We start from the raw sequence: 72,089 nt of genomic DNA on the forward strand, positions 1-72,089 counted from the left end.
AAGAAAGAAAGAAAGAAAGAAAGAGATCAGTCTACATAAAAAATATAAAACACGTGTCACAAAACCAAACAGAAAGCCAAAACAGTCTGAGGGAGAATTGCCTGAGAAAGGAGTGCCTTCTCAACTATAGATTTCAGGCAAATATATTTTTTTAAATCCCTCTAAATTAAAAGATATTTTAAAAAGGGCAGACAACTTGTAGAAAAGTAAACACAATTAGCTAGTAAACTTATTTTTAAGGTTCAACTTTAGTAAAAATCAAAGATGTATAAAATAACACAATAAAACACTGTTTTTGCCTGTCAATGTAATTGTAATGGCAATACACAATGCAGGTGATGGTGCAGTGAAGTGTACACAAGCATTACACTGATGAAAGGATATACAGATATAATCCTCCTAGAGCAATTAATAACTACTTACCAAGACCCTAAAAATATTCAGACATGTTGATCTAGTAATTCCACTCTGGAAACCTATTTCATGGAAACAATCAGGGATATTCTGGAAAATTTATGTATGTTAATATTCATCAGCAATATTTAAATCATAATTAATTTGCAAAATCAACATTCTATTATATGTAAGTAATGAAAATACTAAGCAATGTTAGTAAAAAATAATGTATATAAAGAATTATAATGAAAGAACAAATATATTTACCATATATAAAAGAATATGCTATATAATCTATTGTAATATCTTATATGATACATAATACATATAACATATTAAATGATATAATATTTATCATATTAAACACAGTGTATATATATAATTATTAAATACAATGTGTGTATGTGTATATATACATATATATTAAATACACATATATTACACATAATATATACACATATATTACACATAATAGATACATATATTAAATACATATATAATATACATATATTAAATACGATTTGTGTATATATATTCTAAATATATTTATTTAAATATATATTTATTTAAATATATATTTTAAATATACACACACATTGTATTTAATAATTATATATACACACACATTGTGTTTGTATTATATATACATATATGTATATATGCACACATTGTATTTGTATTATACATACATGCAAAATGTGTATGTATATACATACACATTGTATTTAATAATATATTATCATATATTAAATATCACACAGTATTTGCAATACTGTGTATATATATATACACATTGTATTTAATAATTACATATACACATGTATTTAATAATATGATAAATATTGTATCATTTGATATATGGTATATACACACACATATATATATACAAACACACATACACATTGTATTTAATAATATGATCTTGATTATATAACTGTATGTATGAACAGGTAGGTTTTCCAGGATGTAGACAATAAGGAGTTAGGAAAGCAAAATATTTTATAGGAAGTAATACCTGTGAAAGACAAAGAGAAACAGCAGAATTGCATGAAAGGCCCCTCAAACTATAGTGTAGATGTGGAAAATCAGTGCCAGCCCAACAAGTAGCAACAAAGCAAAGATTGCCCTTTAGAAGAGCCCTATACAAGGAGAAGTAGCCAGGCTTTGTAGCACAAGCTGACCCAGTCGCCTGCTGGGACCACCACTAAAACAGTGGGACCTTGGCTCGAATGCTGAGGCCAGTCTTGAAGGAGCTAACAGCTGGAGTCGAGGTGTCTCTGGAAGGGGGAGCTGAGTGGTCCACAACTGTATCTACATACAATAAAGGCTGGGAATGCACCAAATGTAAATAGTGATAATGGAATTGTGCATTATCCTTATTTTCCTCTTTATACTTTTCTATATTTTTCATGTTTTTGCAGAAAGCATAATAATCAGAAAAAAGTATTATATTCAGAAAAATAGGATTTTTTAATTTTAAAATGAGGACTATCTAGGGATTTCTGTGTTCCTTAGTCTCTCTTACTTCCATCTTCACACATCCTTTGAGAGTGGTAGTCCTAATGTATTCATATTAATAGTTTGCTTAGAGACAATTGTGTTAGGACATTATTTCTAGAAAAAGACAAAGCTTTAAATTACACACACATACACACACAGAGTACTGCTTTTGGTTTGCTTTCTGCAGTCTTGTTTTTCTTCAAGTTTTATAAGGAAGTTTCCAGTTTCTCTCTCATTGTTGGACTGCATTGGAGAGAAAGAGAAAGCGTATGGGTGGGCAAAGATTGGAGTCTGCACTTACTGCCTGCTACATTGTAGGGCAAGAGTAGAAGTTTTACAAAAAAACAAGGTCCAGAGTCAAGTATGTAGCCACACATCTAGTAAAAGGTGGAGACAGGACTCACTCCAGTCAGTTTGGTCTCAAATCTTTTCTCATTCATCTAACCCTAGTGCCTTCAATCAAGAAATATCCATATCCTGCAGCTCAGCAAATTTGGCAAAGCTGATCATCAGAAACGCCATTGCACGCAATGTGGAGTTCTGCCAAGAGTGGGCAGAAAGTCAAGAGACTTGTGTTCTAACCCTGGCTGTGTTCAAGGTGTCAGATGACTTTGGACAATTTCCTGCTCTTAACCTCTGACTCTGTCAATATTCATTTATTTGGGCATTACATATGCAATTAATACATTCATTTAGATATGCATATAATGCTCTCAGCAAGCCAGTGCTATTGCCATGCCACATCTAAATAACGCATGAACTCATTCTGCTTCTATAGAAAACTGAGATCTTTAAATAGTTCCCTGCTATTGCCTCACCCAGAACTACTGATAAAGACAACTGCATTCACTGCAGCATTATTTACCAGCCAAAGACTGGCAACAATTCAAACACCAGTGGATAGAGGACTAATTAAATAAGCTATGTCACGTCGTTGCAATGGAATACTATGCAGACATATGAAAGATTTAGGGGACTTAGCCAATACTATCTAGGCTGGGCTTCTGGGACACTACATTCTCATATTTCCCTCCTCCCTGATTGGCTGTCCCGTCTCAGTCACCTGTGTCGGACCTTCTTCCTCTTCCCAACTTCTAAATGTGAAAAGGACCCAGGAATCAGTCCCTGGCCTTCTTCTGTCTATATTCTTTCTCTACATTCAATCCCAAATTTTAAAATAGTGTCTGATGATACCCAAACTTCTATCTCCAACTCTAGCCTAAGCCATGCCCTCTAAACTAAACATCTCATTGCTTTCTGAATATTGTATTCATTAATATTTGAGTGCCTATTAAGGGCCAGGCACTGACTGTTCTAGGCACTGAAATTACAGCAGTGGAAAAACAAGACAAAATCTCAGCCCTCCTTAACATTCCAGCAGCAATACCAGAAAATAAACAAGGGAATGGTAATTATATTCTGTAATGCCAGGTAGTGGTAAGTGCTGAGTGGAAAAATAAAAACAGTAAGAGGAGAGAAGTGATGGGAGCTCTTTGAGATGGGATGACCAGGGAGGGCCAACCTGGGGAGGTGACATACACGAGTGACTCATGCCAAGGACAGGGTGGACGAGCCTTCCAGGTGAAGAGAACAACACGGACAAAGGTACCAGGATGGGGACGTGTTGGCACATTAGAGAAAAAGGAAGGAAGCCAGTGTGGCTAAGCAGAGTGGGAGACGGGAGTCGGGGGAGAGGACATCACAGCAGCTGACAGGGGATGACCCCATGAGGCGCTGTGACCATGGCAAGGAGTTTAATTAATGAATATGTGTGCCGATATAGAACAATCTCTAAGATGTATTGTTCCATGAAACAGCAAAGTGCAGCTGCTGCTTAGACTCCTTCTGGAAGGACACACAAGAAATTGGAAAAGGTGGTTGCCTCTGGGAATGGACACCAACGGGGAGACAGTAACAGAGAAACCTATTTTTCAGTGATAATTTTTTGTACTGTTTCAATTATCCCCAGGGACATGAATTATTTTTTCAATTTATGAAAATCTCCTTCTGTCTGGTCACCACTGGTGGTGTTCTAACTGGCCCAGTGGACTAAGCCACATTTGCCTTATCAACAGAACTCCTCAGCCTCATCTATTGCCTCCCAGGGTCCTTAAGCTTTTCAAGTTCACTTCGTTGTCCGAATGGAGATCACCGCCTCCTGTAGGTTTCTTCTTGTTTCATTTTGTTTTGCAGGAGGGAGGTTCCTCACCTCCAAGATCAAAGACCAGAGTCTGTCCTTCTCCTGACCTCTTGGCTCTTCTGTGGAAGGATACTTCTCCACTCCCCTCCCAAGGAAGCTAAGAGCTTTGCTGTCCCCAGGTTACAGTGTCCCCTCCTCTCCCAGTGGCTCCTGGTTGTTCTAGACCTCAGGCAGCCAATTCCAGGGTGCACCAGTCGCATTAGTTTGGACAATACAATTTTTAAAGGACAGCCAGAATGTGCAAGAGGTGAAGGAGCTGTTTCCCATGCCACTGTTTGTCCCTGACCTGGCCCCTGCAAAACTTGAGACCCAAAGCCATAGCTGTCTTGATTCACAGATGAGAAAACAAGCTTACGGAGTGCAATACTTGTCCAAAGTTGCACAGTGAGTTTACGAAAGAATTAGGACTTTGGGAGGCCGAGACGGGCGGATCACAAGGTCAGGAGATCGAGACCATCCTGGCTAACACGGTGAAACCCCGTCTCTACTAAAAAACACAAAAAACTAGCTGGGCGAGGTGGCGGGCGCCTGTAGTCCCATCTACTCGGGAGGCTGAGGCAGGAGAATGGCGTAAACCCGGGAGGCGGAGCTTGCAGTGAGCCGAGATCCGGCCACTGCACTCCAGCCTGGGCGACACAGCGAGACTCCGTCTCAAAAAAAAAAGAAAAAAGAATTAGGACTAAAATTCAGGTCCCCAGATCTCCAGTTCCAGGCTCTTTCCAGCTAGATCGCTCACCCCAATCCTAAGTCCAACCCAATTAGCCTTTCCCACAACTCCATGCTTGACTTTTGGAAGGAGCTGAAGCAAGAAGAGGGAGGAGGAGGAAAGAATGAGTTCCCAGCCAAGGCAGTTTCCAGAGCCTCTGAAGGGGCACTGGTCTCTAATGGATTTGGCAAGTGCTAGAGGCCAGCTCATGAACACTCCTGGTTTCTTTTAGGGGCACCCTAGTAATCTCCTCGGACCTCCTTTGCAGACCTAAACATACACATGATTTCCCTCTCATGCTCCAAAAAAAAAAGAATCAGAGTCGGGTGTACTTTAAGTTGCCTGCAGAAACCTCATACAAAAAGAAAAAAAAAAAAGGACAGGGGGTTGGTAATTTCTTTTTTTTTCTTCCTTTCTTTCTTTTTTTTTTTTTTTTTTTTTTGTATTGAAACAGGGGTCTCCCTAGGTTGCCCTGGCTGGTCTCAAACCCCTGAGCTCAAGGGTTCCAACCGCCTCAGCCTCCCAAAGTGCTGGGATTACAGGCCACTGCACCCAGCTGGGGGTTGGTAATTGTAAAAGCAAAGATCAAATGATCAAAAAAGCAATGTTTCTCTTTGGTAATGCATGATCATAAAGAGGAATGTTTAAAAAAACACCAAGGACATGAGATCCCATTTTTAATGAATTTATTCATCCAAGGTTACATACTCACACACACTCACCTGTCCTAGTCAGAATGCACGACAAGATCTGAGAATAACAGGTCTGATAGTAGAGAATCAAGAGGAAGCTTTAGGAGTAGCCTTCCTATAACACTCCCAAGAAAGTTCATTGTTTAGAGTTTTTATCCAGTGCAGGGGATGACAGTGTTATACAATCCAGCATTGTGTGCAGAGACATTACCTGCATCACGTGTGCTTTGTGTGGCAATGCTGCAGGTCTGTATCCACACAGCTATGTTCCAGCCTCATTCACATGGAGGGTCCTGAACATACATAGACTTTGACTGCTTCATGCAGAAACCTCACCAGTTGCTCTTGCTGTGCTTAGAACCACAGATATCTGAGCAGCTTCTGAGGGTGACCTTAGCCAAGCAGCTCCTTTGGAATTATGGGACTGGCTCTAACCTCTGACAGTACTCAGTTACTAATAGCAAACCATATTCTAACTTACCAGCAAATTAGTAATTCTTACTGCAATTGCTATTCCTTTAGGGGAATGTATATTATTATATTATTTTGGATTGCTATTTTATTAATAATTCATAACCATAAAATAAAATGAAAATAATAGCTACTATATTTTATTGAACACTTTTCTGTATGCTAGGTGCCCTTTTAATCAAATGGCCTGAATATCTCATTTAATGTTCAAAGCAATCTTAGTAATAAATTATGATAATCCCCAGGTAACAAAACTGAAGAGATGTTTGATAAGTTGCCACTTGTACAGCTGATAAGTCAGGTCCACCTGACTCTAACATTCATGTTTTAACCACCAAGTTACATGATCTCCCGTTCCTGAGTATTTACAGCATTTCTAATATGCTGCAGGCGTCATAAAGAAAGTGATTCTGTTGTAGACTCTAACCCGGGGCTTTCTGCTAGTTAACCGAAGGGGCAGAAATAAACACTAGATTTATCCTCATACTACTGCTGCCATGCATGTGAAGAAAATCCTCCTTCAATAGGAAACTGTGGAACTTTTATATGCACAGCTACAGTTGAGATCTGGGTTAGGTAAATTATTCCCCTAAAAAAATCTTTATTACACCCTAATGCACACTATTAACTGGCAATATGTCATTAACGTAATTTCTTTCAGTAAGATTGAATTAGGACCTACTATGAGCTATTCATTACATGAAAATACAAATAAATAAAACAAGATGAGGTCCCCGGACCCCAAGGAACTCACAGTCTAGTGGCAGAAATTTGTATTTGTGATTAGAATTGCCATGAAAGTACAAAGTCCAAGAAAGCTTAGAGTAATTCTGTCTAGAGGAATCCAAGGGGGCTTGGCATTTGAACTAGATAGGAATTTAAACTGGGTCTTGAAGGATGAGCAGGAACTTCAAGGCCAACAGAGTGCATGAAAGAGAACTTCAAAGGGAAAATACCACAGAGAGGCTTGGGATACCACTGTCAGTGCCAGCAGAACCAACAAGCACCTGTGTTACCACCTAGGTGGTAACAAATGAGATTAAGAAGGACAGCTGGGTCCGGATCATAACAGGCCTAGTAACTCACGTGTTAAGAAGATGGAACACCATCTGCACACAGGAAAACGGTGAGCCATTAAAAGTTTCTGAGCACAGGAGTAGAGCAGTCAAAAAGCTTTCCCAGCGAAGAAAGATCCCTCTGGAGCCCAAGTGGCTAACAGATTAATAGGTATCTGGGTCTGGGTAGATTTGGTGGCTCTGAATATTTCATTAAATGAATTTCCTAAACACAGAAAGTAAGATACATTTTCATGTGTTTCTCTCTCTCTCTCTCTTTCTCTCTATGGCAACTAATTGTAATTACCTCAGAACTCTGAGCTCAAGAAGATATCTCCTCTGTTTACCTTCAGAAAGAACAAGGCAAGGGTTTACTCTGAGTATTAAATGTGCATTTTTATAGGTTTAGAGCTTAATTAAATAGCGTTGAAATCCATATGCAGGTTATTGAAAGCGTAAGTACCTGAAATGATAGGGCAAAAATACTTAGAAAGTTGCCATGTTAAAGCATTGTTATTAAAACAACAGAAAACGTCTGTTAAAAAACAATTTACTGCACCCCGGGCTCGGTCAACTGCAGCTAAATCCATGTCTCTTGGGTTCTTAGAGCATCTTTCTCCACTACAAAGAAAGTCAAGGAAGGAAATATGATCCAGTCCACCCCAGGTACCTCCACACCTCCCCATTCCCCACCACATATGTAGGCAGTGCCTACCACCCAACACTAACATCATAACCCGGTTCTACCATTGTGGTGTACGTGACTCCAAACGTTCTTTAAAAGTCAACCCAAAAAAAAACACATTAAATTAGGGTAATCACCTGGGACAGCAGGGCAGTTGAAAAAGGAAGCAGTGCCATTAGTCAAACACAAGGGGCAAACCCTCATGGTATACATCAGCATATATATTCAGTTGGTCATCTATTCATTGAACGATGAGAGAGCACCTGATATATGCCCAGCACTGGCCTGCGTATTGTGAATGCTAAGAGAAATCAGAAACAGCCTTTCTCCTCAATGAACTCCATCTATCTCTTGACATTTACTACAATTCTATAACTGCATCGTTCAGAGGAGGAAACTGATGCTTAGAGACACTAATTCACTTCAAGATCAAAGATCCCATCCAGGGGGAATTTAGAGTGAGACAAAAGGACCAAAGTGAGAATTAGGTGAGGACTGAGCCTCTGACTCCAAGCATAAACTCAGGAGGGCACATGTCATAAAAGAAATCCTGGAGTCTGGGGGCCAAATTTACACAAGGGGACTGCAAGCGAGAGGACAAAACACGACCTAGGCAAGAAGCAGTGTGGACTATTGTGTTCCCCCAAAGGCCATCTTAGCACTAAAAACATGAAAAATAGATTAATTTAATATCCATAGTAAAGATATTCAAGAGGCAGAGTAGATAGTGATAAAGTGTGCCACCTCTGGAGACACAAAGTCGTGGGTTCAAATCCCAGCTCTGCACCTTTATAACTGTGGACAAGTTATGGGCAAGTTAATAACTGTGGGCTGGTTACTGAAGTTTGCATGGGCTGATAACTTTATCACAAGGAACTCTTGTGAGAATTACGTAAGAGATAATATATGCAAAATGCTTCGTGTAGTGCCTGGCACTCAGTGAGAATCAATAAAAGTGAGCTATGATGCATCAAACTCAATAAGCCCAAAAATGAAATCATTATCTGTTCTCAAAAACCTGTTTATTCTGCGCCTGAATTCTCTATTGGCATGATTTCCATCCACTCACCAAAATCAGGAGCCATTCTCAGTTCCATTTCTCAAACCACCACCCTTCCACCTTCCTCTACTATAATCATCATCACACCTAACATTTCTGGTACCTTTCTAAGTTTGAAGATGCTAAGCCAAGCACTTTAGAAGATGACCTTCTTTAATTAAGCAGAAGAAAACCCTTATGAGGAAGATACGGTCATTATCTTTATTTTGCATTTGGGGAAGGTGCAACTTAGAGATATTATGAAACTTTCCTAAGGTTCCACAGCTATTAAGTGAGAGCAGGAAGATTTTATAGACAGTCTGAGTCAAAACCCATGCACTTAAACACTACACTATATAGCCTCCCAACCAACAGGTTGCTCACCAAGCCCTACAGGCTCCTCTTTCCAATTCCTCTTGGCTCTACCCCGTCACCATCCCTGGGTCACATCCTGCTCTGCTAAAGCACAAGCACACAGTGGGTTGTATTTTGGAACAATCGTGGAGAGCTTTGCATGTCAGGCTGATGGGGAATTTGACCAAGGAGGAGTGTCTGAACCTGAGAAAGAGTGTTGCTGAGCAAGGGGCAGCCCCGTCGGCGAGGGTGGACTGGAAACACAGAGGCCGGGGAGGAGACCAGTGCATCAGACTAGATGTGAGGTACAGAGGGCCTGAAGCAAGGGAGTGGGAGTGGAACAAAAAGAAAGGCTGGATGCGACAGACATTACCTCACCAGGCACAAATACTCTCGAGGCTGGAACTCGGTTTAATAATTCTGTTACTAGGGCAACAGCAAAAGAACCTATCTCAGAGAGAACCCATCGTAGCCTGTTTCTGCGCAGAAGAGTGGTGGCTCTAAGCTGGGAAAACAGGGTTGAAGGCAAGTGGCCGAGTGACGCAGCAAGACCTGTGGATCAAGACTTCACATAGGCATTTTTTAGACCTTTCACCCTCTACAGTTTGGGGAGTAGAGACATTTGAAACAGCCTTTCCAAGAAGGAAGATAGCAAGATCTAGGGAGCTGAAGCTATTGAAGCCCCATGACGGATTAGCAATACTGCCTCTGATTTTTTTTTTATTTTTCTTTGAGCCAGGGCCTCCTTCCATCACCCAGGCTGGAGTGCAGTAGAACAGTCACAGCTCATTGCAGCCTCAACTTCCCGGGCTCAGGTGATTCTCCCACCTCAGCCTCTGGAGTAGCTGGGACTACAGTTGTGTGCCACACACTTGACTAATTTTGTATCTTTTGTGGAGATGGGGTTTTGCTGTGTTCCCCAGGCTGGTCTAGAATTCCTGGGCTCAAGCAATCCATCCATCTCAGCCTCTCAAAGTGCTGGGATTACAGGCGTGAGCCACTGCACCCAGCTGCCTCTGATATTTAGACTAATCTAAGGACACCAGGAAGAGGTGGGGGAGGGATGCCTTTGCCACATCTGTCATCATGGAGGCTCTTGTGGTAAATAGTTCAAATGGCAGCATGTCTGGCAACAGAAGTGAAAGCATAGATCCAAAAGCTGACCACTCAGCTATCTGCTTTTCTTTAATTTACTATCACTGGAACTATGGCCAGGTCTTAAAGGTAACTTTCTCAGTGTGTCCAGGAAGTGAAGTGCTAGGAAGAGCTTACCTGTGGAAGTGGATTCATGAGCTCTAGGTGGGAAGTACTGATGCTCTGCAAGGCCCACAGGAGAGCAAGCCTTCTTCCTATGAATCCCCTTGCTCCCGCTCCATTCGTCCTTTTGTCCTTTCAGGAATATTGTGATGAGATAGCCCTCATTGCATCATTCCATTCATCTCTTTGTCAGCCATCCCAGCCAGAAAAGAAATTCCTTTCAAAAACATTAGGAAATCTATGTTCTATCCAGCTACATTCTCACCAGCCTAGGTACCTAGATATTGACTCATTTTCTGAGTAAGCTTAGGCAAATTGTTTTTCCACTTAATGTCCTTACCTGGAAAAAGAAAAATATATAGATACATATATATATATGTATATCTATGTGTATGTGTGTGTGTATATATATGTGTGTGTATATATATAATATATACATTAACCTTAATCTCAAAGGTTAATATAAGAATTTAAAGCCTGAAACATGTCATAAGCCTTCTGAAAGACAAGGAAACTCAAAGCATAAATAGAGCATATTAAAAACAGTAGTTTGATCTGGTCTGAAGTCAAGGCACCATTTAGTGTTAGAGAGGGACAATGTATTCCATGGAGTTGATGAAAACAATAATGATCATTTTGAGGCACTGATGCTGTACTGCAGCTCAGTAGTTAGGGCTTGTGCCCAGTAGTAACACTTCCTGTTCCAATACAGCCTTTGTCACTCACCAGCTCTGTGACTGCGGGCGAGTGGCACCTCTTGGAGCTTCTGTTTCTTCATTCATAAGATGAGGGTCATGCAATATGACTCATTGGGTTGCTGGGAGGATCACATTCTTGACACAGGGTAAATAGTAAACGATGGTTATCATGTTTCCTTAAATCACAGGCAATCTCTGTAACAACACTGGAGAAGCAATATTCATCATCTCTATTTTACCAAAGAGAAAACCAATGCCCATAGAAGCTAAAGTGTGTGCCCAAAGCCACCCACTGAGGAATCTTCTCACTACAAAGCTCACACTGTACCACAGTTTTCTCTCCCATACTGAAATCTACAAGGCACCTATAAAGGGTCCATATTCTCGTCCCAAATCAATGGGCTTAGACAGCTGCCATTATTGGCAGTTACAAATCAAGTTTCAAGAGTAAGGACTGCTACACATAAGCTTAGCCATGGGCAACAGTTTATTGATTTGCTATAAGCTGAAAACATGATCCAATTCTGCCCCTAAAAAGGGTATACAATTTGCAGGCTTCCCCTTGGATCCTCTGGACAATGAATCCTGCAGAAGTGTAGAATGTGGATGAAGCCTAGAAATCAAAGATATCCCTTTGGAATGCAACAAACGGGAGTGATTTCCTCTGGCCCTCTGGCCTTTACTGTGTTAGGGTCTGATCTCCTGAGTGGAGACTCCAGCAGCCTGAAGGGAAAAGACAAAAATAGTTTCTACCAGCTGGCACGGGAAACAGAACCAAGACTCATGAATAGACAGATACATACATATTTAGCCCTTAGGCCTCAGCCCTCCCGGCATGTTTTGGAACTCTTTTTCCACTTTCAGGCTGAACTTCTTGTCCCCAGGCACCACACCGGCTGAGAGATGACTTTGCTGAAGAGGGCCCAGGCAGTGTCAAAAGTCTGGAGTGAACTGGATACCATAAGTGGCTCCTACACCAAAGTCCTTGAGACTGTGACATTCTTTAGACCTGAACCCACAACATTCCCTGCCTGGGGAGCAGTTTAACAAAGTACTGACTTGTGTGCCCCTACGTTGCTAACTCCATGTAAGTCCTAAGTTGAGCACATTGGCAGTTTCAATGGAATAAAATGGCACGTGCACTTCCTTCTGCTATTTTTCTCCTGAGAAAATAAAAGCATGCCAAAATTAAATATCCCTTACCACTTGTACCCAGACAGCTGAGTGGACTATTTACTAGCTAACGTTCATGGTCTGCTTTGTAATCGCTTGACTCTGTCTTAGTTGCTTGGGCTTTGACACTTCAATCATCTGTTCTCTCCCTTCACAACCGAAGCTTGATGGAATTTTAAAACTGGGAAAGCCTTTGGAGAGCGTCCTGTCTTGTTTTACAGAAAGAAAATCAGGGCCTTGAGAGGTCGCAAAGTCATACTGCCTCAGCATCTCAATTGTGTTCACTTTGCCCTGTGTCACCCAGCCTCCTCTTTGTATGGTATCAGGGGCTGTGCCCACCCATCCTTTGGATCACCAGAGAGCTGTTTGGAGGCATGCTGGCATCTGAGAGGGATCATTAAGCTGGGAAGACAGTGCCTCCATCAGATACAGCTAAAAATAGGAGCCTGCCTGAGAGCAGAGTCAGCTAGTGCGATTGTATGAGATAAGAGGGGCCTCTCCAAGTGCTCACTTGATATTTCACCTGTCCTCCTGGAAGGATGGGCACACCAGCTATCCAAGGGGCAGGGGCAGGCTAATAAAACAGCCACACACACAAAGGGCAACCATGCTGCAGCTAAAGCTGCATGAGCAGCTCGCTGGGTAGAGAGATTTCCCTTTTTGCAGCCACATGATAGGTGGGACTATATGGTGTGATGAGAAGGAGTAGGAAGGCGGCTGGGCACAGTGGCTCATGCCTGTAATCCCAACATTTTGGGAGGCCAAGGTGGGCAGATCACAAGGTCAGGAGTTCGAGACTAGCCTGGCCACATGGTGAAACCCTGTCTCTACTAAAAATACAAAAAAAAATTAGCTACGCATGGTGGCGGGGGCCTGTATTTCCAGCTACTTGGGAGGCCGAGCAAGAAGAATCACTTGAACCTGGGAGGCAGAGATTGCAGTGAACCAAGATCGCACCATTGCACTCCAGCCTCTACTGGTTTGCTGGGTGATGCCTGAAACCTTTCCATTATGAAGGAATTTGGAAGTCCTAAAGACACTTGGAAATTATCTACTTCATTTCCCTCAATATGTAGATGACAGAAATAAAGCCAAGAGAAATTAAGCACCTCAACCGAGGGCAAACAGCCTAGTGTAGGACTTCCCAATGCAGCACTTCTGAAATAATAGTGTCACAAGTTGTTCTTTGAAAACAAAATTTCTTTAAGGTTCTGAAATCAGGTAATTTAAGCAATGCTACATTCTCTATTATCCTTTGTCTAGTCTACTTCTTCTTTATTGAACATGCATTTATTCGGTCTCAAAATGTACACTTTAGAGATGTGGTCTAACCTGGCAAAGCTGAAACTAGCCCGTTGAGTGTCCAGACTTCAGGACCAAAAAAATACAGCTACCTCAAACAAAAAGAATCTTCCCTGAGGTTAAACCACTCATAGTGCTTTGTGAAAATGGTAATACTCCAGAGCCAGGCATAGCTGACTGGTGTCAGTCAATAACCTTTAGCATGACATATTTACCTAAGGCTTTTCTAAGGAGAGCACTTGTAACCATACAGCCAAACAGGTAGGCGTAATCCTGAGGCTACTATCTTGAGAAAGCTAGTGAGGATAAGGAGGCTGGAAATGAAGTAGGGCAACCTGGAGATGGGGCTGTCTGAGGGGAAGAAGTCAGAAAGAGGGAGAACGGCATAAAAGAAAAGGTGAAACAGCAAAATCACTCCATGAGCTTTGGTGAGTGAATCAGTGATCATTTCTCATCGAAGGGAAGCAGACACCAAACACAGCCCTTCCAAACAAAGCATCCCTGCCACACTCCACCAGCAAAACACACCCTCGCCACAGCTCCCAGAGTAGTCACTTTGGAAATTAATTCTTTTCTATAGACTTCATATGCCAGATTTCTCTCCTCGGCAATCACGTAAGATCTAGGAAGGAACTTATTTTTTTAATAGAATTTGTTTTAATTATGAGGAAAGGGTGTCTGCCCTATATTAAGTCATGCTTCAATTAGTACAGCTATCATTTGGGTCATTACTTTAAGTATTTGAAATGTCTACTTAAATAAGGTCACTTTCAATTTGGTAAACACGCCTAAGTCATCATATTTATTCACAGCCAGTCACTCAAAGAATGCTGAGTAAGTAAACAATCAAGCATTAGCTAACTAGCCACAAATCCATTTGACTTTATTAATTTCTCTTGGCAAAGAAGCAAAAGAAGGAAACAAAACATCAGAAACGTTCTCACATCGTTCATTCACTACACATTTATTATACACCAGGTGCCAGGCACTCTGCTTAGGTTTCAATATGTTATTAATATTCACAACTCAGTATATATGAATGTTTTTAAAAAATGAAATCCAATTTTCCCATAAATAAAAGTTTCAACTCCTCAGATGTTTTATCTTATTTCTGTCTGATATGCCTTCCTCCACAGGGTGTGGGATACATCCCAACTCTTCAGCTTCCAGGTTTTCTATCCCTCGCTCCAAAAGACTCCCATCACCTGACAAGTAATTAATGAATATAAACTCACACTAGAAGTACTAGAGAGGTACTCACTATTTTAAAAGTCCTAGGAGAATACGAGTGGTAAAAAAAATAGTTCTATTGTTGCACTCAGATTTTTTTTATACATACATTTGGGTTTTGTGTTAGGAGGAGTAGCTTATACTTGTTCAAAAACTTTTTAAAATACACACACACACACACACACATCTATATATACATTCATATATATATATACATATATTCAAAATGCAGACAGAGATGTATACATCCTAGGAATAAAGTCTGAAAAGAGTACCACTTTATCAGAGGAATTTCCTTTGCCTCATTTCAAAAGAAACAACCCCTTTTCCATCTTCTTCTGGCAACACTGAAAAACTGGCACCCATCCAAATCTATACCCAAGAAAAGACCCACGCTGAGAACTGACCTCAAGCAAGTCGCTCTGCTCATCCCTAAGAAAAGGAGTTGGCCTGGAGATGTCCTGTGCTCCCTCCATGGCCTGCAGATTAGGGGGTCCAGTGTCACCTAATCTTCCACTACAGCTCCATGGGGAGGGGGTACAGATACTATACACACCCACACACTGAACCCAGCCTGGTCCCCAACACACGCATGCTGCAGGCTCCTACCCATGAGGCCCCAACTCCCCCAGGGAGTTCCAGCTGGCTTACCAAGACACATAAAACACCCCCACACCACCCAGAAGGAGAGGTGAGGAATCTCTTTCCCTCAGCCAGGCAGTCTCCGGAGGCTGCTGACATCACAAAGGTGTCCACTGGCAACCTCATTGTCATGTGGCTCTCCCCTGGCTCCCCTTCACTTGCAAATGCAGGGAAAGGGTGAGACCTTTCAAAGCTGCCAAGTGGGCAAGCTTCCAGCAGCAGTCTGGGAGCGAGAGGCAGAGCCACCAAGCTGGGTGGCAGGGCATTGAGCCTCGCGTTTCAATTTCTGTTCAGTCCTCCTGTAATGGAAAATTGCTCTGCACAAAGCTAAAGTGTTACAGTTCTTTCCAGCGCCCCTCCCCCGCCCCACCCTCCACCGGCAGCCTTCGGATCAGAGGGACAGAGCCCGCAGGAAGGTGGAAGGAGGGTGGTTGTGGCTTCTTACTATGTCCCTTGCTTCAGGCCCTGGCCCCGGGTGGTTACTCTTTTCCTTTGGAATGGGGCTGGTATCAGGGTCAAAGTGTCCAAATAATTGTCTGTGTCAAGCCCAAGAAGTAAACTGCACAGCGAAGCAGTTAACCGAATACCCCCTTGACATACCCCTGAACACCCGGAGGCTGTTCGTGAACGAGAACAGAATCACTAGTTTGCCAGCAATGCATCTAGGACTCCTCAGTGACCTTGTTTATTTGGACTGTCAGAAAAACTGGATTCGAGAGGTGATGGATTATACCTTCATCGGGGTCTTCAAACTCATCTACCTTGACCTCAGCTCCAACAACCTAACCTCGATCTCCCCACTCACTTTCTCGGTCCTCAGCAACCTGGTGCACCTGAACATTGCCAACAACCCTCACCTGTTATCGCTTCACAAGTTCACCTTTGCCAACACCACCTCTTTGAGGTACCTGGACCTCAGAAATACCGGCTTGCAGACCCTGGACAGTGCTGCCTTACACCACCTCCCTGTTCTGGAGACCCTGTTTCTGAGTGGAAACCCCTGGAAGTGCAACTGCTCTTTCCTGGACTTCGCCATCTTCTTAATAGTGTCCCATATGGACCCCTCAGGTGAGGGCTTGATCGGGTGTGGGGAAGAGGATGTGATTGAAGTGGCTCCAGAAAAGGTGAACTCAAAAGATGGTCAGAATGGGAGAAAAAGTTGGGTGAAGCTGATTGAATACATTCTTATTACTCTGCAGGACCCACCCTTGGGTTGACTGGAGTAGCAATAAGAAAAAGTTCTGAAATAGAAATTCAAAGAGCTGAGTTCTGGTCCCAAACTAGCACTTACCAGTTGGCTACCCTTGAAAATATCACCATTTCTCTGAGCCTCAGTTTTCTAATCCATAAAGTGGGGATAATAATATTACCTAAGGTACAGAGTTGCATCAAATATATGATGTGTGTAGAAATGATAAAGTAATTGCAAAGTGACAAGGTAATATAGGGACACTGTATTCTGTTGGTAAACTGTTTTAATCTGTTTAATTCAGCAACTGAATTTTTCCAGGATCAAAAAGTAAATTCAGTCATTCATAAGCAGTAGAGAATTCAACAGGAGTATGATATATATAGAAGGGAAAGTTTAATATACAGATGGAAGGAGGGGCACGTGAGCTACCCAGACAGTGAGAGAGGGAGGGAAGAAGGAAGACAGAGCTTTGATAGCTGCTTTGTTTTGAAGATGCTGGCCTCCTACGGAAGGAGAGAATGGCATGAATCAATGGAGAAAGGGTCCCAGTGCTCACTGTGTCAAGCAGAGAGATTCTAGTCTTACAGGTAGATGCTCAACCCTTACCTGGGAGATTTCCAAGCTCCTGGCCACCACTCTACCCGCTGTCCTCACCCGGCCTGCCATGGCGCCTGTGCTTCATTCCTTCTTTATCTTAGGGACTTTACTGTCTCATCCTTACCCTCCAATTCTTCTCTCCACCAATAATAGCACTTTTACCCAGGAAAGTCAGAGCTTCAGAAAAACGAGAAATAACCCCTCACAGAAAGTCTGGAGCCACTGATGCAATCCGACAAAATTGGACTCTGGGTAGAAAATCAAATCCTGTCAAAACCATGTCTTTCTCCCTTCCCTGGGTGTTTGCCTTTGCAAATGTTTTCATAGATGCAGGTTCATAAAATTCCTGCTAAAGCTTCCACCATGAAGTGCTGCCCAGGTGGCAATAGGCTAGGAATAATCCTGGCCAGAATGACAGACTTCAAGGAGAACTGGGGGAGAGAGAACCAAGTGGTGACAGCAAGTGAAAACCGTGCCCTCCTGCCCTCCCAATGGGTGTGGCTCAGAAAGTCCTCCTGGCAGAATCTGGACTGGGATGAGGCAAGCAGGGCTTTTAGGAGGCAAAATTTAAGGAGGCACTGAGAGCGAGTGCCCTGAGAATGAGACATTGTGAGTCAGTGCCTCCTTAAATGTTGTGCCTTAGACACCTGACCCTGCTGCCAGATACCTCATCTTGAGTTGTTAGAATAAATCAAAACAAACTAACTTTGTCAGACCCTCTTCCAACAGGACTAGAAGGCAGAAACAGTTATCTTGGGTAGGTGGCCTTGCCTTTCTATAACACCATCTCTAGGAGCCAGAGATAATGTTTTCTACTTTTCTCCAAAACTGTGATAGTGTCTAGAAAGCACTATAAAAGATGTTCAATATTAATCATCCTCATGCATGACCTGTGGTCCATAAAGGGATTCTCCCTGTCCATGTTCCTGTAAATCAGCCTATGGAAGGGTGTTATCTTCTCTTGCCCCTCCCCACCATACATGCACTTTTCCTTGAGTAGAGCCTATCAGGTTACAAGTGGGACCTCCCACCCCAGATGACAAGAGTGACATAGCTTGGCTTCCACCCCAGCACCTAAGCCTACCATTTCACCTCCCACTCCATCTCCCTTCATCAAATTTCTGCTGGCACACTTGTATCTTCTCAGAATTTTCAGGCTGACCACTTTGGACTCCTTGACTCTTCAGTTCAATCCACAGTTGAATGGGATTATAAAGTAGATCTTTTTCACTGCATATTTTCCAAGACATCACAAAGGAGTGTCTATCTTGTCAAGCTTATAAGCTCCTCATGAATGAAGAGTCTGTTTTGTGAGGTAGAGAAAACTTCATCCCCCAGTTGTGGGACCCCACACATGCACCCACCACTGCTAATTTGCTCATCTCCCTCCATTTTTCCACACATGGTACCTCATTTTCTTTAGTGTGAGTGTCACGCCAACACTTAAACTTGTGCCCTCAGCCTGTGGAAGAGACTAGGATTGATATTTTTAACCCTATCCTTGGATGAGAAAATAGACTGACCCGCCCAAAATCACACAGTTGATGAATGGCAAGAAAATAATTTGAACCCCTTGATTTCAAATGCAGGTCTTTTTCCACAAGACTATACTATCTCATAAATCTTCAAATTACATAACTATCATCCTGTAAGTGAGTTTAGTTATAAATATAAGTCATATTATAAACATACGGCTACAACATCTAAACTTCAGCTTTATTTTCTATCTGGCTGCCACTTGGAACTGACTCAAGATCATTTTCATTGGATAATAAGCACTAACCATCATAAAGTCGTTGATATGCCTGTACTTCCCTTGCAAACCCAGGTTTCACCCCAGTCTACCCCAACTCCAAAAGGGTAAATCTAACCTTAGCATTTGCTCTCATTTGGGCCTTAATCAGTCTGGTTCTCCCTTCCCATACACACATGCAATCACAAATATGCACACAAACACACATGAAAACACAAATACATACACACACATATGCAAACACAAAGGTTTGTATATACCATGTATACATATGTTCATACCATATATACATACATACTTACATACCTGCACATATATACCATTTATACCTACATACCTACTTACATACCCAGCAGCATATTACATACACATACATAAATGTACAGGTTCACACCCACATACATGAACAGATACATGCATACCCATAAAGTTGAACACCCATACAGTAAAATTCATTGGCTGCTTCTCTTGCCCTCTAGCCAAACTTCAATGTAAGGAAAGGTATTTAATTCTTTTTACTTTCATATGATGACTCATGGTCTCTGCTAGGTGGAAATATCTTTGCTATTGGCAAACATTCTTAGTGAAGTCTCAAACTTAAGCCCACCTATTTATACCACATTTGTTATCAAAATGGTGATCTTTGACATATTCTAGCATGGAGCCCATGTATCTCTCCGCATATATCCATGTTTCAGGAAATAGGAAGATTTCTATGAAATAAGCTGAGTAATCTGGTTGTTTATAGAACAGAATCTACTTCACAAACAGGCTCATTTTAGACCCAAGGAAATACTGAACCTTAGCCCTGGGAAATTTTCACTGTAGTATAATATTAAGGACAATATGAGAGTGCACATATATTCCTTGAAAAGCAATGCAGTGAAGTAAAGGACTTCCATGCTACAATTCAGTTCATCCATTCATCTATTTAAATACTTACTGAGTGCCTACTATGTGCCAAACAAGTGCTCATGAAGGTAACTAACCAAGAAACCTGAGGCTGCATATGGAGACTCACGTAACTCTGGGTCATCTGCGCCATATCTGTGCCATAGTTTAGTTGGGCATAACAGAACAAAACAGGGCACGACAAATGAGGCCAGCATGTGCCTACTAGGGTGACAGGCACTTGGGGCAGCCACTTGTCCTCCAGGTGATGAAGGACAGCCACCCTCAGGCAGCAGAGCCCAGTGTTAAGAGCTCAGGTTCTGGAATAAAATAAATGGGTTATAATCCTAGCCCTCATGCTGACTAGCTGCAGGATATAAGATAAGTTACTTAACTTCTCTGAACTTTAATCTCCTCATCTTGAAGACAAGGATAATAATAGAACCAACATTCCTAGGGCTGTCATAAAATGAAATGAGAACATTTATGAAGTGCCATTAGCATTTAAGCTTGACACACTACAAGCAATCAAAAAACAAATGGTTGGTAGATGAGGAAAGGTACAGAGAGTAGAATAGCAGAAAGCAGTCAAGTGTTCCCCTAGATAAGCAGTGGACTTCAGGAAGGCTCAGCATATGTGGTGTTAAAGGACAATGCACCCTGTCTAGAAACATGACTATAGAGATGCAGGCAGGAATATAGATAGGATGTGGGAAGGTGGGCAGCTGCTTCTAAGACTCTAACCCAAACAAAAATGGGGCAAAGAGAATCCTGGAGGGACAGGACAAGTCTATGTCACATTCTGAGTTGGGTATTATTAGGTAAGTTAAGAACATGGGTGTTCAGACCCTAGTCAACAAAAGCAAAAGCTCAAATCAAGGCTTTGTCTTAGCCTGGGCCATAAGACTTGGGGCTGGACCAGCAGCAGCAGGGTGCCTATTCCTGAGTCACCCGAATCTAGAACCAAAGCTCTACCTAAAGACAAGCTCCACTTCCAGAGGCAAGTGTGGATGTGTAGGCAACATTCTGGGGATGTTAGAAGTAGGCAACTTTCTCTAGCCTCAGGAGAAAGACGTCACCTACATGGTATAACTGAGTAATAAATACTTTTGCCCCAGTGTGTCCCTATCCACTTCCTACCACTAATCTGAAATTAGCCACTAGAGGTTCATCCTTTTGGGTCCCAAGTATGTGTCACGATCTTGAAGAACTTGCAAAAATACATGAACTCCTGGGAAGAATAACACAAGTGTCCTTAAGCCTTTATCAGCTCTCATATCAGCAGGAGTTAATTCTTGGGAATTTGATTAGCTAAGATTAATTCTGCAGTAGTGGAGAACCTTGAAGGAACAGAAGTGCAAGAAGGAAGTGCAGAGGTCTTAAAATAAAAGACATGAGGGCAATATCATATACTTCTGTGTCACATTTTTGCTAAGGACATTCCCTATAGAGGGGTTGTAGAGGAAGTCAAGTGTTTCATTCACTTTATTTTATCATAAGGCTGGACTGAACAAGAATATCAAAACTTTCTCAAGTTGGCAAGAGATTTGGCACTATAATCAAAGTTCTGAATCAAAAGAAACTCTCCAGTGGCATACTCACCAGATGTACTGAAAAGTATTCAGTTATCAAAGAGTTAATATAGTCACTTTTTAAACACAAAAGTTACAGCAGAAATGGAGGTGTGTTGTAATGTGTCCCTTGCCAGGGTGCTCTACTGAGCCCTGATCAATACAGACTGAAAACAGACCCACACGTTCCATTTCCTTTCTGGCCCAGGTTAGCAAGTGGGAGGACTAATTCCTGGCCAGAACTGTTATTTTCCAGTCATTAATGATACTTGAAGGTGAGAGTGGTCATTGAGTTCTTCCCAGGATATTTGATTTCCCTTAGGGAATAGGGTCGAATGGCTTTCAGGATGCTCTCGAAAATTCACTCAAACTCTAAGCTCTGAAACATACAAAACCTGGCCTCATACATCCCATTCCCCTCTACTGGCAAAGTCTGCTCTAATGCTATCCAACAGAAGTTTCTGCAACAGGGTAAATAGTCTACATATATGGTGCCCGATACAGTAGTCTCTAGCCGCATGTGGCCATTGAGCTCTTGAAATTTGACTAGAACAAATGAACTGAATTTTTTTATTTTATTTTATTTCAATACATTTAAATAGCAACCTAAGGCTAGTGGCTACCATACTGGTCAGGGTAGCCTTTTAACATAGGATGTTTAAGCTACAACTTTAGAATCCAGAGTCACAGGTAAGTGGCTATGGAGAAAAGCCCAGCGCAGAGATATCCTGACATCCAAGTTCAATGTTTTTCCCTGATGCCACGATATTTCTTTGCTGTCAGGCACATCATGATCCATTTAACTCTGAAACATTTATTGTATATTCATTATGTCCCAACATTGCATTATAATGCTGGAGTGGCTGTTTCACAGAGAAAAAAGTCATAATTTTTGTCTTGAATAAGATAATCTAGGATATAAGAGACAGAAAATAGAATTAAAAGCCAGGAGGCCCTGTCCTGATCCCAGAAATGCCACTATGTGATATGGGGAAAGTCACTTTCCTTCTTCAAGAGTCACTTTTCTTGTCCTTAAAATAAAGGATTTGGGTTAGATATCCTCAAAGGCCTCTTATAGCTGGTAGCCTATGGACCTAAATAGAAAGATAAGTGCACAGGAGGTGAGAGGAGAACAGTGCTCAACAGGCAGGGTTCCAGGGGAGCAAGTGCATAGTGGCAAGTGCTAAGGTGGAGGTGTTCCCAGTGATGAGGGCTACGTCACATAATTAGGAAGCTCAATTAAGAAGCAGATGCCTCTAACTCCTGCACTCTCCCACCTCCTATATTAAGCACCCCCAACTTCACTAAAACAATGCCTCCACCCCAAGGAACTCATTGCCCCAAACTTTCCTCCCAGGCCAGACCTGCTCGAACAGTGCTTCTCAAACTCTAACAAGCACAAGAATCCCAGGTCCTATGCCCTGAGGTTCTGATTCAGTCAACTCTTCATGCCAGTGGTCCTTAGGCCACTTTTCAGAAACCCTAGAACAGTGGCTTATGTTCTGGACCTTCCGTGGCTGTTCCAATTAGTAAATGAATCAATTTGCACTGAGATGCTAATGCCTAGTGTTTTGAAATATCCCCTCAGGGAACACTTGCAATTTGACAGGGAACAACCAGAAACAGTGAGAATTTAGAAAGTGACAGGCTACCAGGGGCCAGAGTGGGGCGGTTTGAGGACAGAGAGTCCCGTCTGTGTCAGCTCTGATAGCCTTAACCAGTCCTAAATGAGTCTGATGGTGGGGCCCATACATCAGAGGAGCTTGAGCAAGGGTGCTGCAGAGGCAGTGGACAAAGCCACTCAGGGCCATCTGCAGGAAGCAGATGGATTGAGTCATGTGCTGCTTCAGGTCCAAGTCATTTTGAGGGCGTTTTGAGCAGAGAACATCTTAGTTTCATGATGAGGTTATATCATCCTGTATTCAAGACTGCTGTAATGGGATAATGGCCCCATTTCAACCTACCAAGTACAAAGTCATCCACAACTGTGCCCAAACTTAGATTTCCAGAATGAATTCAGGTCCTCACGTTATTCCACTATCAATGCTTACCCATGTCCTCCATCAGGGAAATTAAAATAAAGATCAAAGGAAAAAAAGAAAGAAAGAAAGAAAGACTGGGCAACCAGTAGTTCCAAGGCTTCCAAGGCTGTTGAAAGCCAGAAGAGCAGCCTCCCGAGGGCAAGGAGGGGTCTGAGAGGCGTGTAGCTGAGTCAGTGATCCCCAAGCCACCCAGAAAATCTGAGAAGGGATAGGAGCAGCAAGCATGGGACATTTAGGAACCCCTGGGTGATGCTGACACACTCCCTGACGCAAGCCAATTGGGATCCCTGAGAGTAGGTGATCGAAGGTCACTCCAAGCTCAGAAATGCCAGATCTCTACACCTGGTCCCTCAGGTCACCCAGCATCACTCAGGACTCTGGAAAACAGCAGTGCAAGTCTGGCCAAAGCAGTCAACCTCAGTTTCCTCATCTTAAAAGGTGAAGAGCTCCTCATCCTGGAGGTAATCCTGCAAAGGATGGATGTGGCTAGAGAAAAGGATGGGGGCCCAGCTAGGAAGGGCCTTGAATGGTTTTTTGGGGAACATGCAATATATCCTAAGAAGTCTTGGGAGGCAAGCGAGCTGGAGGTAGGGCTAGGAAGGAAGCTCCTGTAGGCGTTCAAGCCAGACAATATGGCAGCCTATTGCAACAGTGAGGAGAAAAGGTGTAGACATTTGAGAAGGAATCATTTAGAAGGCAGAAACAACAGGATTTGGGACTGAACTAGCTCCTCTCATAGTTTCTTGCGCACCCTTTGTCACTTCCGGCACAATTCTAATTAATAAATGTGTATTCGTTTAACATTTGTCTTCCCTGATAGACTGGAAGCTCTATGAGAGCAGATCCGAATCTTCAGAAACAAGCACAGGCCTGACACAGAGAAAATGCTCAACTAGTGTTTCCTGAGTGAATGAATGAGATACAGAAAATATAGAAAAGGGAAAAATCAATGGTAGCTCCCACGACTTTGGCTTGGACAGTGTGGGGGCTTTGCTGACATAAACACACTTGGAGGAGGGCAGTGAGGAAGTCAGGGGAGAAGCCGAGTCCCGTCTTGACCTTATTCAGTGAAGAGTCCCTGTAAAACACTAGGCATTTGGATGTTCTGACCTGAAATTCAGAATAGAGAACAGGGCATAAAATATACATATATTTGGGGGTCATCAACTCACTAGTGATCATTGAAACCTAACAGAAGATAAGATCAATCAGGAAAAAGAGTTTCAAATGAGGATAAGGGCCAAGTACAGAAGCTTTGGGGAATGCAACATACCAAAGGGTCAAGTAAGGAAAAGCAACCCATGTAGGACAGCAGGAGCCCCCAGACAAAGGAAATTAGAGCGGGATAAAGTCATGGAATTCAAAGAGTTCCAAAAAGTGGGAGCAGGTCGGATAAGGACAGAAAACTGTCCATCAGATTTAGCACCGGAGATCCCTGATGTCTTAGGCAGTTCCACTGGCATGATAGGAGTGAACACCTATCCATGATGGGCTATGAACTGAACATCAAAGATAAGAAGGCGTAAACCATGTAAACTACTCTTCTAGAAAGCATGGCTGTGGACTGCAGGGAATAGGATGCTAGTTGGAGAGAAAACAAATGAAGAAGGAGGATTTTTAGGAGAAAAGAGATCCAACCATGTGTTTATCTGCTGATGGAAAGAGTCGATGCAGAGAAAAAGGACAAAGATACAGGAGAGAGGGGAAGTCATTTGTGGGGTAAAGTCCCCAAGGGGACAGGAGTGGATGGATGGTCTCCAGAACCAAATGGAGGGGTAATCCTTGAAAGGGGAGTGGCACCTCCTCTGCCTTCTGGGACTGCAGAGAAGGAGGCAAGGGTAAACATAGATGGGGGTGAGTGTGATGATGGGGGACGAATACAATTGAGGGGCCCAATTGGTGCCTGTATTTCTCTTTCAGTGAGGTAAAAAACAAAGAATGACTATATATCTATAAAGTACACAGTTTCATGTAATGTTTTCTATGATGCTTCCATAATTCCATAACACCAATCCAATTAGGCGACTATAAAATATCCATTGTCCTTGAGATGTTCACATCCTAGTTGAGCAGGCAACACTAAGGTGGGCTCTGGATGCAGGTCACCTGGCTTTTCATCCTGCTTCTGTCACTTGCCAACTACTTGACTGCGGGCAACAGTCTCCATCCAACCCAAGTTCTCATCTGCAAAATGCAGATAAAATAGTGCCTATTACCTCAAGTTATGATAATTAAATGAAAAAACCCACATGAAGATTTTAGAACTGCACACAGTAAATGTTCAATTAATGCTAGCTGTCGTTGTTACAAATTCTTTGCCTGGTGGTGATTCTGATTGTCACATGAGATGTGGAGAAGGCGTAGAGCAGTGTGGGTTTGCAGAAACAAACAGGGTGAGCAGAGGCAAGGAGTTCAACTTAGGGGTGCTGGAGTTCTTGAGGGGAGTGTTAACGCTTCCAAGATGATGTCATTAAAAAACACCTAATCTGCTGCATGGTCCATATGCAATGATAGTTGGTGGGGTTTTTTTGTTTTTTGTTTTTGTTTGTTTGTTTGTTTGTTTGTTTGTTTGTTTGTTTGTTTTTGAGGCACACTCTTGCTGCTCTGTCACCTAGGCTGGAGTGCAGTGGTGCAATCCCAGCTCACTGCAACCTCGACTTACCGGACTGGGGTGATCCTCAGCATCCCCAGGAGCTGGGACTATAAGAATGTGCCACCATGCTTAGCTAACGTTTTTATTTTTAGTAGAGATGGATTTTGCCATATTGGCCAGGCTGGTCTGACCTCAAGTGATCCGCCCACCTTGGCCTTCCAAAGTGCTGGGAGGCGTGAGCCACCGCACCTGGCCAATGATAGCTTTTTTGATCACATAGGTGAATTTGGCCTTCTCCTCAACCCAAATAAGAGAATAACTAAAAACCTGATGCATCCAATTAAAACATAGTTAAGACTGGAATTAAAGTCATGTTAGACAAACCCTTGTAATTTTCAACGCATTTTCTTCTAACAGTCAAGATGTTTTGGTCACAGCATTTGGCTGAGGTGAGGCACAGGCATTGTTATCCCTATTTGACATTTACAAAGAGTTGAGGAGCCCAGACTGAGATCTGAGTGCATGCATTCACTGACAGTTACTGAGCACCAATCAGATGCCAGCGCCTTGGCCAGGCACGGGGCATACTGGTGTGAACAGAAACAAACATGCTCTCATGAAGCTTACATTCTAGTGGGAGAGGAAGACAATAAATAAACTGACATATGACATAATGTCAAATAACAACAAGTGCCATGGAGGAAAATAAGAGAGGGGAAAGGAAGTGTGTGCCTGAGATTGAGGACAAGGTGGATACTTCAGGCTCAGGGGGCCCGCAAAGGTGATTTTGAGCAGAGAACTGAAATAAAGTGAGAGAGAAGCCATGGAAATATTACATGGGGAGGAAGAAGCTCTTTCTAGACCAAGGGGAGAACGAACACAAAGGCGTTGGGCTGGAATGAGTTTGACATATTAGAAAGGGAATATGGCTGGGGCAGAGTGAAGGAAAAGGAGAAAGGGAAGAATGAGATAGAAAATTACTAAGGCCAGGTCACATAGGGTAGATAGGACATGGAGAGGCTTTTGATTTTATTCTAAGTGTGATGGGAAGTCATGGAAGGATTTTGAGCAGGGAAGTGACATGATCTGTAATTACAAATTGCTCCCACTGCTGTCTCCAGACAGAGATTGTAGGAAAAAGCAAGGACACACATTCAGAGGCCAACACAGTTCAGGCAAAAGAGGACACTGGCTGGGACGAGGGCAATGGTCCAGGTAATGAGAAGAAGTAAGAATCGGGACACATTTTGAAGGTAGGACTAGCAGGGTTTCCTTATGATCCAAACGTGGAATGTGAAAGAGGAAGCAAACAGTTTCTGCCTGGTGTTTCTGCCTGGTGGACTGGTGAATGATGGTGCCCTTCGGCTCCTGGGGTTTCATAATGGTTTGTTATCCATGAGGACAACTGTCTGCCCTCTGGATTTTTCTGAGCAGATGGGTAGTTCTTAAGCAGGCTCAGTTTTAGGCCAAACTGAGAAGAAACTAGAAGAAAAAAAATTTAATTTTTAACTTCCAAGAAGAACCTGATCCCAGCCCCCAGCCCCATCATGTAGCTTGTTCCCCTCACCCCACCAAAAGGTGGTAGCACGGGGCTACCCCTGAGTAGGGATTAAGTCATTTGCTTCTTTTTCAGAAAACATTACACTTTGAGTGTTATTTTATTGGTGAAACGAAAGGTTTCATCTCCCACTGACAGAGTTCTGGGTACTGACAAGCCCATGAGACGCAATTATGAGAAAAAGAAAGCTTCTTGCCTCTGAATCATGCCCACATGCAACCAGTTATACACAAGACCAGTTCTGTAACCTAAAACACCTATAAAGCACAGGCATCATCAGGTTGAACTTGCTGAACGTCAAGGTCTCGTCTACATGTTCCATGAGTCTATGAATCACTTTTAACCTTTAAAAATCTATAGACTGTATACACAAGGGGGAAATTGTGAATACCCGATAAGAATTGTACTTTGCACAAGCCCATATAACACAAATCCTTAAGGTTTTAAGGTGCCTAGGATGGATTAGACCAGGAGTCAGCACATGCTTTCCAGAAAGGGTCAACAGTAAATATTCTAGGCTTTGTGGGTGTTCATTGCACCTACTCAACATTGCCATTAACGTGAAGGCAGCATTAGAAAATATGTAAAAGGATGGGAAAACTGTGCTCCAATAAAACTTTGTTTACAAAACAGCAAGCTGGATTTGGCCCACAGGTTGTAGTTTGCTGACCCCTGGCTTATGCCATCATTAGATGACAGCTGGGCAATGAGTAAGTGGAGCTCCACAAAGGCAAAGGTAGAAGCCAATGCCAGGGCTTGAAATTCTCATAGGTTTGTGCATGAGGATCTGAGAAGGGGGCCTTGCTGGCCAGTTGGCTTTGGTGTTCCTGAGCAGCCATATTGCCCAACCTAGGTTTCTTTCTAGGGAATCATCTCCTCTGGGGCACCCGTAGTACAACAGAATATATAATAGTGATCTCTTCAAATTCTATTTGGGGAACCAGTCCTAAACAACAGGACAAAGTACTATAGAAGATCAGACCAATAATCCACGCTTGCATTCGACATACATTTATTGAGCACCTACTGCGTGCCAGAGACTAAGGATGCAAGGGTTCAGAAAAAGGGTCTCTGCTCTCAAACAGTTCTCAAAAAGTAATTTGGAAATAATAATAATTACCTTTTGATATCATGTCTGCAGCAGTTTGTCTTCATACTCTTACCGTTGTTTCCTTCTCTTTGGTCTCACAGGACAGAGGAGGTGCCCTTCCCAATTCAAGGCTTATACCTCCATTTGGTCCTAAAGAGCATCCATTCCTGCCTCCTTGGAGCTTCACTTAGCGCACTGAACCTTCCCCATACTCTCACAGGGATTGCTACTCACCCAGTGTAGAGTGTCTGAGGCAGTTCAAGGTCAGCTGACCCACGTATGGTATTCTACCACTCAGGTTCCCTTTCCTCCACCGGAGCATTATGTCAGGGACAGCGAGCCCAAGGGGTTTGAATAGCAATCAATTCATTCAACAAATACACCCTGAGTTCTAGCATCCTGATAAACATCAGTGAACAAAACAGACAAAAAATCCTTATCCTCATAGTATCTGTAATCTAATGAGTGGAGCCAGACAAATGAATAGGTGGCAAATCAATTTCCTTGATAAAAACATAATTTACCTTGCAAAAAAAATAGAAGGCAAAGCACTGTACATCTAGTGATATTTGGGTGGACTGGGGCCTAAAAGGAAACATGGGGGAATTAGGCTTTTTTCTAAGTCCAGGGTAGAAGTTGACAAAGTGCTTGACAAGGTGCTTAAGCTGATAGAAACATAATTTACTCACTGAGAGGTAATTGCAGTACCTTCAGATTCCACCCTCTTGCTTTCCGTTGCCACCGCCTAGATGCTCACCCCTCCAGTCAGCCCAGAAGGTTCCTGAGCAAGCTGCCACAGGGGCTTAGAGCAAACTGCCCATGGCCTGGCTTCTTTGGGGGCACCAAGTCACTGGGAACCTGCAGCAGAGCCCTGGGCAGAACTGGGGTCCCTCCGGAAGACAGAGAAAAGAAGCAGTTCCTCTTATAACCAGAGGGTTCAAGACTATTTTCTGAAAGGGAGGTCTCCTGGGCTGCTACACTAATAGGTGTGGTTCCAGGCCCCAGCCACTGTAGTTGTTCCATGCATCTGATTCCGACAAAGAGGTTTACCGCCTTTGAGCAAGATACTGTGTACAGAAATAAACCAGGTGGTGGTTTATATTTCCTTAGGAACTATTTGAAATAAGAAGTTCAATATTAACGACATCTGTAGTTAATGCCCTGGGCCACTGGAGTGAGGCTGAGTAAAGTGGTGTCATAAAGCTGGGTCACCTGTCTATAAAATGAATGGAACCTCCTGAAGTTGTGCAGTGCACAGCATGTACAACAGTACTTGCTGACGCCCTGTGTGAGAGGCAAGGAAATCAAGAAAGCCAGAGAAGGAAGAATTGATGTATAGTTTATTTATTCCATAGCATGGGAATAGTTAAAACTGCCCTGTGGGGTGATCAAGAGTAGAGCTTAGAGTTTAATTTTGTAAAGCATCTCATATAGTGCCTAGCACATGTCAGGCACTCCAGGATCAGTAGATGGGTATAAAACCTCTAAAGTCATCATACTAGAATAGGAAAAGAAGGTATGGTTCATAAGCTAAAGAAAAGGAAGTTAAATGATTAAAAAAAAAAGGAGGCAACAAAGGGTTAGAAAAAGGACATGAAATAAGGAGACAAATGAAAAAAATAGATACTAGATATAAATCCAAATATATCAGTAATTACATTAAATGTCAGTGGGCTTATTAAAATACAAAGTTTGCTAGCTTGGATGAAAAACAAAACCCAGCTACATACTGCTTACAAAAATATACCTTAAATATAAGAACGTAGAACATAGAAAGATTAAAAGTAAAAGGACGGAAGAAGATACACAATGTAAACACTAACCAAAAGAATTTCAGTGCAGCCATAGTAATGTTAAACAAAGTAAACTTTAAGGCAAGAAGCATTACTAGAGATAATGAGAGACATTGGTCAATGTTAGAAGGGTAATTCTACCAGGAAGACGTAACAATTACAACTTTGTATGCACCTAATAACACAGCTTTAAAATTTGTAAAGGGAAGGCCAGGTGTGGTAGCTCACACCTGTAATCCCAGCACTTTGGGAGGCTGAGGCAGGTGGATCCACCTAAGGTCAGGAGTTCGAGACCAGCCTGGCCAACATAGGGGAACCCCATCTCTACTAAAAATACAAATATTAGCTGGGCGTGGTGGCACGTGCCTGTAATCTCGGCTACTTAGGAGGCTGAGGCAGGAGAATCACTTGAACCTGGGAGGCAGAGGTTGCAGTGAGCCAAGATCGCACCACTATACTCCAGCCTGGGCAACAAGAGTGAAACTCTGTCTCAGAAAAAAAAAAAAAAAAAAAAAAAAAAAAAAAAAAAATTGTGAAGCAAAACTTGAAAGAACTATATGGAGTGGACCAGTGCACAGTTAAAACTAGTAATTTTACATAGTTACAGGGACTAGTAGACAATAGTCTAATAATAACTAAGAGACAATAGATGTTTATAAATAAAAAGTCAATAAGGGTATAGAAGATCAGTACACCACCACAACCTAACTGACATGCATAGAACAATGTACTCAACAAAGAATACAATAAGTCCTCACTTAATATCCATAGGTTCTTGGAAACTGCCACTTCAAGCAAAATGACATATAACAAAACCAATTCTACCATAGGCTAATTGATATAAGCAAGAGTTAAGTTTCTAAAGCTTATTTCTAGTCATAAAAACATCACCAAACTTCTAAATAAAGATCAAAACATACTTCTGATATTTAGCATTGAAATATGAAACATACATACATTTAAGAAAGATTCATACACACAAGTAAGATAATATTTGCCTCATTATTTCAGTTCAGGGCTGTGAGTGGCTGGAGCCTATCTTGGCAGCTCAGGTGTAAGGTGGGAAGCAGCCCTGGCCAGGATGCCATTCCACTGGGGGCCACACATACACACACTCACACATACTCAGACTGGCCCAATCTAGACACGCCAGTTCCCTAATATGCACGTCTTTGAGATGTGGGAAGAAACCAGGGCACCTGGAGGAAACCTGTCCAGACATGGGGAGCGTGCACACACTGCATACAAACAGTGGCCCTGGCTGGGAATTTTTTTTTTCTCATTAATATTGTAACAAAATGACAGAGAATGAAACAACGTTATTAGAGGTTCTACTGTATATTTTTGCAGCACATGGAAAATGTACTAAAATTGACCTTACATTCAGCCGTATAGCAAATTCTCAAGAAATTTCAAAGGATCAAAATTACAGAGTGTTTTTATAGAATTAAACCAGAACAGTAGGATTAACCTAGAATCTCATAATTTAAAAAAATACCAGAACATCCCTCAATTTTACAAATTACACAATTCGGTCAATGAATGATAGCTCTTATTAACCAGAACAATAATGATCAGACATGGTTTATACCTTTAAGAGCTAAAAGTCTACCTAGTAGGAGAGAAAGGATGCACATCGTAAATAACCATCATGCAAGATAGAATGTGATAGGTACTTAAGAATGACACACGGAAATGCTAGGGATGAGTTCACAAGTGGGAACAATCACATGTCCTCCAAGCTCTGAGGACGGGGTGGTTGAGGAAGGTCTCCTTGGAATAGACGCATTTAAGTTAGATCTTAAAAGATGGGAAGAATATGATCCTGCAAAACTAGGAGTATGTGGCATTTGATACAAAAGGAGCAGTGTAACAAAGTAACTACAGATGAGGGTAAGGGTGAGGTGTAATCAAGGCATAGTATGTAGTTTAATTTGATTGGAGCAAAGGTTACCAGCAGTGCTGAGAAGCAAGGAGAGAAGGGGAGAAGGGGTAGATGCTGAGGGGCTCTGAATGCCAGGCCAAATGGTCTGGGTGTTATTCCGAGGTTCACAGGAGGTCAGAGGAGGGTTTTGAGCCAGAGTGTGACCGGGAAGAGCTGTACTTGGGGAAGGCAATTTGGCAGAAGTGTGTGAAATGGCCCTGAGCTGGGAAAGGGAAACAATGGAGATAGGGAGCCGGGGAGGGGAGAGCCCAAATCTTGGCAGTCACTGCGACTGGGAAGAGGGGGAGATAATTCAACGGGAGAGAAACCCAGGCCTCCCTCCCAACAAAGCCACCCACATCCCTCACTTAGCAGCCTAACAATGCATTAAAATCACTGCCTAATTGCTCCTTTCAAAGTTAATGCTCCAAAATGGGGAAACGTGTGTGATGTTTAGTCTCATCTCTGCCGCCCAAGCTGCAATTTGAAAGCCCAATCTTTTTAAAAATAGAATGAGATAAACCCCCCTAGACACATCCCAGACCCTCCGAATCCCATGTTTTCCTTCTCAAATACAACTTTCTTTGAAGATTCATGTGTCTCCCACAGTTTGGGCAGGTGACCTGAGCTCTCTCTCGATAGAATTCTTGGAGAGCTTCCAGGCGCCTCCCCAGCTCACAGGAGCTCCATGCTCAGGCCTCCTGGGCAAAGCCACAGAGGTCCTCAAGCCAGGCAGACTAGAAAGAAGTACAGAGGCATAATTGTATTCCTCAACTCCTTTCCCTCTACTTGAGAGCTCTCTGGTGGGGCAGGTTTGCCCTGAGGGCCACCATCCCATACTCAGTCTGGAGAGAGGCTTCTTCCTCTGCCTTCCTCTGTAATCATTACACACAGTGGATATGACACAGTTCCTGCACTGGCTTCCCCTCTTGTGTCTACAACTTTTTCTGAGCTTGAGTCCTAAACAGCATTACACACTTCAGGCCATCTTCCTGAACAAAACAAAATGACTTTGCTGTAGGTGCATTGATACAGAAGCAAGAGGCAGGTAATGGTGTCCAGGTGAAGAGGACAACTCTTTCCAGCCACCCATAATCCCAAATGCCTTCTCCCCAGCCAACTTACTTCTGTACTTTTTCTTTGAATGTTGCTTCCAGCCCCCATTAGGATTTCCCTAACTGAACCTGATTTTCCTAACATCCTGGGTCACCAAGGTTAGTGATGTTTTCACTAGTCAGGCAGTTCCTGCCCTGAAGTTTAGAGGAAACTCCTCTCCACAATAGCTCCTGTTTGCAAATCCCACTTATGCAAAACAAGCTCACACCGTCTTTCTGTCTTCTGTCTTCTGTCTAGATTCTGCAGTTATCTACAACCTTCAAGTTATGGGATCTCCTGAGTCTCAGTTTCCTTATTTGTAAGACAAGGAAAATAGTATTATGTGCATCAAGGTTATTATTAGAATTAAATGAGATATTTGTAATTCACTTAGTGCATAGTAAGCACTTAGCAAATACTGGCTGCTATTATAATATTGATTGTGGTTGTCTCAAGCTCTGGCCTCAGCGCTGAGCTGGAGCTCAATGATCTAGTGTGTGCTGGATACATTCACCTGAGCGTCTCACACAAGCACTCAGCCTCAGCATGGCAGAGTATATGGAGTTAGAAAAATGCAGGGGCAGTGATAGGGCTCCAAGGATTCCGTGCTCGAGGCACAATCACCTGTGCCTTCTAACCTGTGTCAATACGTTCTCTCAACTACCCTGAGAAGTGTCATTCTTTGCCTGGTAAGATGAGGAAATGGAATTCAGAGAAAGAATCCAGTATCCTGCTGAAGTTTACAAAATTAGCAAGTAACAGAGTCTGGATTAGAAGCCTGGCCTGTCTAGCTCCAGAGCCCACTTTTCTTTCTGTTATATAGTGAAGGCCATGGAGTTACATATGGGGAGGTGTTCAGAGAAGTAGCCAGGAAGCTGAGTCAGCCGCTAAGAATGACTGAAGACTCATGTCGATGACATAATCAGCCAGTGATGGCCAACATCACCTCTGAGAAGCAGAACTGCTTTCCCTATTGACAACCTGTTTACCCTGGGCTCCCCTGACTTGTTCAGGGGCGGGGGGGGTGGGGAAGTGGTGAGCGGGTAGAACACACAGTAAACATTTCAAGAGAATCTCGTCCCTTCCTAGAGTTGAGTGGCTTGCAATGCTCTTGGCGGGTGCTGGTGGTCCCAGGTTGGACTCAGCTACTGCTAAAGAGAAAGGGACAAGGTGAAGGGAAAGTTGGGATGGACACAAGGGAGGGGCAAGAGGGAGGTGACTGGTAAAGAACAGAGAGATGTCAACACTTCATGGCAATCTTGCCTAACCTTTCAACCTCCCCACCCCTGTTGTGGCCTCTCCTTCCTTGAGCATCCTTAAGAAGCATTTTCATGGCCTGAATGCAGCAAAGCCTGGGGACAAGGAACAGTCCAGGCCCAGTACTTCTCAAACTCCAATGTGCAACAGATATCCTGAAGGTCTTGTTGAGATGCAGATTCGGATTCAGGAGGTCACAGGTGGGCCCTGAGATTCTGTATTTCTAACAAGGTCCAGGTGATGTCGATGCTGCTGGCCCACAGACCGCACTTGGAGCAGTGAGGGTCCAGATGGCCCCTCCAGATCTCCTTTGGCCTTAGGACCATGGGAGTCACGCTGTTTCAGCACCCTGCCTGCTGTGTTTTTCTTCTTAGATGATCTAAATGCCACATGTGTGGAGCCCACAGAGCTGACAGGGTGGCCCATCACCCGGGTGGGGAACCCACTCCGGTACATGTGCATCACGCACCTGGACCACAAGGACTACTTCTTCCTGCTGCTCATCGGCTTCGGCATCTTCGCCGCAGGAACTGTGGCTGCCTGGCTCACAGGTGTGTGTGCTGTGCTCTACCAGAACATCCGCCGCAAGTCAAGCGAAGAGGACGAGGACGAGGCCGGGACTAGGTTGGAAGTCAGCAGGCGGATTTTTCCAACCCAGACGAGCTCGGTCCAGGAGTTCCCTCAGCTTATTTAGTTGCCAGAGACCACTATCCTATGTGCCTCCCCCAGGCTCCCTGCTTTCTCTCTTGCCCTCCCCATCCCACCACCTTGGAGCTGTCATAGAGATTGAAACCTACTAGTAAAATAAATAAAATCTCTGCTAGCCATTTCACAGGTTGGTCCCTTCCCACTTCACCAGCCCGAGGATGACTCCTTGAGCCCAGCAGGATGGGGTAGAACAAAATCTAGAAACATTGTTGGATGCATCTAAATACCAAGAAAGCCTACCCCAAAAGTAAGCCAACTCGTGTTTAATAAGTACCTACTATGTCCCCAAACTAAGTGCTGGAGGGATGGATACAAGGAATACAAGATTTAAGATCTCTCTTAAAGAGCAAACAATTTAAGTGGAAGTGAAGATTAATGTTAATCAAATGGAGAAACATATAAGACAATGATAAGAACTAACATTAATGGAATGTGTCCATGGGCCATCTTCACACTCCATCTCGTAGTTATCACAGCAATCCTATAATATTGATATTATTTTACTGTGAAAATTTGAGACCTGAACAAGTTAAACAACTGACTGAGGTCACACAGCTGGTAAGTAGCACAGCTTCCCAAAGTCCATGTTCTTTCCTTTACATGAAATATAAATATTTAGCAGCATAACCAAGGGTTCATCATATAAGCCTGGCCACATAGAGGTGGCCACCACCCAGTGGGTCCATCCCAAGTGCCCAGCCTTGTGCCCAGCTTTATACACATTTCCCCCTGGACTAACGTGCCTGACAACAAGGTCAGATGGTCATTGTTACCGTTATTTTCCTGAGGTATGGAGAGATGAAGTCACCAGCTCAAGATCACATAGATGGTAAGAGCAGAGCAACTGATGGACCCATGCCAAAGTCCATGCCCTGTGCACTATGAGCTACTGTTTGTCACGAAGTACTGAACAGAATAGCCAAGTGTACACAAGCATGTCCTGCACTCAGGCCTGGGAAAGGGAGTGAAGAGAGGGTCAGCTCAACCCAGGTCTGAAAACCCATTCCAGGTTTTCCTTTTTGCTCTACTCAGATCAAATTACACTCAAGTTCAAGACTCAGATCAAACCCCCACCCATGAAACTAGCTGTCTGTGAACTCCCAGCCAGATCTGTTTTTACATCTGCACTTCCACTGTGAATTGCATGTGACTCTAATCACCACTTGCCCTCCAGTTTATTTGGTGCAATGCTTAAGAGCATGGGTCCAGACTCAGGAGCTGGATCTCTATCCCCAGTTCTGCACTTAGCACTGTGTGAACTTGGGCTTCCTAGTTATAATGCCCTTGAGAGCAGAGACCACTTGCCTTCAGTATTCTCTATGGACACAGCATATAGGGTGATAACTTACACAAAATAAATGTTTATTACGCATTCTATTTAAATCCCAACCCACCAATCATTCCTACTTTGTTATCCTGAACTAAGAGTGACCATGGGCAAGTTACTTAACTTTTGTGTGCCTCAGTTTCTTCATCTATAAGTGGCAATCACTACAGTACTTATATAGGGATATTGTGAGAATACAATGAATATCAATTATAATAAGAACTTATTTTAATACACTTTTTATGATGGAATAACTTTGGACTAAGCTACAGAGGTAGCACAGAGTTCCCATATACCTCTCACCCAGTTCCCGCTAACGTTATCTCACATTATGATACATTATCAAAGTGATACATTTATCAAAGCTGAAAAACTTATACTGGAACACTACTATTAACTAAACTCCAGACTTTATTGGTATTTCACTAGTTTTTTGTTGTTGTTGTTGTTTTTCACAATGCCCTTTCTCTGTTCCAAGACCCAATCTAGGATACCCTATTTGCAATTAGGGTATTCTTAATGTAATAACACGTCTAACATTTATTGGGCACTTCTATATGTTAAGCATTGTTCTAAGTGCATATACATACACATAAACACATACACATACACACACAAACACGCGCATCTCAACTAATTGAATCATCACAACAGTCCCATGCAGTAGGCATTATTCCCATCAGATCCTGAAACTGAGGTTTAAGAGGATAAGTAACTTGCTAAATATCACACATCTAGTACAACCAGAAGTGAAACCAGCTCTGTCTGACTATAGACTGTTTCCTCCAAATCACTAATCAATATTGTCTCTCAGGAATTTAAACTACTAAGAAAGTCTTAGCAAAAGAAATCTGAATTGCAGCTTTTCACGATAGCTTCTCCCCCAAGATTTTGCCTGGATCTTCCAGCAATAACTCATTCCACAAAAATGATCTGAGCACCTACTCTGACGAGGCCTGAGAAGATCACAGTGAATGGGGCAAAGTCGTGAAGCTCAGGGAGCTTCCAGTTCACTTTGGTGGAGAAACAAGAAAACAGGCCATTTCAAGGCAGAGTGGTAAGTGAAGGGCCGGCACAGTATTCTAAGGACCCAGAGGAAGGGCGCCTCAACCAGGAGGCAGTAGCGTGTCCTGGAGGGCTTCTCAGAGCAAGAGGCATCTACGCTGAGGCTTGAAAGTTGAGTTGAGATTCACTGGGCAAAGTAGTAAAGTGGACGTGGGTGACAAAAAGACATCCTAAGCAAAAAGAACTGCATATACAAAGGCCTGGAAGTGAGGAAGAGCCTGGCATGCCATTATAACTGGAATATAGAATATAAGGGAAGGAAGAACAGAGAAATAATGTTAGAGTGAGAAGCAAGATCAGATCCTGAAGGGCCTTTTATATCCCTGTGGTGGTCAGGATTATGATAGCCTATGCTACAATAACAAATTAACCTCAAAGTTTCATTGGCTTACCACAACAAAGACTAACTTGTCACTCATGTAGAGTCCTACGTGGCTAGGGAGCCCTCCCACCCTGTAGCTCCAGCACCTAGGACATGGCCTCAGAGGTCCACTCCAGAAGAGGAAAGAGAGGCCATAGGCACACAGCTTGTAACTGCTGGGCCTGGAAACGACACGTGTCACTTCCACTCACATTTCACATGGTCCCAACTTACTGCAGAGAAACGTAGTCTGTGTGCCAGGAATGCTATGGAAAACAAGGAATTGTCTCTGCCCCACCAGGATAAGATATGGAACTTGCTCCTGAAGTAAGCATGAGAGTTGTAAGCATGAGAACCACCGAGTCTAGTTAACCTGTGTTTGAGAAAACTCACTCTGGCTATAAGGTGAAGAAGAGACCAGAGGGAGGCATGATGGGAAACAGGAAGACTAGCAGTACTGTAGTATTCTAGCGGAGGGGTGAAGGTGATAGACCAAAGGCAGTGGCTGTGGGAATAAACAGAACTGAATGAATGTGTGAGGTTATGTCAGAGGTAGAGTTGACAGAATTTCATGAGTAACTGGATATGGGAGGTTGGGGAAGAATTAATGGAGGGAGGATTCAGAGAAAGAAGAAGGAGTTAAGGAGAGGGCCCAAATTTCTGATTTGGATAGCCAGGTGGCTGGCAACATCAGTCACCAAGGTGGAGAGAATCACCACACGGCATACTGGATGCAAAAACGTGCTGGGCAATAAAATATGGGGAAGGAATATGGGAAGGAGGGAGGGTTAAATCCTCATTGTCTCAGTGGAAAGTCCATAGCTGGTGCCTAACACTGAAAAATCAAATAGGAGCAATAAAAGCATACCTTTTAGACATATCAAAAGAATCAGCAAAAAGAGTTCCAGGTGCTTGCCTCTGGAGAGGAAAAAACACTAGGACAAAAAAAATGGAAGACTGCTGTTTAATAAAAAACTGTTGTACAACTGCTACTCTTTAAACTATGTGCATGTATATCTGATAAAAATGAATTTTTTTAAAGGAAAGACCAGCTGGTCTAGGATGTTTCTCCTTTCCTCTGAGAGGAGTCTTTTGTCTTTAACCACCTTAAATGGCGAGGTGTCCATCGTGATTACAAAGGGTAGGGTACTAGTCAATGGGACACTCATACCACCTGCTGCATTTCCCCATTTGCAACAGGCCCCTGTACTTAATTCTCAGAAAAATCAGGGAGGGCTTTTTAGGGGAGACTATGGTTGACCTACATCTTGAAAAATCATAGAATTTCACACAGGAAGGAGCGTTTCAAATGGATGGTAAGGGTGTGAGTATGGAGGTATGGCAAACAGATGTGTTAGGGGAAGAGTTGTACTTGTGTTTGGAGCCTAGAAGAGAAATGAAGGTGACTAGAAGATGAAGACAAATGAAGGTGACTAGAAAATGGAGACAGAAGACCAATCAGGGAGCTGACAAAAGTGGTCAATGTTTCTCCAAAGAAGGCTCACGGACCCGCATCAAGATTCTGAAGATCTCTCATTCCTTCAGATGCTCAGGAAGGATGGGCAGTATCCCGCATTTTAATAAGTTCACTAGGTGAATTTCATACACACCAAAATATGAGAAACACAAGTCAAGCAAGAGGATAAAGTCCTGAAATAAGGTCATGACAGTGTGAATGGGAGGAGGAAATGGTCATCAGACCCAGGGTCTCTTGGGTCCAGAGCTAGCCTTGGCCAACAAGTCAGGTAAAGTGGCTCTTCTGCCTGCAAAGAAATGCAGATAGTGGAGAAGCAGCAATGCCCTACAGCTCCTGCTCACCTTTGACTTTCATTCCTGCCTCAGTGCAAGTCCTCCCACTAAATATGATATAGGGAAAAAGTATTGATTTCGAGTCTCAGCTTTTCCACTGTGTATGTAATCTGAAAAAAATCACTTCATTGCTTGGGTCTCAGTTTCCCCAACTATAAAATGAAGTGGTTAGACTAGATTACCTCAAAGGTCACCTCTAAATCTAAGCTTCTAAAAACAACTCTGGATAATATCCAGAACATACAAGGAGCTCCTACAAATCAAAAAGAAAAGCACAGAACTCCAACAGAAAAAAAAAATGGCTAAGAATATGAACAGGCAATGGATAGGAGAAGGGAAAAAAAAAAAAACTAGCAAGCATATAAAGAGATGCTGACGCTCATCAGTAATCAGAGAATGCAAATGAAAACAATAGATGTCACTGTGTCCCTATTAGATTTGCAAAGCTTTCAAATCTGGATGCTGCATATTGAGCTGCAGGAACCCTCATGCCTTGCTGAAGGGACTCTAAATGGGTGCAGCCAGCCTAGAGAGTCATCTGGCACTATTAAGTGAAATTCAGTGTCTGTCTACCCTGGGACCCAGCAAGCCCAATTGTTCCTGCGTGTTTCTCCACAGATATGATCATACAAGTGCACAAGGGAACACATACAAAGACATCCATGGCAGTATTATTTGCAATGGCAGGGGGTTGGAAGAGTGACTAGGGAAAATTTGTGGATTACTATAGGACAGTTAGAAATAAATAACTAGGAGCCGGGTGCGGTGGCTCATGACTGTAATCCCAGCACTTTGGGAGGCCGAGGTGGGCAGATCACGAGGTCAGGAAATCGAGACCAACGTGGCTAACATGGTGAAACCCCGTCTCTACTAAAAAATACAAAAAAAAAAAATTAGCCGAGCGTGGTGGCAGACGCCTGTAGTCCCAGCTACTCAGGAGGCTGAGGCAGGAGAATAGCATGAACCCGGGAGGTGGAGCTTGCAGTGATCCAAGATCATACCACTGCATTCCAGCCTGGGCGACAGAGCGAGACTCCATCTCAAAATAAATAAATAAATAAATAAATAAATAGGCATACATCTAGTAACAAGATGAATACAGCTGAGTAGGGGAAAAAAGAATAAATATAATGAGAACACTCTACAACACTCAGCGTCCTGAAATGGCTCCCTATCACAATAAGAGCCAAAGTCTTCACAATGTCCCACCAGGCCCTAAATGATGTGCCTCCACCCCTACTCCCACCACCTCTTTACCTGATGTCATCCTCTGTCACTGCCCCGTTGCTCACTCTGCCCAGCCTCACTGGCCTCCCTGCTGCCATGAAATGATATGGGGCATTGATGCTGCCACATAGCCTTTGCACTGGCTCTTCCCTCTGCCTGGGCTTGTAACCCTTCAAAGTCCCCTATACATGCATTCACACTCCTTCCCCCTTACCCTGCTCAAGTTTTAACTTAGACAATAATCAACTGTAATAACTAAATTGTATCCTAGTCTAAAAGGCAGTAAGTACTGTCTTCTCACCCCCACCTTCACCTCTAGAATATAAGCTCCCTGAGAATGGGCATTTTTGCTTATTTTGTTCACTGACGTCTCCCAAGGATGAGAGCAAAACCTGTCACAAAAGAGGCACTATTTTAAATACACTTTTAAACACATTTTATGAATGTACATGCAGAAAATGATGAGTGGGAATTGGTGGTAAAGAGGATTAAACAAAATAAGAGAGGAGCCTAGCCTGGAACAAGGATGATAACACACCATTAAGGGAGGATTCTGAGTAACTCAACCTTCTGTACCTGAGGTTAACAAAAGGGGAGGAGGGAAGCAGTGTCTGGTCACCTCTCCTGAGCCCATCTGTTGAAGTTTCTCTTTTTGCCGGGTCTTTGCCAAGCCCATCTACACAGCAGCTGTTTCTGAGATTGCAAGGTCGTTCCTGGACTGAGGATACCTCACAAGCAACCCTTCTGTGTACAACCTCACCTACCTCCCTACATTTCCTCAATACCGGCCTACCTCAGGAAGAAAGGACTGGGCTCCACATAAAACACTACCTAATAAATTTAGACTGATTTCTAACTCACAAATCACTTCACAACTTTGAAAGATATTACTGTCCCCATTGTATGGGTTAAAAAAACTAAGGCTTAGAAAGATTCATGGTTGTCCTGTTTCACTGGCTAGTCCCCAGCAGAACTGAGATGTTCAGCAACCCAGATCTTCCTGACACCACGTTTCACGTTTTCTCTACCAACTTACTCTTCCTCTAGGTACACATAAAAAGACTTCCACATTAAGGAAATTAGCAAAATAAGCTTTTCCAGATCTGATTTTGCATGACCCTGTTCTCAGCTCTTTCCTGTTTCTAAGTAACTGCTCTCCATCTGTAGGCTAGGATGCAAATTCAAAACCTGTGGATTTGACACAGTCTGTCTAAAAGCTAATGTTAGAAAATAAGGCCAAACAAATCATCTATTACTATTAAGACTTTAAAAGGATTATCCGTTCTTTGCAAGGAGCCAGATGGTGAAGACCGCACACTGTCAATCAGCTCTGGCAATAATAGTTCTGATACTACTGAGGAGTACAGAGGAACCACTAAGAATGTGGGGAATTCTCAACGCAACACTCGGTGTTTGACAAGAATCAGATGATGAAAGGGTTAGGGGCTGGTTGATGTTTTAAGCAGGCTGACTATTTAGGCCAAGAGATTAACATTTAAGAACAACAGCCAGGAGTGGTGGCTCATGCCTGTAATCCCAGCACTTTGAGAGGTCGAGATGGGCGGATTGCCTGAGGTCAGGAGTTCGAGACCAGCCTGACCAACATGGTGAAACCCTGTCTCTACTAAAATTACAAAATTAGCCAGGTGTGGTGGTACATGCCTGTAATCCCAGCTAATAGGGAGGCTGAGGCAGGAGAATCGCTTGAATGTGTGAGGCGGAGATTGCAATGAGCTGAGATCACGCCACTGCACTCCAGCCTGGGCAACAAGAGCAAAACTCCATATCAAAAAAAAAAAAAAAAGAACAACAGACTCAGATACATAACTTAGAGTTTACTTGCATGCCACTCCTCGGACTCACTTAAGTGACTCTGGGCTCATTCTCATTCAGCAAAATGGATCAGGACTGGTGCATACTCATGGCTTCTAGTTCTTCTTTACCTCCACTTAACTTGGCACGGTGCAGTACACATGGCAGGGGCTTCATAAAGCTCCCTGAATTACAAGCTCACTGAAACTCATACTGCAACAACTTATATTAAAGCGCTGAAACCTTGCAAGTCTCCTACTAAGAAAGCCTCTCAGGGATTACCAGTTTCCAATGAAAATCTCCTTAGGCTGATCTAGTCTTAACTCCTCACCCTGCCCAATAAACAAGTAAAAAGAAATACAATATAATGATAAGTAGTATTGACATGGTTAGACATTTCCTAGTGAGTGACATGAGCCTTGAACACATTATAATCTCTGTTATTCTCCTTTTCCCTCAAATTAAAATGGGGATTAAACTCGCCTTGTGGTTCTAAAAGTTAGAGACTCTTTATGCAAAGGACTTTAATATAATTACTGGCACAAATTAGGTCTTCAAAAAAAATTGGTAGCTTCGGGGAGAGAATGAGCCACCTTAGCACCCCACACACAAGAATGCTCTTTTTCAGATGGACTCATAGCACTCGTGTTTTTTTCTTGCTTGACACCACCAGCTACATAATCATAAGCAAACCATTCCATCTCTCTAGCCTTCAATTTTTTTATTAAGTAAAAATAAAGGTTGTGGGCTAGAGCTCTGATATTCCTCCTACCTCCTTTTTTTTTTTTTTTTTTTTTTTTTTAAGATGGAGTTTTGCTGTTATTGCCCAGGCTGGAGTGTAATGGCATGATCTCAGCTCACTGCAACCTCCACCTCCCGGGTTCAAGCGATTCTCCTGCCTCAGCCTCCCGAGTAGCTGGGATTACAGGCACCCGTCACCATGCCTGGCTAATTTTTGTATTTTTAGTACAGATGAGGTTTCACCATCTTGGCCAGACTGGTCTTGAACTCCTGACCTCGTGATCCACTCGCCTCCACATCCCAAAGTGCTGGGATTACAGGCGTGAGCCACCATGTCCGGCCGCCTCCAATTTTTTATGCTTGTTATTACGGGGTTTCATTTAAAAGAAGTCCTCAAGTGGGGAATCTTGTTTTATCTAAGCCTGGATTTTGCACAGTTTTTTTTGAGATCAAAAGAATGTTTAAAAATTGTTTGGAAAATGAGATGGTACCCTACTCTAAGACTTTGCACCCCAGGCAGAGGGTCATATAAGCAAATAATAACATTACAAGATGGATTCTACACACATAAGTATATGTATAGACTTTTTTAGACCACAGAAGAGCAAAGAGCTCTCTCAGCCTGGAGAAGTTAAGGAGCGTTTCAACAAGGAGACATCTGAGCTGGGATTTCAAGGATGGAGATCAGGAAAAAACATTGCAACTGAGGAAAGCATGTGCAGAGTCCCAAAGGCAGGTGACAGCATGACATATTCAAGGATTTGAAAGAAGAGAGCATTGAAGCTACAATATAAGCAATAAGAAGAGGGGTGCAAAATAAAATGGGAGAGACAGGAAAAGGCCAAATCAGCAGGGCCATGGAAAGGGTTTTGGTCTTTATCCTAAAAGCTACTGAAAGTCATTGAAGAGTTTTAAGCCAAAAGAAGATATGACCAAGTTTGAATTTAAATAAAAAGACTCTGACTAGAAAGGGAAAAGAAAGGATGTAAAAAGACAATTAGGGGGCATTGCAATTGCCAGGTGAAAGAGGATCATGGTTTGGTGGTAGCAGTGGGGATGGGAAGAAGTGGCTGACCACAGAGTCCCCAAGGAGGTAAAGAGAAGAGAATCTGTAGATTGATTGGATGGGAGAGTAAGGGAGAAGGAGATACTAAGAACGGATTCTAAGTGTTTGCCAAGAACAACTGGCTGGATGGCCCGGTCCTTGAGTGTACACTTACAGTGACCAGAGTTAAGTCTTACTATACTGACATTTATGTGGAAATCATAGCAGAGCTGTCGAGCAGGCAGTAGGCTATATGGGTCTGGGACTCTGAGGCATCTGTGCTGAGAATGTGGAAATAAGAATCATCAGAGAGTACTTAACTGAAGTCATGGTTATGTATAAGATCACCTGTAGAAAAGCATAGAAGAAGAGAAAGGGGCCTACGAAAGCCTTGAGAATGCCAACAGTAAAGAAGGATGAATCACAAGTGGCTGAGAATAAGAGGTTGGAAGAGAAACAGGAAATCTTTTCTCAGATATTGACAAATTATCTTTCATCAGCTCTGCTTTAAGTAAGAAAAACTGAATAAGGAGACAAACTTCCATAGCCAAAGGGAAAGATAGAAATGAAAAGGCTCAAATATTCCATGTATGCAATGATCAATACTTGTATTACCAAGAATTGCCTCTATTAAAATTCTTACTTGTTACAGATTACACTATTCATTTACAAACCTCCTACCATGTTTCCCTTTAGATGAAGTACACTTACCTACCAAGTGACTCTGAGCTTGACCATATGATCATCAATGTGAGCAAATATGATACACACCATGGCCAAGCAGAGACTTTAAATACACTAACATGGATTGGCTCCAGTCCTCTTGAGTTTCTGCCCTCCACCATAAGAACAGCATGTTCCTTCAACCAGGGTCTTGCAATAAAAAGATACAAAGAGCAGAACCCAACCTAGCAAAGTCCAGCAAAGCCCTCATGCAACATAAGCAATACATAAACGAATGTGATTTTTTTTTTAATTTTATAGAGTCGAGGTCTCATTCTGTTGCCCAGGCTGGAATGCAGTAACCCAGTCATGGTTCACTGCAGCCTTGAACTCCTGGGGTCAAGTGATCCTCTTGTCTCAGCCTTCTAAGTAACTGAGACTATAGGTGTGTGCCACCATGCCCAGCTGTTTTTTCTTAATTTTTTTAGAGATAGGGGTCTCACTGTGTTGCCTAGGCTGGTCTCAAAATCCTGGCTTCAAGCAGTTCTCCCACCTTGGCCTCCCAAAGTGCTGGGATTATAGGCATGAGCCACCATACCTGGCCTGAATGTCATTTTTAGCAGCTGAGCTTTGGGGGCTGTTTGTTACTGCAGTAAATGCTGACTAATATACTTGTTCACAGTGAGATATCTTTGACACTAAATCTACTTATTTTAAACTCCAGTCCAAAGAAGAAATAGTACTATTTGTCTAGATTGTATTATATACCTGGCACTAATAAGTGGTTTATAGACATTATCTCATCTTAATCCTCATGACAATTATTTTCACCATTTTACAGGCTCAGATAAGTTAAATACATTTGTCAGGATCACAAAGCTAGCAAATAAATAATGGAAATGGAACAAAAATTCATCTAACTGATTCCAAAGCCCATGCATTCTCTATATCGCCATATTAATGAATCTCCTAGAAATCAAAACCTCAGTCTTCCACATGGGAAACAAGACATGTTAATACATTGACAGTTGTGCTACTGTTGAGCAAGCCAAGAGCAACCAGCAGGAGAATATTTACAGCTCCGGATCCAAAGCCCATATTGCCACAAGCTCCACCTTCCTCTCACAAACTATCACAGCTGAGAACATGGGAGCTTTTTGGCTTGAAATTTGGTGAAATGTGGTGCTAAAGTCAGGTCACACTAAAACATTGGAAACAAAGGTTTCGTTTTTATCTCAATCTCTATAGCCAGGTGACTTTTTGTAATAGCTCACTATGATCACCCCTTATGAATTCAGCTTGCACCTGATCCTTGGTAATAGGAGTCATCACTACCTTTCTGAATCTTGAGGCAAAGTTAAAACTTTAACATGTTAAGGAACAAGGAGAAGCAAGATATAGTAATCACTTATCAGTGTCCATTTATCCATTGAGGACTTACATGTCCTGCTTGGAATTTAGGGCTGCCTTGCAGATCCCCTTATGAGACATTGTGGGGTCAGTGGGTGTGATGAGAAACAGTGAAAAAGCATAAGCTTTGAAGTCAAACAAATCTGGGTTTAAATCCTGCTCTGCCTCTTACCCACTTTGTGATCCTAGGAACTCGACTTTATTTCTCTGAACATCAGTTTTCTTGGTGTAAAATTCGGGTGATAGTAGCTAATTCAATGAGCTGTGTGGAGATAAAATGAACTGGAATATTCTCTTCTTCTCTACTGTGGATCATCAGCTTCTGTCTTGGGCTGTAAGGAGACTCTTTGGCCAGGACTAGGGCCCTAAGATCTCCTCTCAAGTTCCTCCCCTCCCGTTTAATGGCATGCACAATGCTGTATAATCATCATCACAGGCACCAACAAGGTCAGGCAGCAAATCATGAACACCCACTCTATCCCAACATTTTTCTAACTCTAATGCTTACAACATTGAAGCAAAACAAATTGTATTACATTCATTTTAGAGGTCAGCAAACTGAGAGGTTAAGTGGCTTGCCATGGCTCAGACCTGGTCCTCCTGACCCCCAGACCCACGCCTTTCCTACTTGGCACACTGCCCCCTACTCTTAGCTGCTCAGCCAGTTATCTCTCTCCATTGCTTTCAGTGAGACCTCTGAGGAAAAAACAAGTGTCCCTGGCAGGACCACACAAACTCACAAGAAGGTATTGATTGTAAGACTTGTACACCAAAAATTAAGTCATTGCTCAGAAAAATTAAAGGAAACCTATATTAAGGGAGAAACATTTCATTCACGTACTGGAAGCTCAATATTGTTAAGGTACCAATAATTCCCCCAAATTGATCTATAATAAAATCCCCAGCAGGTTTTTTTTCTTTTTTTTTTTTTGCAGAAATTGAAAAGCTGATTCTAATACTTACATGGAAATACAAAGGACTCAGAGTAGCCAAAACAATTTGGAAATAAAAAGAAAGTTGGAAGACTTATAATTAATTGCAAAACCTATCATAAAGCTACAGTAATCAACACAGTGTAGTACTGACTATAAACATATAAATCATTGGAATAAAATTGAGAGTCCAGAAATAATCCCTTATATTTATGGTGAATTGATTTTCAACAAAGGCACCAAGACAATTCAAAGGGCAAAGGATAATCTTTGCAAAAAATAGTATTGGAACAAATGGATATCTACATGCAAAAAGATTAATGTACACCCCCTGCTCTCACCATATAGAAAAATTAACTCAAAATTAATCACATACTTAAATGTGAGAGCTAAAGCTATAAAAGTTTTAGAAGAAAATCTAAAATCCCCTAAAGTCTAGGAGAAAGTCTTCTTGATCTTGGGTAGGCAAATATTTCTTAGATAGGACACTAAAAGTATGACTCAAAAAGAAAAAAAAAAAATCACATGTGGACTTCATCAAACTTAATCACTTTGAGCTTCAAAAGACACCATTAAGAAAATGAAAGAACAAGCCACTAAGAAAATATTTGCAAATCATGTATCTAAAAACATATTTATCCGGAATTTGTAAAAACAAACAAACAAACAAACAACAACAAAAAAAAAAACTCTTACAACTAAATAATAAGACAAGAAACCAATTTGAAAATGAATAAAAGATTTGAAGAGATATTTAGACAGAGGAGATATATGAATGACAAATAATCCCATGAAATAATGCCGACATTATTGATTATTAAGGAAATGTAAATTAAAACCAGAAGATACCACCATACACCCATCAGAATCAGAAAGCACACAATAATAAGAGTTGGTGAGGATGTAGAGAAGTTGGAAACCTTATGCATTATAGTGAGAATACAAAATACTATGGCACTTTGGGAAACAATTTGGCTGTTTCTGAAATATAAATTTACCATACAACCGAGTGAGTTCACCCCTAGCTATTTATCCAAGAGAAATGACAGCATATGTACACACAAAAACTTGTACACAATGTTCATAGCAGCATTATTTACAATAGCGAAAAAGTAGGAATAATCCAAATGCCCACCAACTGTCAAATAAATAAATAAGATGTGACATATCCACACAATGAACAATTCAGGGAAAAAAATACGATACATGCTACGACATGAATGGCCTCAGGAATATTAAAGAAGCCAGACACAAAATACTACATATTGTATGATTTCATTTATATGAAACATGCAATAACAACAGAACTATAGAAACAGAATGCAGATTCCTGGTTGCCTGGATCTGGGGCTGGAAGCAGGAACTAACTGCAAATATGTACAAGGGATTTCTAGGGGATGATGGAAATATTCTAAAACTGGATTGTGGTAATGGTTGCACAGCTCTGCAAATTTATGAAACCTCATTGAATTGTTCACTTAAAACAGATAAAGTTTATGGTATGCAAATTATACCTCAATAAATCTGTTTTTTAAAAGGTCTTAATGAATCCTTTGCAAAATATCAAAAACAAGGCAAAGGAGGCAGCCTGATAAATCTCCTCTCCAGCCTTTCTCCGTTGTGTCCTCTGATGCAAAGATCTGCTTTGTGTCCTCTAGGACACCTGAGTTCCTCTCTCTCCACAGTAAGAACTGTCTCGCCCAGCAGCCTACAGCAGCTGTACTGGACTTCTCTGCCTAGAGACTTAGCAGCCACAATTCAGGCTTCTGGCAGCAAAGCTCACCTTGCAGAAATACTATAAGAGTTATAAATACTTTAGGTCCTTAGAGAGCTCTGTCAGTTCTCTGCTATGGCACTAGCGACCTAGGGCAAAGAAACTTCTATTCCTAGGTATACTGAGTGTCAGTGAGCAAGGCTGCAAGGCATTCTGGCATCATAACCTCTTTAATGGCATGGTTTGGCCCCTTAAGACATCCATGCTGTATTAAAAGCTAATTCCTACAAGCTAATTGCAGCCAACACCCCAAAAAAATAGACTGGATGCAGGTAATTCAAACCGAAGTCCATTTATCAGGCATAGGGGTCGGGGAACCTGACTTCAGAACAGGGAAACGTTCTTAACCTCGGCTGCATAATTAAACTATCTGGTAAGTTTTTTTTTAAATACTATATCAGGTGTAGTATTTTCTAGTAAGTCTTAACCACCACAGAGATTTGGATTTAACTGGCCCATGTGGCTTAATATCTGTGTTGTTTTTAAGTTTCTCAGGCAATTCTCCTGCTCATCCAGGGCTACAAATCACCAGCTTTAGGAGACGGGTTTCTTCCACCTATTCTCTACCAGTGACTCACTCAAAGCCTAAAATGCGCTACTCCTTAAATAAGGACTCTTCTCCCCATCTAGTAAGAGCAACAGGATAAAGATGGCTGAACGTCAGACAACAGGATGTTGCCATTTGCAGTGTAGATGCTGCCAATTTATCTCAATTTATCCCAAATGACTTTATGTTGAGTATATTGATTTATATGTCCTTAATCCTGACACCTGAAAGAAGGGCTAATACTAATAACATAACTGATAGTGGAGAGGCCAAAAGAAAAAAAAATAGTCTTTATTTTCAGTACTCAAGGACTTTTCTCCACAATAGGGAGAAAGAATAAAATTAATTAGCATTCAGTACAGTAGTAACACATTAAATATTAAAGGAAATAAGCAAGCATGAACCTCAGACATCAGCAATCATGAGAATTTGGGACAGAGTTCCTTGCTGGCTTGAGTGGACAGGAAAAGCTTTGTGGAGGGGGCACAGTTCTATCTGGGCCTTGTAGGACCAATAGAATGTGAATTGGGAAAGTGAAGGAACAAAAAAAAGTCAGCCAATAACAATCATTGCAATAGCCATTTACTATACTCCAGGTATGCTCTCATTTCGAGCATCCTTTCCTTTAAACCACATAACCACATTATGATCCTCATTTTACAGATTAGAAAATGGGAGATTAGAGAGCTTTAAAAAATTGCCATGGTGGCTCGTGCCTGTAATCCCAGCTACTTGGCAGGCTGAGGCAGGAGAATCTCTTGAACCAGGGAGTCAGAGGTTGTGATGAGCTGAGATTACGCCACTGCACTCCAGCCTGGGTGACAGAGAAAGACTGTCAAAAAAAAAAAATTGCCCAAGTTCACAGTCAGCAAGCAGAATTCAAACCCATGCAGCCTGACTTCAGAATTCAAGTAGACAGGCCAAGGCAGAAAGACAGACAGGAATCTCCTGTTTGTGTGATGTTGTGCAAAGATTCCAGCCTGCTAAGAAGGTTGGGTTCTTGTCACTAAAAGCCCAGAAGAGAAGACAAAACTGCCTAACTAGGACAAGGTCGGATCAACCATAAAGCTCTACCCAGATATTAAGCCAACTGCAATAAGGAGAGCTGAATCAAAAGTGAACCAAAAAGGGATTTCCTTTTTTAGAAACACAAGATGATAAAAGCATCAAATAGGTGAGCACGACTAGGAAAGCACAGGTCCGGAGGTTCCCAAGGGGTGAAGTTTCACCAGAGGCTGTGAAAACGCTGAGAGCTGAGACTGGAAAAGAGTCACCAGGCATGAGTGTATGTTCCACCCATCAAGGACTCTCCAGGATGGTGTGAAGGGCAGAAGAGCAAGAAAAGGCAGAGGCTGTGTGGAGGACATTCACAGGAAGTCCACAGGACAGCACAGAATATTGAGGCATGAATAGTAGTTGTGAGGGATTTCCTCAAGTCATTGGAAGCAACTGACAGAAGCTTTGATTATTTTGACTTTTCCCAATACTGCAATCTGAGAACAAGCAAAACACCAAGAAAGAAATAAAGGCAAAAAGAAGGAAGGGAAAAAGAGAGAAAAGGAGGAAGGGAGGGAGGGAGAGAGTGCAAGGCAGGAGGGAAGAAAGGGAGGAAGGGAGGGAGAACCAAATTCATATAAGAAATTCATTAAGAGTGATGTTAAGTGTGAACCACGTACCATCTGCAACAGTCACCCTAGGTGCTTCATAACAAGACAGACCCTCTGAAGCAGGGCTTGGGAATCTGAACTGTTAGCAGTCCCTCAGAGGATGCTTAGGCGCTCTGAAGTCAGAGGCCCACTAGTCTGGACACTGCCTAAGGCCAGTCCATGTGCTCACACCCCTGCATCTGCTGCTACATCTCCAGCTATCAAATTTTACCTGACAATCTCACATTCAGAGGAGTGGTCCTGAAGTGAGACAAAGTCTCGAGTCATCAGATAAAGATGAACTTATGTTCATAATTTGTCGTGGGCTTTGGAGTGAGGCAGACTCCAATGGAAAGCCCAGTTCTCCTTTTTCCTAGCAGAGGCTTTAGGGAAATTGCTTAAATCCACTGGACGTCAGGGTCCTCATCTGTAAAATCCTCACAGGATGGTTGGGCAGGTGATCAGGTAGGAACAATGGCTTTCTCTCAGCTACCTTTTATTTGCTGACTTTTGAGAAGGGACATCTTATTCAGGCACAGTCACATGTGCCTGTAGCCCTAGCTACTTGGGAGGCCAAGGCAGGAGGATAGCTTGAGTCCAGGAGTTCAAGGCTACAGTGCGCTATAACTGTGCCTATGAATAGCCACTGCTTAGGCAACATAGTGAAACCCCATCTCTAAAAGAAAAAAAAAAAAAAAAAAGACCAGACATCTTAAAAAGATTCTTCAAATCCTAACCCTAGTTAGACACTAGACATTGAATGCCTCTCCTAGCCTCCACTAATGGAGAAAAAATGCCCTCAAGTGTTTCATCTATTTCATCTTACTCATTCCTCAGAACATTCTGCTGACATCAACAGCCTCCAGGCCTTTACACATGCGTGTCTTTCTTTATGAAATACACACACACACATGCACACACATCTCTACACCTTGCTTATTCTATAAATCCATATTCATCCTTCAATTTCTTGCTCAAGGATCACTTCTATTTTAAAATTTCCCAGACACCACGGCGTGCCCCAACTCACCCATTCTCACTGCAGTGACTGCTCCCGGAACCTGAACAAACCACAAGTCTGATCCTGCCGCACTGTGATGACTGATCTTCTGGTTTCTCCCCAACAACCATGGGTTCCCCAAAAGGCAATACTTTGTAACCCTAGCACTTACTATCATGCCTAATGTCTAGCAAGTACACACAATTTGTTGAGTTAATATATTCCACATGTAGCTTCTTCTCTGAGAAAACATCAAATGGCAGGTGACACTGATGCAGCAGGGGGGCCCTGGGATGGGGAACCACGGTGGCTTCCCTGCAGGTTTCGCCAGTGGCATTCGGGGCAGGGTCGCTGCCCTGGACCAGGCCGGGCGAGGCCACGGAGCTCGCAGAGGCAAGGCCGAGGATAAGGTGTGGATGCCTATCACCAAGTTGGGCCGCCTGGTCAAGGACATGAAGATCAAGTCCCTGGAGGAGATCTATCTCTTCTCCCTGCCCATCAAGGAATCTGAGATCATTGACTTTTTCCTGGGGGACCTCTCTCAAGGACAAGGTTTTGAAGATTATGCCGGTGCAGAAGCAGACCCGCTCCGGCCCAGCGCACCAGGTTCAAGGAGTTTGTTGCCATCGCTGACTATAATGGTCATGTCGGTCTGGGTGTTAAGTGCTCCAAGGAGGTGGCCACTGCCATCCACAGGGTCATCATCCTGGCCAAGCTCTCCATTGTCCCCGTGCGCAGAGGCTACTGGGGGAACAAGATCGGCAAGCCCTACACCATCCCTTGCAAGGCGACAGTCCGCTGCAGCTCTGTGCTGGTGCGCCTCATCCGCGCACCCAGGGGCACTGGTATCGTCTCAGCGCCTATGCCCAAGAAACTGCTCATGATGGCTGGTATCCATGACTGCTACACCTCAGCCAGGGGCTGCACTGCCACCCTGAGCAACTTTGCCAAGGCCACCTTTGATGCCTTCTCTAAGACCTACAGCTACCTGACCCCCGACCTCTGGAAGGTGGCTGTATTCAACCAAGTCTCCCTAGCAAGAATTCCCTGACCACCTCGCCAAGACCCACACCAGAGTCTCTGTGCAGAGGACCCAGGCTCCAGCTGCGGCTACAACATAGGGTTTTTATACAAGAAAAAGAAAGTGAATTAAACCTGTAAAATATATATGTGTGTGTGTGTGTGTGTGTGTGTGTGTGTATGTGCGTGTGTGTATATATATATTCCACCTGTAAAATATAAAATTATGACACTGATTTTTAAAGTGTTATATAACTTACTCATACCGTTGTTTTCAAAAGCCAGTTTAAGCCAGAGGGGAAAACAAAATAATCACACTAGTTTGGTCTTTTTTAATCTGAATCAGAATTACTTGGCTTTATCCCCTACCTAATTCATTCGGTTTGGCTCTGAATTGTAGAATCCACCTCATAAGTGGAAGATTTGCCACCATCAAGAATATTAAGAAGACTCCCTCTGACTTCAGAGGCAATTCAAGTCAGTGCAATGAACACTAAGCTAAGTACTGAAATTCTACAAAAAGAATCCTTCCAAAACCACAGCCTCTCTGATGGAACCAGAGCTCTCCTCCAAAGGTGCTAACTTCTTGTTCGGCTGACAGGCTCTTCCCCAGACCGTCTCTTGGTGTGTGTGTGTTTATCATAATTCTAACACCAAGAGTAAGAGCCCCATTTCTAACCACGGGTGCTACCCAAGCTTACCTCGCTGCCCCAAGCCAGAAGTTCCCCCTTTACGGATCACTGCCCAGGCCCTTCCCCATGCCTGAGTTTACCTTTACATTCAAGCCATCAATGTCCATTTCTCAAAATTCTACTCAATTAATAGGTACCATTTACTGAGTGGCTCTATGTGCCAGATACCTTATTAGAGGTTTTATAGACACTCTAGAATCTTAAAGCCCAAAAAACCTATGATCAAGTATTATAAGTATCCTCATACACAAGTAACTGAGCAAGATATGGAACCAGGTATGACTCCAAAGCTCATGTTAATTGTGGAGGTATACATCTTCCACTAGCTCATTAAATATTCACTTAATACTCTATGGACATAGTGTTATTATCTCATTTTACAGATGAGGAAACCAAAGTATAGCAAGGTCATAAGACTTCTCAGACTAGTTCCAAGTTATTTAAGCCCCTCCAGTTACTCATATCTCTTTAGGTCTGTGCTGGCAACTGTCTTGCCAACATAGACAAAATTGCAGTCAACCAGGAAGAGGCCAGGCTGAGAGGTGAAGACAGATGGACCCTCGAGACACAATCAAGCCTTACTAATATATCTATAGTCTTCTCAGTCACATGAGGAATTAAATTGCCATTTTTACTTTAGTTTGACTTGGCTATAGTCTGAGTGTTTATGTTGAAATCCTCATCTTTAAGGTGATGGTATTAGGAGGTAGGACCTTTGGAGAGGTGAATAGGTCATGGGATGGAGCCCTCATTAATAGGATTAGTGCCTTTATAAAAGAGGTCTGATCTGCCATGTGAAGACACAACAAATAGGTGCCATCTGTGAACCATAAAACAAGCCCTTACTGGACACCAATCTGCCATCACCTTGATCTTGGACTTCCCAGCCTCCATAACAGGGAGAAATAAATTTCTGTTGTTTATAAACCACCTGGTCTATGGTATTTTGTTATAGCAGTTTCCATTAAAATAACTTCACTTTTTAACTGTTGCTTACAACCCAAAGAGGTCTATTTAAGACAAAAATGAACACCTGCAAGGTGAAACAATAAAATAATGTGGATGACTTTTTAAAAACTCACATACCAAGGTTTGTTCATCCGAATGACAGCAGTCCCTTTCGAAGTAGTCGAAGTAGTTATCTTAAGGAAAATGAAGTTGCAAGTAAGCAGGCAACCAGAGGAAATGCTATGAAAAAATGCCCCCAAGTTATGGTATTGATCAAGCACTGGCCAGTATTTTGGAATGAATAATGTACTTGATTTTGCAAGCCTAGTTACTTCGTGTTGTCATAGGGAGTAGCTCAAGGGACAGAAAGAAAAGTACTTGCTTCCACTCCTATTCAAACTACAGGCTCTTGATCTGTTAGTCTATTCTGAACATTGGTATAAAATTAATGAATAATCAGCTTCCTTTCCCTGGACTAATAGCCTGAAGTTTGCAGATAAAGTGTCAAATCTCAACAAAATCAAACATAAAGTCCCCAGATGTTCAGATAAGTCATATGCCAGGATCTACCTTTGGCCCCAGATTCTCCTGTTCCCAGCCTTGACTCAGCTGAGACTCAGTGGCTTCTCTCCTGGGACAAGATCAACGGTTCAGCCAAGGCAGCACATTTCTATACCCAGTTCATGACCCACGGCCACCGCTGCTGTCCAGACTATTATACAGTGGAATCAAGTCACAAGACCATGATTACCACAAGCTTTGAAATACGAGAATATGAGGAAACAAATAAAAAAAAAAAAACCCTCCCTTTAGAGCTGTGCTGTTTCTCTTCCTGTGAATAAAAGGATATTCATGGTCATTACTCAATTACAGAAGGATCAGATTAGCACCAAGAAGAATTTCCTAAGTATAAGAAGAAAAGAACCTGTGAAGTGAGGAGTCTCACAATGCAAACCTGAGACTTTAACTCAGGCCTGAGTGTGGCCTCCAACAACAGAGCTGAGCAAGAAGACAGAAACTTCTCCTTTGCTTATTCCTCAGAGTTCTCTCTGGCGTTGTTGAGTTTGTGTTCAATACATTGTTGACCTCTCTTTCCCTGCCTAAGTGCATGTGAGAAAGTGAAAACTTGGATTAACATATTACATGTTAATGAGCCCATGTAACACACATAAAGCTGGACCAGTTGCAGAGAAGCATTAAATCTAAAGAAAGAACAAGTTAGCCTTCAAAGAGATCTGAAAAGCAACTGAAATTGTTACTGCAATTTCTTTAAAAGGCACCAAGGGAGCATTCCTTTCATAATAAAAATAAAACTTCTCAAGACCCTCTTTCTCCATCCTCTTCCTACTCTCTCGTGAGAACAGACGTGCTACCAACTTCATGTCTCACACTCCCCCAAACACCCAAAAACTAGCTCTCAAATCTCAGCCTTCATTTGCTGTCATCCCCTTCCTGTTTCCCTTTCTGGAATATTCTTCTCTCCCTCCAGTACCTCTCTGCCCTAACCAATGTAACTCAATCATTCAATTCTCCCTTCTCATTATCAGATACCACATAACAAAAGCAGCTGCCCATCCAAGAAACCTACTTTCTTTTAGAAGGCAGGAGGAATGGAAAGATTCTGAATGTGCATATGTTAATTTTTTTGTCTTTGTCACATTTGCTCACCAAGATAAGGACTTAAATATATGGAAAGAGGCTGAGATCTGAAGTCAGATGACCTGGATTGTCTCAGTCACTGCGTGTGACTTTGAGGCAATTAAGCTAAGCTTTCTGGCCTCTGTTCCTTTATGTGTAAGACGAGGTCACAGTATTGCCTTATTTACAAGGGTATGGTGATGATTAAATGAAAAAACATGTTTTGCCATCAGAATAACAAACCACAAAGTGCTTTATGTACATGATTTCCAATCCCACTGGCTTTAATTCTTTACATTGCTTAGAATATTATATATAAATCATTCAATGTCATTACAGAAAGTTTAATCAGCTACTTGGAGATACAGTTTGTTAAGTTGGTCACTCTTCACAATCTTGACTAAAGTCTTAAAGGTTGGTTACCTTTGCTTGTGCAGTGAGTCACCTGATTCTACCAACCCATTTTGGCATACTCCATAAATTGGAATCCAGAGTCTTTAGACAATCAATTATAAATTTAAATTCCTAATTCTCAACCCCAGACTTTATATAAAATGTCTAAACTCCAGGCGCCATATAAAATTTATAACATTTCTGACCATAGCACAAAAGGTGTTTCTGACTTGAGCCCCCCTTTTAAAAAGAGAGTCCCAACTAATTTCTTATTCTATAAATCAAGACCCCTGTCACCTTCAAGTTTCTAATGAACAGCAAGTAAAGGCATCAGACACAGGTTAAAAGAGGACAGGAAATAAATGGGGCCAAATTAGAAGGGAAAAGCATGTAGAACTCAAAACCAAAGAAACAAAGAATTAAGGAAAAGCACTAGAGTGCTTACACAAAAATACCAAAACCATTCCTTCTGAAATAGAATATGAAAAAATTGTGAGCACATGTGAATTTACTGATTTGCAGTGAAAATGATTCCAAATCAATCCCTTTAGATTCCATGTAGGAAGGTGTAATTGTGAATAAGTCGAGATTGGGTAAAAGGGGGTATAAGGAGAGCGAGGATGAAAGCACAAAGTGATATTCAAGCTAACAGAGGGTGGCACCCATAGCTAGGACCTTCTTAATCTTTGAGCTTCTCATTTGCGATATGGGTAGCTATGGCCCAGGCATGAAAAAAATAAGACAGCCCCTGCAGCACCTGCTCAAGAAATGCAGCAGATGGTGGATATCTTTTCCTCCCCTCCCCCAGGATGGGCTGTCCTTCGCCTTTTGATGAAGATGTGGCATTTACCTTGGTCCACAACTGCCTATTGGCTAACTCATCACTGAGTAGAGGGGAAAAGATAGACAAGAAAGGCTGGGTATAAGCATCTGGGAAGGATATACTATCTTCATTAAAGAAGACCAAGAGAAATTAAATTTGTTGTTGATTATCTGCCTGGCATAGAAACTAGCAAACAGAGCAATTCAATGGTCTGTTTTTAGCCCAAAGGATCAATTTAGCTCTGCCCAGGTAAGAGGCTAAGAACGCCAACTGTCCATGTGCTCAAATTATAAAATTTAAATTTGACATTGAAACCTAAATAAACACAATGCCATAAGAAATTTTCCATTGATGTTTCCTTTGAGTTCCACTGCATTTTGCTTAACAAGCAGCTTATCCACATGTGGCTAGAGAATAAAATATCTCAAAGGCCAGAGAAGGCCAAAGAGACCCATGCAGGATAGAAGGCTCAGCCATGGAAACTCCATACTCCAGATTGAATTTCACAAGCAGGACAGACAGGCACCACCAAACTGGGTCCAGTGTCCTGGCTATGGCTTCTAATTCCCTAATCTGGTTCTATCTGTGAGTCAAGGGAAAATCTAGAAATAGTATACAGTCACCAAACATGAAGACATTTCCAAGAGATCCAGGATTCCATTCCAAAGAAAAGCACCTTTTCCTTTCACCTTGCTATCTACCCACCTTCAAAGGCACATTCTAAACATTGCCTCTGCAGTGGGTGGCAACATTAAACATTTCAAAAATAACCAAACTGGATGTTGTGATACTCCAGAGAACTGCAGATTTTTCCCCAAATAAGAAAATGTAGCTCCTTAGAGCATATCTGAGGAACCAAATATCTGCTTAAACCCTTCTGTCACAGACACTGACACTACCCAAAATGAACTTTTCTTAAACATTAACTATAGGTCTTTACCATCTTGCTGAGATGTCAGGGCAACAGAAAGTCTCTGTCTAAAGAGAAAATTAAGAAAGAAATAGCCCACAGTTTCTGACAGTGACACCAACCATCCATTGAAATATTCTCTTTGCCAGATCTGTCCATTCATTCGATAAATAAATATTCAATAAAAACACCTACATATAGAACACCCATGTGGCAAGCAAAGAGAGGAATAAAAAAGTAGCTTAAAAATAGACCTTGCCTTCAAAAACTAAGACATATATAACCCTCCCCACCCCCCAAAAAATAAGGTAGAAAGCATTAATTGCCCTAAGAGGGGTATAAAGTGCCACACTCATGTGAGTTCAGAGAGGCTGAAATTATTTCTGATGGAAAGAGTCTAGAAAAATTTCACAGATGAAAATAGTATTTGAGATGACCTTTGAAGGGTAGGCAGGATTTGAACCTGAAAGATGAAAGCAAAGTGCATCCAGGTGGAAAGGATGTTCTAAGCAATGAATCTAAGGAAGCAAACACAGGAAACAACACATTTGTTTCAGTCTGGCTGAAGAATAGGCTGCAAGGCACATAATTTGGGGAGGGGGGTAGAAAAATAAGTGAGAGCCATTTTATAGATGGCTTTCAATAGGAATTTGGAATTTACGTCATAAACAAGAGCCACTGAAGGTTTCTGAGCTGGGGAGTGGCGTGGCAAGGGTGAGGCTTCAGAAGGATTAATTGGGCAGGCAGATTAGAGGAGAATGTGAGCAGAGGCAAGAAGACTAATCAGGATAGAAATACAATGGTGTGGGTATAAAGCAAAGAACTGCGGTGTCAGAGAAGGCATGGAGAGGAGGAGGTAGATGAGAGAAACATTGTCAGGTTAGGGTCAACATGATTTGCTCATTGGTGCTCATGTGGAAGAAGGACATGAAAGATCATCCTGATGGGTATATTCTGGATGTCTGAAAATATAGTAATATTATCAACAGAAAAGGAACTCAGAAAGTGAAGATGCCTGTAGAAATCCCAAATGCTTCTGTTTGGTCATCCACTGGAAATGTGGGCCTGGTGCCAGGAAGTCACAGAAGTATCTTTGGAAGAGCATAGATACTGTTCAGTCCCAGTTACTTGATCTCTGTGATATTTGCCATTGTTGACCCTCTCCTCCTTGAAATTTTCCTCTTGGGTTTCTAAACAGTATCCATTCCTCATTTTCCTCTTCCCTCTATGGCAACTCTTTCCATCTCCATGAGCTCTTCTTCTCCTATTTGTCCCACAAACGGTTGTATTCTCCAGAGCTGCAGCCTCAGTCATTTACTGCTCTCATTGTATGTCCTGTCCCTGAAGTCTCATCTATACCTGTTGCTGCAGTTACCACTTCCATGTGGATGGCTCCTGGAGAAAGCAATGGCTAAGAATGCAGATGCTATTATCAGCCTTGGTTCACATCCCAGCTCTACCTCTGGCTGGCCATGTGACTTTGGACAAGTCATGTACCTTGATCTTCCTCATCTGTAAAATGTGGTTGTGGAATTGTTAAGAGGATTTAACATGAGGATTAAAACGAAATCAGGTACGCTGGAAGTTCTCAGTAAATGGTAATTATTATTGAATAAAATCTGTAACTGGAAATCTAGATCTCTCTCTCTCTCTCTCTCTCTCTCTCTCGATAGCCAGTTCTATAGAGTCAGTTGTCACCTGGGCAGGATCCCTCAAAGTCCTGAAGTAAACTCATTGTCTTTCTCACCTCCCACAACCCTGCCCCTCTGTATTCCCAACATTCATTCTATCATCCAAATTAGAAGCCTGGGAATCATCCCACATTTGTCCCACTCCTTTACCCCCACATCCATCTGTCATCAAATCCTATAAGATACAATGCCAAACTACTAAACATGGCATGAAAGCCTTATCATTATCTCACTCCTGCTTTTTGTCCAAACTCATTTCCCACTACTCTCCCATTCCCCAATGCACTCATACCCTGTGGCTCTGCTTCATATCAACGTACTTGCCATTCCTCACAAATATCAGGCCACCTAATATGAAGGTCTTTGCACATTTCTTTCGAATAGCCTTCTTCCAACTTCCCATACCCAATTCAGATCATTATAATCTGCCTTTAAAGACAGCTTGTGTCACCTCCCTGTGAAGGCTTTCTTGACTACCAGTGGGCAGGTAGGTGGCCTCTCTATTTCTATAACAAAGTGTATTTCCCTATCGTGGTACTTACCACATTAGAATTATTGATTTGCTTGTCTCTCTTCTCCAGTAAATTATAAGTACTTACAAGTAAGGAAGTAAGAACTGTACTTCATTCATTGTTCAACTCTCCTTCCTCTGCCCTCCCTCTAGCACAATACATAGCACATGGAAGGTACTTAATTTTTTTTTTTTTTTTTTTTTTTTTTTTGAGACAGAGTTTCGCTCTTGTTGCCCAGGCTGGAGTACGGTCATGTGATCTCAGCTCACCACAACCTCCGCCTCCCAGGTCCAAGCGATTCTCCTGCCTCAGCCTCCTGAGTAGCTGGGATTACAGGCACGTGCTACCAGGCCTGGCTAATTTTTTTTTGTATTTTTAGTGGAGACGGGTTTCTCCACGTTGGCCAGGCTGGTCTCAAACTCCCGACCTCAGGTGATCCGCCTGCCTCAGCCTCCCAAAGTGCTGGGATTATAGGCGTGAGCCACCGCGCCCAGCGTTGTTTTTTTTTGTTTTGTTTTTGTTTTTTTGTTTTTTGAGACAGGTTCTTGCTCTGTCACCCAGGCTGGAGTGCAGTGGTGTGATCACAGCTCACTACAGCCTTGACTTCTTGAGCTCAAGTGATCCTCCCACCTCAACTTCCCAAATTACTGGAATTATAGGCTTGAGCCACCTCACATGGCTATGTGTTTTGTTTGTTTGTTTGTTTCTGGTTTTTGAGACAGGGTCTCACTCTGTGACCCAGGCTGGAGTGCAGTGGTACAATCTCAGCTCACTGCAGCCTTGACCTTCCAGGCTCAAGCAGTCCTCCCACCTCAGCCTCCGTAGTAGCTAGTACTACAGGTTCTCACCACCATGCCCGGCTAATTTTATGTTTTCTAGAGACAAGGTCTCACTGTGTTGCCCGGGCTGGTCTTGAACTCCTAGACTCAGACAATCGTCCTGCCTCAGCCTCCCAAAGTGCTGGGATTACAGATGTGAGCCACTGTGCCTGGTGAATTTTTTTTTTTTTTTTTTTTTTTTTTTTTTTTTTAGTAGAGACAGGGTTTCTCCATGTTGGCCAGGCTGGTCTCGAACTCCTGACCTCAGGTGATTCACCCACGTCGGCCTCCCAAAGTGCTGGGATTACAAGTGTGAGCCACGGCATCCAGCCCAAGTTTTTTAATATATAAATAAATGACTGAATACAGACAAACCAAGATAATCCTAGTGGTTTCCTGCTCTCTTTTTTGTTAGCATGATTAGTCACAGAATTCATGTAGCTTGACTTCAAAAGTTTTTCTGGTTTAGTCCATCCTCTGGAATAATAACTAATAGTTTCTATCCTATTTTCTAAGATACATGTCTTTTAAAGCTAATGGGATATTGAACACAATCTTCTGCTGGGGTGTTAAATAAAATAAACCAAAGCTTTGTTTTATTTTCTTTGGCGTCTTTCCTGCGTTCTCCAAATGTTCTCTAGTTAATCACTTGATCCACACCAAATAAGTCAAATGAACTCACCTGATGAAATGCAAAGGAAAGTCTGTAAGAACTTTAAGTTTGCAAATATAATTAGACTCTCTTTAATTCAAATAGTTGAATAATGCGATTCCCTAAGATTGTCATTCAGAATACCAACTCTCATTGTACTGAGGGGAGAGAAGATGCATAGAAACTCCAGGTGACAAAATATTTAAAAACACAGAACTTTTTGTTCAAACGTATCCAATTTAAAGATGACACGTCTTGCTAAGGGGGATGAGAGCAAGAAAACCACTCCCGGTTATTACAGTGAACCTGCCGGAAGACCAGTCTTTGATGCCTATCAGCAGTCTCTGTCTATAGAAGCTGTTCCAGCTTTCCTCCAGCCTTCTGGGTCCACTTCTCCACTCTCATTCCTCACATCTTGACCCCTGGGGATCTCCTACTGGAAAGTATTCTTTCCTACCATCACCCTCCTAGGCCCCTACCAGGGACCCAGCCCCAGTGGGGCTTAATAGGCACCTTGACATGGTAGTCTGGTGCCCTAGACTTTTTCTCTTTTAATTGAGGCAGAGTCTCACTATGTTGCCCAGGTTGGTCTCCAACTCCTGGGCTCAAGCATTCTTCCTGCCTCAGCCTCCTGAGTAGCTGGGATTACAAGCCACGCACCACCACGCCCAGCCAGTTACCCTAGACTTTTTGACGAAAAGAAAAAGTTTTCCAGGTTAAGAAAATGAACCATAGATAATTACAATTGTAGCACCAAAAACGAAACTGGCTGACAGACCCGAAGCTCAGAGATCAGTGACTTAGACAATGCTGCCACCTATCGATCAAAAATAGAAATACTGCTGGTCTTTTCACCAAATTCAGAGCGACTTAATGGAACATTTCATATGGATTTGGAATAGGTGGTCACTGAATTGTTATTACCATCATTACTGGTGCCTCAACAATAAGTTTTTTATAGTCATAACACAATCACAACTAAATCCTATGAGCAGAGGCTGCGGCAGAAACTGAGGATGTAGAGTAGGAAGGTAGAGTAGTGAATGTGAAGGAGTAAGTACTCTAGTACTTTTCCTTAATTCTGGGAATGTGGAGTAGGAAATCAGTTCAAATCCTGAAAGAGGGAATAGAGGGAGGAAAGGCTGAGAAAAGCGCCCTTATTAGAAAAACAGATGGATTAAGAGGAAATAGCACCAGGAGACTGAGCATCTCCCATACACCACACTCTGACTCAATGAGGTACATGCACATAAGGAATCTAATTTAATCCCCACTAAAACTCTGCAAGACTGGCATTTTTGTCTCCATTATTGGGCCCCTATTATTAGAGTGTAGCCAAAAAGGCTGCATATTTGCATAAGCTCACAGCTCAGACCCAGCAGGGCTGGTTTGAACTCAGGTCTATCTGCCCTGTCACAAAAGTCCATTCTCATTCTAACAGGCCAAAACCACCTATTCTCACTTTTCAAAATTTTTAAGGCAAATATTGAGTACATAAGATTGTTCCAATTACAATCTCCTGCTGGGGTGTTAAATAAAGGAAACCAAAGCTTTAGGGGATGCCTATGCTGGGAGATGTGGTGCCATGGATTCTCTTGATCCAGTAGGGGCTCCTTCTTTCCTTTCTCCTTCCTGCCCCATTTTCCTCTCCCCTCTAAAATCCTCTGCCTAACTATAGATACAGTGCAGTAGCAGTTCAACAGCCACTATCTACATGTGGCCATTGGTACTTGAAATTAGGCTAGTCCAAACTGATATGCACTGTACATGTGAAATGCACACTGGATTTCTGGGACTTCATATAAAAATTTTAAAATCCCATTAATTATTTTTATATTGATTACACAGTGACATGACACTATTTTGGCTATATCCGGTTAAATAAAGTATGTCATTAAAATTAATTTTATCTGTTTTTATTTTTAACGGGACTGCTAGAAAATTTGAAATTACATGTCTGGATGGCACTGTATTTCAACTGGATAGCAACGGTTTAAAGACATGCAAACATGATTTTGTAAAGAAAGGCATTTCATACATTAATTAGATTAAGATCACAGGCATGAAACCAAAATCTATTTCCTGCTCAGTTGATAGGCAGAAAACTGCCATCTGAGGTTCAATTAAGACAACTATAATTATTAACTGGGAGCTTCTCATCATAAGCAAACTAATGAAGCCTGATTTTCTCTGGTTGTATGCCTTATGAGTGACTGATTTGTTCACTAATTATCCCAAAGTTTTTTATCCTGCAGATTACATTAATAATAGTGTGATTTATATACTAGAAGAATATGCCCTATCAGGCTCAACAATAACTTCACATTTCTTATATTAGAGAAAGCTGAGCTATTACTATTCCCCTCAGAAGCATGTTCCTAAGACACTGCAGAATCTTCTCACCCCTACCTAGTTCAATGTCTTTAAAGCAGATGGAAATGTCATTGTGAGCTAAAGGCTAGTCACATCCTAGGATTAAACCAATTCACCTTGAAGGCTTATTTTCAGGCTAACCAGGGCTCCTTACACGTTTTTCTTATCAAAAACAACTCTGGAAAAAAAGGACTTAGAGAAATCTACAGGTCAATGGACTCCTAAAGACAAGATACAGTCAAAGTTTCTAACCAGGAATTAAAAGATCAGGCTTACTCCCTAGGTTGACAAACAATTGGTCCAAACCATGTGGAGTTGCTCCTTCTACAGAGCCCTCGGCACAGTGGTACCTAAGACTAGACTTCATGAGCAAGGTTCTTGGGCAGGCAGAGTGCATCCTGGGATGGCAGAAGACATTTTGCCTGTCCAAGAATTTCAAAGAGTCTCCATCTGCCCTTTGGAATCAGACTCTAAGTCCATCACGATGCCAAGTTTCCAGACAGGAGGAGAATGAACTAATTAATTTCTCAAGTTCACCTTCAAAACCAGACTCTGATCCCCCACTTTCAGCATAAGGGAACAGACCCAACAAGTTAAATTGAAGTAAAACAAAAAAAATAACCCCAGTCTGAGGTTTCCTAGGAACCCATTTGAACAGTGTGCAATACAAACTCAACAGATATCTTCTGCCAGCTCTTTTCAATTTTCTCTGCTATGTGTGATATTTTCCATGGATGGGACCAGAGATGTTTGGTTGTAAATGATTGTCAGATGTTTAAACAATTTTGTTGCTGAAACATGATAATTTCCAGAAGCCCCTTTTCTGTACACGGTATCTTTTGCTAAGACCTACCACAAAGAAAATGAGTTGTACAAGAAGAATGGCAGAAGATCGGGAAATTAACCAAAACAATGGACCATAACATGCCTCAAACAAAACAAAAAAAAATCATTAATAAGAAACAGGCCAGTTTCTAAGGGTCATGGAAGGAATACACATTGGGTTCCCAGCAGCTGGCTATGTTTCAAAGTCAGTAACCTCCAACTTGTCAGGGAAGATTGTGGTTAATGCTGTGAAAGACATGTGCTGAAAGATTTCTAGTTGCCCTTAAATTCCTGAATTTCTAGTCAGGATATCTATACACATGTGCAAAACAGAAAAGTCTGGTAAAGTCTAAGTATGTCCTGCTGAAAGTGTATAAAATCTTAACTTATAAAACCAATACATTAGGTAATCACTTATATCAAAAAAGGATAAACTCAAAAATATTTTTAAACAAAATTTCCCTATTCACATAGTAGGTTGAATCATATGAAACTGCAAATATTTGACTCCTTTTGACCCAAAAACCCCCAAATTCTGGCAATTCAAGCTATACATTTCATTAACAACATTGGCGCTAAAAATGTAAAGAAAGTATTAGGAATCCCTACAAAAGGTTGCAGAAATAAAATTTTTAAAAATATGTTTCTCAAATTACAAAGTCAACAGGAAATTATTTTGTTCAATGTTTTCTACTTTTAGCTGTATAATTTTTTTCAGTGACATACCCGTAGCCTCTTTTAATCTGAATACTGAATACCACAGGATATAATCAGTGATAACTAAGAATTCTTCTTCTTCTTCTTCTTTTTTTTTTTTTTTTTTTTTTTTTTTTTTTTTTTTTTTTTTGAGACAGGCCCTCACTCTGTAGCCCAGGCTGGACTGCAGTGGCAGGCACAATATCGGGTCACTGCAACCTCCACCTTCTGGGTTCAAGTGATTTACGTCTCAGCCTCCCTGGTAGCTGGGATAACAAGCGTGTGCCACCACGCCCGGCTAATTTTTGTATTTTTTGGTAGAGATGGGGTTTCACCTGAACTAAGAATTTCGGTAATAAATTTGGCAACGCCTAAAATAATAGTAATATACTTCACGTTTGTATTTTTTTTATATTTCAAAGCAGCTTTAAATGAAATGACTGTATTAAGCCATTTCTCCAAATCCTTTGTGTGAAAATGAGACAAAGATGGAAGAGACAGAGAGAAAGAAAGAAGGAAAGATGGGCTAATTTTAATTATCAGAATTTAGACATCCAAATGCATAAGAAAACCAGTGCATTCTTCAACAGTCATATTTTTTCTTATTCTTTTTAAATTCCAAAACGGGGTGCCCAGCTAGATCAGTTGGTAGAGCATGAGACTCTTAATCTCAGGGTCGTGTGTTTGAGCCCGACGTTGGGCGTTGTGTTTCCCAGCATTTTGGGAGGCCCAGATGGGCAGATCACTTGAGCTCAGGAACTCGAGACCAGCCTGGCCAACATGGCAAAACCCTGTCTCGACAAAAAAATACAAATATGAACCAGGTGTGGTGGCACATGCCTGTAGTCCCAGCTACTTGGGAGGCTGAGGTGGGAGGATCACTTGAGCCTAGGAGGTGGAGGCTGCAGTGAGCCGAGAGTGCCACTGCACTCCAGCCTGGGTGACAGAGTGAGACCTTGTCTCAAACAAACAAACAAACAAACAAACAAAACAGAAAAGAAAGAAAAGAAAATGGCACCAACCAGCTTACTGATCTACTTAGTTGCAAATGCTTTTTGACTATTTGCTAAAATGTCTACATACATGCATACATAAAAATAAAATAAGAACAACTCGGGAAAGGGAAATATTTTTACACTGAGGATATCCAAGAATGCCAGGTACATTCTCCCACTTTCCCTTTTTGTCTGCTTGTTACCCACTTCCCCCAGCAGTACCCTCCACCTTCTGATAGAAAACCAGGTCTCTTCTCTGCAAACCAAGGTGGTTCGAAATGAGATGGTGGGAATGTCCCTTCCCGCGGCCAGCCCCAATCCCACCGGGAGTAACTTCGACATATTCCTTTACTCTTTCTGCGTCTTTTCACATATCTGAAAACAGAAAGTAGGTAAACTGCACCTACTTTTCAGAAGGTGGCAGGGATTCGTGGTGTAATCTCTCTACGTGGGCGGAAATACACTGTAGGCACCCAAATAACAAAATGTAAATGTCTAGCAAGTATATAAAAAACCAGCAGGAAAGGTTTTTTTGGTTGGTTGGTTGTTTGTTTTGTTTTTTCATATAAAAGGCCAAAAGTAGGGAAGTGACAGAAAAAGGCTGATTGCCGACCTTTTCAGAGTTTACTTATTTTAAGCAATTACACTAACTCATAAAATAAAAGTATTTCTTGTGCTCCTGTCAAAAGCAAGTGGGTTTTTACCTTAAGGGTGAATAATAATAATGCTTTGGGGATGACGAATAAAACTTAGGGCTTCCCGTGGCTGGCCGAGGTGGAGCCATCGGGACTATCCCACCTCTCCTCGTCGATCTGGAAGGCTTTCTGAAGGAACTGGAGTTTGTATCCCTGGCAAGCCCGGGACCTGCGTGGGGCTCGGCCTGCTGCCAGGCGGCCTCAGCAGCCCAGAGCTTCAGCGGTTGCTACGGCAACAGGCCGCCCAGAGCAGCGGCCAAAGTCCCTGCAGGGGCGAGGGCACCTCCCAAGCGCGGAGAGTCAGCCCAATGAGTTCCGCCCTCTCTAGCGCGCTTTTCGTGATCCACCAATCAAGCGCTGCTACATAAGCTCGAGCTGAGTGGTCAGCTTCCCTGGGAGGGCGGGGTTAGGGTACAGAAACTGGACGGAGAAGGGGGCTGTATTTCCCCTGGCCTGTGAAATGGATGTTAGTGACTAAAACTCAATCTTCCAGTTAAGGGAGGAGCGGAGACTTTTAAGTCGAGTGTTCCTGTGGGGCCAAGAAGATGGTTTCAGAGGAATCCCAGGAAGTGAAAGTGCTGGGATACGCGACGGGCCCACGGAGCCCTCCCCTGCGTGTCTGAGATCACACCCTACTGGGTACCCTGCGTCATGTGCTGAAGAAGGTGACTGGATCACAACTCCAGAGTTTGCTCCTGAGATCGAAAAACAAAACAACCCAATAATAATAATGACAGCCCTGGGTGGGGACAGTTGCAACAGGTCTTTGGAGAAAGTCAGTAATTGTGCAGGTTCAGGGAAGGCGTGGGCATGTTGGTGAAGTAAGGTTCTGAGTGGAAGAAGAAAATGCTGCTTCTGGGGAAGAGAATACCGTCAGAAGGAGGGAAAGAAAGAAGGGAGTGGGAGGGTAGGGGAAATGAAGGGAGAGGAGAAGGGGGAGGAGGGAAGGTGAGGTGAGGTGACTGGTATTCTGCCAACCCCGTTCTGCACACTAGTGAGACCTAGCAAGGACTAGAGTTTCAGGGGGAAAATACGAGAGTAATGAAAGATAACAGAGAGGAAAGAAAAAAGAAATAATTGAAAAGTTTGAAAGAAGAAAGACAACAGCTGAACCAATGGGAGGAAAATTAGAAGGAAATGAAAATTCTGTAAGCTTCTCTTTCATGGATAAAATGACTACATTTTCTGGTCCATTATCAGGATACAAGATGGAAAAAAAACAGCTATTGAACTGGTGGGGAAAGTGGCTGGTTTAAATTAGTCCTGCCCCTGCAAATCCAGGCTGCGTGTTTGTTAGTCTTATGGCTGATTTAACTCATAGGCCCAGAAGAGAAAGGATAGAAGGATGCCTGAATAACCAGCAAAGAATTTGCATCCAATCAGCACTCAGAGCATGTATGCTACTTTCTTCAGAAACCTTCAGGAGTCATAGACTATGATCAGTTCTTCGTCAGAATTATTTTAGATTTACTTCAGTTGTTTTTTCATCAAATGCACATAAAACATGGAATTGTTCTTCTTAGCTGTGCAGACCTTGTCTATTTTCTGAAAGGAAAAACAATGTTAATTTTTAAAGCCCCACATACATGACATCTTTGTACTTTTCAAATCATTGTGTTACCCCCTTCCCTTCTCTTCTGATAGTGCCTGGCTGAATCTCTCCTATTCTCACAATGGCTTTGCCTCCATTCTGCTGAAGTCACTTCCCATTGCTCACATTATTATACTGTTTTTACTTCACTTCCAAGCTTGTTTCTGACTACAGAAAGGGTGCTGTAATTCTGAGTTCCCTATATAGAGAGTTGCTTTTCCAGGAACATTATTAATAAAAGGAAAGGTCTTCATTTTCCATTACGGAAATATACCAATGTTATGTTGTGCTTTGATGTTCCGGGCTCTGACTTATAAAACCAGTGTTACTATAATTTTCACATACTTGAGCACCTCTGCCCAGTCAGTTCTCCATAGGTCCCTCGGGAGGTTTTCTTGTTTTATTTTTGAACCTTAGCTGGAATCTATCTTCATTAGGAGTCTAGCATCTTGTTCTCCATAGAGCTCTGAAATGGTATAGCAGAGAGAAGGGCAGGCTGACTCTCTTTACTTTTCTAACAACTCAAAAGAAAGTTTTTTGGCTTCTACTGTTTCCTGACTCTTCCTTTCCTCTTTTCATATAGCTGGTCTACCTTACTGGTATTTCAAGTCACTCTAGCTGCTAGAATTTAGGTGAATTATATTTCAGGCTTTCAAGCCATTTAAGGGGACAAGGAATATTGTTAACATCTGGACCTCAGATCCACTGGCCTCAAGAGCTCAATATCACTCCCCACGATGTAGGCAGGTTGGTGTATGTTTTTCTCTCATGTTACCTTGTAGCCATCTAAATGGCTCTCTGCATGTTAAGCCTTGGGGAGGCAAGACTCAAATAGGGTTCACCTTCCCTAACTCCTACTCTTCCATCATTTTTTTAAATATCACAGTATCCTGGACATCCTCATTCATTGCTGAATCAGTATAGTCTGAGTGTTTGGAAAAGAGGCAGTGGGAGGAGAACAAAGACGAGTGGAAAAAGCTGAAGTGAAAGCCTTTTCTCAGAAGCTCCTAGTCAGGAGAAATGACACTGTAGGGCAGACAACTCTAGAAATAGTAGGATACACAGAAGAAGGGCCAGAGTTCCCAGACATATGTGTACTTGACGTTGTAAATAGAACATGGGTATAAAGAAGACAGAACACTCTAGTGGCTGCTGGCACAAACCCCTGGGTTCTGATTTCCACTGTGGTGATTACTGTGTGGTGACCCTAAACAAGTTACTCAACCTCAGCTTCCTTGTCTGTAAAAGGGGGATACTAATGGCACAAACTTCACAGAGTTGTTGTGACAATTGAATAGGTTGATCACATAAAGTGCTTGGAATAGCATCTGGCATTTGCAAGTGCTGAATAGGTATTGACTAATATTATTCTAGAGCCATAATCCCAAACCCACAGCAGCTTGCCACCACAGGAGTGTCTCTGACACAACCATTCTTTGAGCAAGGAGAGTAGGGCATTCTTTCTCATAGTTATTTGCTCCTTTATTGCTATAGGCTGTACTTGGAGTCCAAGACATTAATTAAGCAAACAAGCTTTTGCTTAGAATTCAGTAAAGCATCATAATCCATTTTCATTTCTACTTTAATACAAGAGTCAATATGAACTGTCATCCATTGATAGTGGAAATTCTCTACAATAGTTTATTAGTGTGTTAGCAGCACAGTGGAAAAAGAAATATATGAGAACCTTGACTGCTTTCCACCTCTTTCTCTTGTAACTCTCAGTATTCCACAATCAATTCCTTCCACACTACCAACGAGAGTTCAAAGAAATCAGTGTCCTGAGATCCACCACTAAAATTAAGCGTTGCTATGGGTGCAACTCAAGTGACGTTGACTTTCCAGGATGTAGGAGCAATTAGAAATATAAAGTGAATAAGAGAAGGTGGACTATTTGATGAGAAGTGATAAGATGGCCACAAGGTGGCACAGGATGACAACCACAGAGCACTCCCTTCCTCCCAAGTGGCTCCATTTTGCCTAAGGGCTCTGTC

At 42.3% G+C, this 72,089-nt stretch overlaps 1 protein-coding gene and 1 pseudogene across 1 annotated transcript; both read left to right on the plus strand.

Moving 5' to 3' along the window:
* The first annotated feature begins 15,549 nt into the window (after positions 1-15,549).
* On the plus strand, positions 15,550-35,583 carry LRRC52 (leucine rich repeat containing 52). The gene is made up of 2 exons (XM_015125504.3): positions 15,550-16,468; positions 35,131-35,583. The coding sequence occupies exons 1-2, from the start codon at positions 15,847-15,849 to the stop codon at positions 35,448-35,450; spliced, it is 942 nt and encodes a 313-aa protein (XP_014980990.1). The 5' UTR covers positions 15,550-15,846; the 3' UTR covers positions 35,451-35,583.
* Positions 35,584-53,095: 17,512 nt separating this feature from the next.
* LOC697029 (small ribosomal subunit protein uS5 pseudogene) lies at positions 53,096-53,874 on the plus strand (annotated as a pseudogene).
* The last annotated feature ends 18,215 nt before the right edge of the window (positions 53,875-72,089 follow it).

This window comes from Macaca mulatta, chromosome 1 (assembly GCF_049350105.2).
Source record: "Macaca mulatta isolate MMU2019108-1 chromosome 1, T2T-MMU8v2.0, whole genome shotgun sequence".
Taxonomy (NCBI): Eukaryota; Metazoa; Chordata; class Mammalia; order Primates; family Cercopithecidae; genus Macaca; species Macaca mulatta.

Bases quoted from the DNA above. Each gene is read 5' to 3' on its own strand.
- LRRC52 (XM_015125504.3), top strand. From the start codon at position 15,847: ATGTCCCTTGCTTCAGGCCCTGGCCCCGGGTGGTTACTCTTTTCCTTT. The intron at 16,469-35,130 runs GTGAGGGCTTGA...TTTTCTTCTTAG, and splicing joins GTCCCATATGGACCCCTCAG to ATGATCTAAATGCCACATGT.